At 45.3% G+C, this 72,089-nt stretch overlaps 1 long non-coding RNA gene across 1 annotated transcript; it reads left to right on the top strand.

Moving 5' to 3' along the window:
• The first annotated feature begins 36,155 nt into the window (after positions 1–36,155).
• Positions 36,156–36,690, top strand: LOC309553908. The gene is made up of 2 exons (XR_014225201.1): positions 36,156–36,306; positions 36,567–36,690. It is a non-coding gene; the product is annotated as an uncharacterized lncRNA (long non-coding RNA).
• Positions 36,691–72,089: the final 35,399 nt, after the last annotated feature.

Here is a 72,089-nt window from a genome sequence, read left to right as displayed (position 1 = left end):
TGGGTATATGTGAAATGACACCCTAAAATACATCCTGCTGCTTCTCCTGAGTATGCGGATACCCCATGTGTGAGACTTTTTGGCAGTCTAGTCGCGTACAGGACCCCGAAAACCAATCACCACCTTCAGGCTTTCCAAGGGCGTAAATTGTTGATTTCACTCCTCATTACCCAGAAAGTAGACACCCTAAGCTATTTGCTGAGAGGCATGTTGAGTGTTTTGCAGATCTCACTTTTTGTCACAAAGTTTTGAAAATTTAAAAAATAGGGAAAAAAATGCATTTTCCTTTATTTATCATTTTTTATATATCATTTAGTGACAACTTTGTGTAAAATAAATAAATAAATAAAAAATAATAATATTCCCGAAACTTGTGGCAAAATATAAAATATTCCATGGACTCACCATGCCCCTCAGCAAATAGCTTGGAGTATCTACTTTGCAAAATGGGGTCATTTAGGGGGGGTTTGTGATGAAGTTTCAGAGCCTCCGAAATTGTGACAGGTAGTGAGGAAGTAAAATAAGCAATTTACGCCATTAGAAAACCTGAAAGTGGTGATTGGTTTGTGGGTCCCGTACACAGCTAGGCTCCCAAAAAGTCTCACACATGTGATATCCCTGTACTCAGGAGAAGCAGCAGAATGTAGTTTGGGGTGTCATTTCACATATACCCATGGCATGCGTGAGCAATACATAATTTAGTGACAACTTTGTGTAAAAAAAAAAACAAAAAAAAAACAAATTGTCATATTCCCAAAACTTAGGGGAAAATATAAAATACTCCATGGACTCAATATGCCTCTCAGCAAATAGCTTTGGGTGTCTACTTTCCAAAAAGGGGTCATTTGAGGGGTGTTTGAGCTGTCTTGTCATTTTTTTTGTTTGTTTTTAATAATTGTTATTAATTTTGCAGTACAAACAAAGTTGCAAAACCAATGTAACGTACAGTGGTAAGATAACTAGTAACAGGCAAAATAAAAAAAGAAAAACAAGAAACTCTTGGAATGCGGATCGGCAGTGTCACACAGATAACAAGCAAGTATCAGACTATCAGCCAGTTCATGAGAGTAATAAGCCTCAAGAAGCAGTGGGTAGTTGAGTCCTAGCTAGGACCACGCCACCCCCTCCCCCCATCTGGGTGCAAACTGTGCAGGCGGAGGAGATGCCCGGCCATCGCCACTGTCCTGGAATTTTATGCTCAATCTTAGTCACACATCACCCACTCTTCTAACCACGTGAAAACCTAACCTTTTCTGTGACTTTTTGTTTACATGAAAAAATATTTTTTTTACTAGAAAATTACTTTGAACCCTCAAACATTATATATTTTTTTAAAGCAGAGGCCCTACAGAACAAAATGGTGGATGTTGCATTTTTTTTTTTTTTTTTGTCACACGGTATTTGCGCACAGATTTTCCAAATGCAATTTTTGTGAAAAAAATACATTTTTTTTTAAATTTAATGCACAAATACACTATATATTTCCTAATTGTTTGGTAAAATTTAAAAGATGATCTTATGCTAAATACATAGATACCAAACATGACATACATTTTTAAAAGCCTTTAAAAGTCTTTACAGGTTACCACTTTAGACTTACAGAGGAGGTCTACTGCAAGAATTACTACACTCGACCTGGGGCGTTCGCGGCAATACTTATATATGGCGTTTACATATGACACTAGACACTAGACCGACGTTTACGTGCGTCTAGAATTTTTTTTTTTTTGCTTTTTTATGTCATTTTGACACTTTCCCTTTCATTTTTTTTTTTTTTTTACTCATTTTTATTGTTATCACAGTGAATTTAAATATCCCCCCTATGATAACAATCTGTAGTGACAGGTACTCTTTTTTTTAAAAATTAGGGGTCTTTTAGACTCTAGATCTCTCCTCTGACCTTAAAGCATCTGACCACACCAAGACTGGTGTGATAAGATGCTTTCCCAATTTCCCAATGGCGCCGTTTATTTCTGGCAAAACCGAAGTCATGAAACGCTTGTAGCTTCCGGTATCTTAGGCCATAGAGATGATTGGAGCCATTCTCCTCTCTAATCAGCTCTATGGTCAGATAATTGAACCACTGACTGCACTCAAGTTACCCGGTGGGACAGGAGAGACCGAGAAAAACCGCAGAAGGCGGCGTGGGGAGGCTGGGGGGGGGGGAGTCCCCTCCCACTGCTTGTAAAAGCAGTCTAGCGGCTAATTATTCGCTAGGATCACTTCTACATGTAAGCCGACTGCTGGCTGTAAAGAATTATACCAAGATGATGCCTAAATCTGCAGGCATCATCCTGGCATAACCACTCAAAGTCCAGTGACGTATCAGTACATTGCTGGTCCTTGTTTGGCATATAGTGTAGGTTTTATTTTTTTTCATGCAGCCTGTGGGCTGAAAGAAAAAAAGAGAACCTAACAGATTCCTTCATCCACATCGATCAATGTGGATGAAGAAATATCCGCCAGAAAAGGTGTAGTATACCCATCATTAGCCTCCAAAACATCCATGACAAACGCCATGTATTTTTTTCCAACTGCAGTGGGGAAATCACCTCCTACAGCGCTGCCATCATAGATTTCCATATATGCTGAGCGCAAACGCTGTTTGTGTCAGAATATATATAAATCAGTGTGGCAGCTGATGGGTGTACTTGCAAGGCAAACTGGATAGATAGAACAATAAAAATAAAACATTACATTGGTACCTGAAAAGTAAAAAATGGTTACCAATGAAAAACAGTAATAATAAAGTACAGTAAAAGTAGAAAGAGTAGAAGTAGAAGTAGAAGAGCAGAGTAAGAACAGAAAAAATAACTCAAACAACAACTATTTTTGGCTTTTTTATTTTATGTTTTTTATGTATTTTTTTTTGTAACTTTTTTTTTACCTTTTTTTTTTACACTTTATTTTTTCTTCAACTTTAACGTTCCAGCTTAGGGTCTCTCAAAATGACGATAACCATCGAACATCTTTCGAGACCCTATGTAAGTGTTTCCTAGACTATGTCGTGCTGCACCCTACGCTAATACTCCACTAGTGTGTGGTAGCGTTCGAAACATTCTCCGAACAGGTGGGACAATAAGTGCGGGTGTCACGCCTAAATCCGCGCTTCCTACAGACACGACATCTTCTTTGGGGTGCTCTTTTGATAGGGGTACTCGGGAGGACATGCGGAAAATGGTAAAATACGTAAAACGATGCAGCCAGCTCACTGAATCTGGTAGGGGAAGTTGGGCAGGAGCACCTCCTGGATACAGGTAGGCACTGATGATCTCTTCCTGGAATTGTAGGAAGGATCCACTTTTTTCTACCAGCGTCTGGCCTTACAGGCAACTAAGTACAGCAACAAAATCTGGTCGCTCAGGTCCATTCCTCCCATATTAAGGTTGTATTTGTGGACACAGAGGGGCTTCTCCAAAACACCAGTTGCCGTATGAATTTGGACCGTCGCGTCTGCGTGAAGGGAGGACAGAATGAAAACATTCCGTGTATCCCTCCACTTCACTGCAAGCAATTTGTCTGTTTTCAAGCAGGCTCTCTCACCCGACTAAGTCGGGAATCTACAAGCCGATGGGGGAAGCCCTGGCGATTAGGTCGCAGGGTGCCACATGTGTCAATTTGAAATTCGAGCAGGTGACTAAAAAGTGGCACGCTTGAATAAAAATTGTCCACGTACAAATGGTACCCCTTTCCGAATAAGGATGACACCAAGTCCCACACAATCTTGCCGCTGCTCCCTATGTAGTCTGAGCAGTTGGGGGGCTCCACAGTGCTATCTTTACCCTCGTAAACATGAAAACTAACTGAATAGCCTGTGGCCCTGTCACAGAGCTTATACAGCTTGACCCCGTATCTGGCACGCTTGCTGGGGATAAACTGCTTGATAGCAAGGCGGCCAGAAAACTTAATCAGGGACTCATCAACGCAGTCAACTTGCTGGGGGGTAAACAAGGCTGTAAACTGCTGATCAAAGTGATATACGAGGGGACAAATTTGTAGAGCCAGTCATATTGAGGGTCTCCCCGAGGACGACAGAGTTTATTGTCACTGAAGTGCATGAACCACAGAGTTTTCGCGTATCTCGTCCTGGCCATGGAAGCAGAGAACAGTTAGTGGACCAATATAACCGCAACTCACTCTTTTTAGTTATGCCCATGTTAAGGGAAAGGCCCAGAAAAGTCTTAAACTCGGAAACCGTTATAGCTTTCCAGCCAAATGGTCTGGCAAGGGACAAATTGGGGGCACTATGGGCTCTACGGGCCTGTCTTCAAATTCTTGGTGGCTGCGGGCCACTACTTGTGCTAGTAGCCACCGCACCAGCTTGAACTGCACTTATGGGACTCACCACGTCACCAAGTGTTACTGCAGTGCTGATTTCACTATGACTGTCATGGATATGCAATAATGTCTGGTAGCTTACCTGTTTCTCATGTCTGCATTAAGGGCCAGACTCTTACTTCTGGCTGCTTTTATCAACTCTACTTCCTGTTCCTGGCCCGCCCAGGTCATCACAGGAAGCCTATATTAACCAGCGCACTGCAGGCCTGCCTTGCTGTTCAACAGTATTATTTTCCTGTTTCCCGTGTGCTTGAAACTACTCCTGTGTACCGACTTTGGCTTGTCTCTGACTATTCCTGTTTGCCTGTTACCCTGACCTTTGGCCTGTCCCTTGACTACCCTTGTCTGCCTGTTACCCCGACCTCGGCTTACCCTTCACCATTCTGTGTGTCCTGAGTGGCTGTTTCCTTTCACTCCCTACGGAGCGTGACCTGGGGGACCCCAGGGGCCGCGACCTGGGCCCAGCTGCAGCGAAATCCATCCTCACCACTAGAGGCCCTGGTGAACACCTGCTGGGTCTTAGACTCCGCGCCCTGGGGAATCTTGGGTTAACGTTCCGGTCCATCCGCAGCAGTCTGCTATAGGGTCCACTACCTTGTGCTGCGCCCCTGCCTCCAACAGGGTGCAGTTGTCACCTGGCCACAGGTGACCTGACAATGACCAGGATGTACTAGGCCACTGGTTCTTGCCAGTTCACCAGAAGTTTCAGCGGCACTAGTACCAACACTCTGCTCCAGACAAGCAACCTGCGATCTCTGCACCTCAGCAACTCCAGAACGGGGTCGGGTATGCCTGACCTTAGCAGGGACCCCTCCGTTGTCGGAGCTATCTGTCAGGGAGCCACTGCTCTCTACAGGTTCGTATACTGACCCTGATTCTGCCAGTGAGGCTTCCCCATCGCTCTCATCTGACATGGTCAGTATACTGTAGGCCTCTTCACTACTGTACCAACGTTTGGACATTTTGGCCACTAAATTTACAGGTACCTAGTGCGACTCACAGGTAAAAAAAGCACCTGGTTGTCGAGGACTATTTCAACCACTACAAAAAAAACTGCTAGTGCTAGCAGGGATCAGGCCTGACTCTAAAGCAGCGGCTTTGTGTGTTGTGTTTTTGTATGTGACAGTAATCTATTGATTACTGTTTTTGCCTGGGTGGGGTGGGGTGGGGTGGGCTGGGCAGAGGGGCTAAACGCAGGTGCTGGCAGGTGTCATGACCGATCCTGCTAACGCTGCATTTTGGAAACCCTAAACTATTGGGGGTGCTAGTATAGTTCTGATCAGATCAAAGATATTGATCCATTCAGATACTATAATAGTAATTGAGGTGTTTGGTGTGTGTATGTGTGTGTTACTGGCAATCAAAGGGTTAACTAATATTTCTAACTATGCAGTGGGGATCTGCGCTGTCCTAGGTTGACGCTAACTATCGTTATTGCTAACTAATGTCACCTGTGACACTAATGTAGTGATCAGAAAAAAGATCTGTACACTATAAAAGTGACACTGTGACAGGGCAATGAAGGGGTTAACTGGGGGTGATCAGGGGGTTAAATCTTTATTGGGGGGGATGGCGGGTACCCTATACCTATTTGGGACAGAAGCTAATGGTCACTAGCGCTAAATGAAGTCACAAGGCACACTATTACAGAAATACAGAAAACCGCTATATACTGTATATAGTGTGCACTGTGACAGAGGGTGAAAGGGTTAACTGGGGGTGATCGGGGGTTAAATGTGCCTAGCTAGGTGTATGTATGTGTGCTGTTGGTGTACCTACAGTTGATCCTCTCTTCTCTCACGCTGGAATCGAAAAGGACTCCAGGAGGGAAGAGAGGACCTTTTCCTGTGCCTGTGTTTAGAAAACACAGGCACAGATCGGTCTGTCATCGGTCCGAACCGATCACCAGGATCAGGCCAAAAATCATTGGCCTGGACCAGTGTTAATTTTGGCAGCAAATTTCAATTTAGTTTTAGTCTTAGTCTTAGGACTAAAATGGCATTTTAGTTTTAGTCCTATTTTAGTCTTCTGCAAGTGTTTTAGTTTTAGTCGTATTTAGTCGACTAAAACTCCAGTATATTTTAGTCGACTAAAACGCCCTACATTTTAGTCGACTAAAACTAATTTTAGTCATCTATAATCAAATGAGTGTAGTTCAATTGTAATTTGTAATGCATTATTTAAGCATTTCTCTACAATTTCCAAACTCATTATATACTACTGCTGGTCCTGGAGTGAAAAATCTAATATGTTATTATTTATGCTTTGAGCATGCACCTGTGTTAATTTTTGGCAGCAAATTTCGATTTAGTTTTAGTTATAGTCTTTTGACTAAAATGCCATTTTAGTTTTAGTCGTATTTTAGTCTTAAGACTAAAATGCCATTTTAGTTTTAGTCGTATTTTAGTCATCTGAATTGTGTTAGTCGACGAAAACGTTTTAGTCGGTTTTAGTCGACGAAATTAACACTGGCCTGGACTTGATGACTGATCGGTTCTGAACCAAATCAGACCATCACTGGTACATGTATGGCGATTCGCCCAGGAGCGGCTGCCTGCCGCAGTACATCTGCGGAGGGAGGTCGCAAAGTGGTTAAAGCGGAGTTCCACCCTATTTTTCAACTTTGCAGTTACTGTTAGATTAAAAGATCCTGAAAAATAATTGGATAGTTATTATTTTTTTGTTTTGTTTCACTTACCTGATTTTTTCTGAAAATTAACTTACCTTCCTTCCACTTCCTCCCTCTGCGGCTGCGGCCCCCGACGTCACTTCCTCCTTTGCATTGACTCCTGGGAGATAAGCGTCATCAATCCCAGGAGTAAATGCACCTGCACCGGTGTCCCTCGTCACTTCCGGGGCAGGCGAGTAATTCCCTGCTGAATGCATTAGAATAGCTTCTGGGCATGCGCAGAACCAGCTGCGGGATGACGCGCCTGCCCCGGAAGTGACGAGCAGGTTATTCTGGGACTCCGACATCCAGGAAGAGGAACGCTCCGGCTTCAGCTGCCCACACCGCAGATGGCAGCGCTGGAAAAGACATTTTCAAGGTAAGTTTTTCGTCTTACAGGTTCACTAAGCAGGGGACAGGTCAGAGGCTATCGTTGCTTAAATGCACTAGCCCTGACTGTCCTAGGGGTATTTTTATCCCAAAAAATTTTTTTGCCCGGAACTCCGTTTTAATCATTCCTTTTTTGAGCAGAAATCGAGCAAAAATTTATAAATTGCACGTTTCTATTAATTTTTTTTGTCTATGGAAATAATAACACACCAAAAACATGCAAATCTGCCCAATTTCAGCTACATAAACCGCTCCAGAACTTTTTTGAGCTTCAGGTGCTGTATAAGCCATAAGAGTAGCTGATAAGTGTTGGGAAGAATGCCTTGAGTGAACATATTGTATGTGCAGAAGCGTTGTCAAAAGCGGAAAGCCCCTTTCATATGCTGAGTTTTACCATGAACTCGAACTCTTAGAAAGCCAAAGACAGCCTCATTTATCAAAAGGTTTGAAATATCCACTATATTGCCCTAAAGTAACCCGACTCAAACTTGTACCAGAAGATGACAGCTGGTAACAATACATGACTGATTGCTAGCAGGCAAGGAAAACAACATAAACACCAATTTCACATACACTTCACATACAGCACAGAATCAGAGGCATACAGGAATACAGGAAGCTGCCTTTATGTTCAGCTTTGAAAGCCAATAAACTTTTTGAGGATGTTCCTTTGGCTTGTCTTCCTAGATAAGGAATTTGTTAAAAAATCCTGGAAGCCAATACTCTTTTTTGATGAGTTATACAACAAACATATTTGAAAAACTTTTAGATCCCTTATTTAGTGAGATGTTTAAAGGAAGTAATGCAAATACTGTAGATGGCTTTTATATTATGGCCTATGAAGAAAAGGCTGAACTGTATAGATGTGGTACACTAAAGCCTGCTGGTTGAGGGAAAGACCCCTACTGACGAAGTCGTGACGTGCAAGCGTATGACGCAACGCGTATAGGGGGCGGAGACCGGACACGGCTCCTCCAGTTGCCTTTGTGATGTTCAGTCAGCCCGCACTAGCTGTAATTGTGCTTGCCGTGTGAGTCATATTCTTAGTATCCATGTTTAATAAAGGCTACCTTTACAGAGAGCATTAGATCTTTTGTGCTACTTCTTTACATGTCCATCGGTAGGTGCTGAGCTCACCACTCCGGTATCCCAGTGACCCTTACAAGGCATATGGCCAGCGGATCCACCCCTTACTAGGAAACATTGCTTTTTTTATCCCTGTGATAAGGTGAGATCCTTCTGTGTTGGTGGTGGTAACACGAGCACCCAGTTTGGAGACATCTGTCAAGCACTTTATATTGCTGAATTTGCACAGTGAAATATTTTGATGGACTTTTCTATAGCACTTATTTTATCCACTACACTTGTGTTGCACCTTATTTTGCTGATGTGCACAGAGTGATATTTGTTGGAAATTTATATATGTTGGGATTTATTTATATATTGATATTTATTTGATTTTAATATCAATTTGCAATATTGTTGGCACCGCAGTAGCACAATGTCACTTTGATTTATATTAGCACGATTCACTTTAGCGCTGTACCCCTTTATTATTTGCATATATTAACTTTTTGAGTGAAAACGTTTTGGTATAGCAGCTGTCTTATATATATTTATATCAGTTGCACTGACTTCTATATTTTTTGATCATGTGGTACACTAAAGCCTGCTGGATGAGGGAAAGTTAGAAAACATGGCCACTGCCTGATTGAAATTGTGGTCTTGGAATATATGGTAAGTAGGGTTGCCACCTCATTCCTTTAAACCAGGACACATATGAATTACACAGGTCCTTAGGCTACTATAATAATAACATAAGGGTCCTTTCATATAGGTGGTGCGCCAGCGGGGAACAAAAAAAATATGTAGCGGAAAACAAATTGGCCTAAAATGTTAAAAAATTTTGATTTTTAAATTTTTTTTTTGAGAATGTTATATAACAGAATGTGAAAAATATTGTTTTTTTTTTCCCAAAATTGTCGCTCATTTTTTGTTTATAGCGCAAAAAATAAAAATCGCACAGGTGATCAAATACCACCAAAAGAAATCTCTATTTGTGGGGGAAAAAAGGGACACAATTTTATTTGGGTACAGCATCGCATGACCGCGCAATTGTCCATTGAATTAAAGCAGTGCCGAATTGCAAAATATGGCCTGGTCATTAAGGGGGCAAATCCTTCCGGTCTTAAAGTGGTTAATGACTTAAGGACCAGGCCTATTTCTGACACATGTTGTTTACAAGTTAACCACTTTACCACTAGAGCATTTTGCTGTCTTACGTCTGGGCCACTTTTTGCGATTCGGCACTGTGCGACTTTAACTGACAATTGCGCGGTCATGCAACGCCGTACCCAAATGAAATTTACGTCCTTTTTTTCCCACAAACAGAGCTTTCTTTTGGTGGTGTATGATCACCTGTGCGATTTTTACTTTTTGCGCTATAAACAAAAAGAGAGCGTTTATTTTGAAAAAATAACAATATTTTTAACATTTTTTTATATGAAATTCCCCCCAAAAAAGATGTAAAAAACAATTTTTTTAAAAATTTTTGGCCAATTTGTTTTCTGCTACCCATGTTTGGTAAAAAAATCGCAATAAGCGTATTTTGATTGGTTTGCGCAAAATTTATTGCGTTTACTAACAAAGGGAAAGATTTCTGTCATTTTTGGTGTTTTTTTTTTTAACGAGTAATGGCGGCGATCTGCGATTTTTTTTGCGGGACTGCGACATTGCGGCGGACAGATCGGACCCTTGACTGACATTTTTGACACTTTTGGGGGTACCAGGGACATTACTGCAGTAATCAGTGCTATAAATATGCAATGTTACTGTAAAAATGACACTGGCAGGGAAGGGGTTAATTTTATTGGAGAGGGAGGGGTTAATGTATGCCTGGTGCTTACTGACGTGTGGGGGGGGGGGGAGGTGACTGTGTGAGACAGGGACAGATCGGATGTCCAGCTATGCTGAACACTCCGATCTGTCACTCCCTGTCACTGAGGAGATCCGCCCGCTCTGTTTACACAGGCGGGCGGATCTCCAAACTGGATTCCCCCGACGATCGGGGCAGAGCAGCGGCGATCGCCGCTGCTCCTCCCCTGGCCCGACTCCCGCTGTGAATGAAAACAGCGGGAGCGCGCCTCCGGCGGCGCGCGAGCGCCGCCTACAGGGGGAGGAGTCTGGCGACGTAGGTCTACGTCGTCAGACGGGAACGAGCCACTTTGCCGCAGTAGTACTCCGGTACATAGCGGTAAAGTGGTTAAAATCAGTATTTTTTGCTAGAAAATTACTTAGGTCTCCCAAAAATTATATATATATATATATATATATATATATATATATATATATATATATATATTATATATATACAGTGGATACGGAAAGTATTCAGACCCCCTTAAATTTTTCACTCTTTGTTATATTGCAGCCATTTGCTAAAATCATTTAAGTTCATTCTTCTTCCTCATGAATGTACACATAGCACCCCATACTGACAGAAAAACACAGAATTGTTGACATTGTTGCAGATTTATTAAAAAAGAAAAACTGAAATATCACATGGTCCTAAGTATTCAGACCCTTTGCTCAGTATTTAGTAGAAGCCCCCTTTTGATCTAATACAGCCAGGAGTCTTTTTGGGAAAGATGCAACAAGTCTTTCACACCTGGATTTGGGGATCCTCTGCCATTCCTCCTTGCAGATCCTCTCCAGTTCTGTCAGGTTGGATGGTAAACGTTGGTGGACAGCCATTTTTAGGTCTCTCCAGAGATGCTCAATTGGGTTTAAGTCAGGGCTCTGGCTGGGCCATTCAAGAACAGTCACGGAGTTGTTGTGAAGCCACTCCTTCGTTATTTTTAGCTGTTCGCTTAGGGTCATTGTCTTGTTGGAAGGTAAACCTTCGGCCCAGTCTGAGGTCCAGAGCACGCTGGAGAAGGTTTTTGTCCAGGATATCCCTGTACTTGGCCGCATTCATCTTTCCCTCGATTGCAACCAGTCGTCCTGTCCCTGCAGCTGAAAAACACCCCCACAGCATGATGCTGCCACCACCATGCTTCACTGTTGGGACTGTATTGGACAGGTGATGAGCAGTGCCTGGTTTTCTCCACACATACCGCTTAGAATTAAGGTCAAAAAGTTCTATTTTGGTCTCATCAGACCAGAGAATCTTATTTCTCACCATCTTGGGGTCCTTCAGGTGTTTTTTAGCAAACTCCATGTGGGCTTTCATGTGTTGGGCCACTCTGCCATAAAGCCCCGACTGGTGGAGGGCTGCAGTGATGGTTGACTTTCTACAACTTTCTCCCATCTCCGGACTGCATCTCTGGAGCTCAGCCACAGTGATCTTTGGGTTCTTCTTTACCTCTCTCACCAAGGCTCTTCTCCCCCGATAGCTCAGTTTGGCCGGACGGCCGGCTCTAGGAAGGGTTCTGGTCGTCCCAAACGTCTTCCATTTGAGGATTATGGAGGCCACTGTGCTCTTAGGAACCTTAAGTGCAGCAGAAATCTTTTTGTGCCTTGCCACAATTCTGTCTCTGAGCTCTTCAGGCAGTTCCTTTGACCTCATGATTCTCATTTGCTCTGACATGCATTGTGATCTGGAAGGTCTTATATAGACAGGTGTGTGGCTTTCCTAATCAAGTCCAATCAGTATAATCAAACACAGCTGGACTCAAATGAAGGTGTAGAACCATCTCAAGGATGATCAGAAGAAATGGAAAGCACCTGAGTTAAATATATGAGTGTCACAGCAAAGGGTCTGAATACTTAGGACCATGTGATATTTCAGTTTTTCTTTTTTAATAAATCTGCAACAATGTCAACAATTCTGTGTTTTTCTGTCAGTATGGGGTGCTATGTGTACATTCATGAGGAAGAAGAATGAACTTAAATGAATTTAGCAAATGGCTGCAATATAACAAAGAGTGAAAAATTTAAGGGGGTCTGAATACTTTCCGTACCCACTGTGTATATATATATATATTATTTTTTATAGCAAAGACAATGGGAAATAAAATGGCGGTCGTTGAAATATTTTTTGTCACGCGGTATTTGTGCAGTGGTCTTTCCAATTTTTTTGGAAAACATACACCTCACTGAATTTAAAAAAACTAAACAGTAAAGTTAGATCAATTTTTTTGTATATTGTGAAAGATGATGTCACTCCGAGTAAATAGATACCTAACATGTTACGGCTTAAAATTGCTCGTAGAATGGCGACAAATTACAGTACTTAAAAATCTCCATAGGCGACGCTTTCAAATTTTTTAACCTGGAAGGCAGTAAGCAAGGATCACTATGGCATATGGAAGGCAGGAAGAATCACTATGGCACATGGAAGGCAGGAACACTGTGGTACATGGAAGGCAGGAAGGATCACTTTCACATGGAAGGCAGGAATGCTGTGGTACATGAAGGCAGGAAGGATCACTATGACACAGGGAAGGCAGGAAGGATCACTATCGCACATGGAATGCCGGAAGGATCACTATGACACATGGAATGCAGGAAAGATCACTATGGCACATGGAAGGCAAGCACACTGTGGTACATGGAAGGCAGGAACACTGTGGTGCATGGAAGGCAGAAACACTATGGCACATGAAAGGCAAGAACACTTTGGCACATGAAAGGCAAGAAAACTGTGGGACATGGAGGGCAGGAACACTGTGGCACATGGAAGGCAGGAACACTGTGGCACATGGAAGGCAGGAACACTTTGGCACATGGAAGGTAGGAACCCTATGGCACATGGAAGGCAGGAACGCTATGGCACATGGAAGGCAGGAACACTGTGGCACATGGAAGGCTGGAACACTTTGGCACATGGAAGGTAGGAACCCTATGGCACATGGAAGGCAGGAACGCTATGGCATATGGAAGGCAGGAACGCTATGGCATATGGAAGGCAGGAACGCTCTGGCACATGGAAGGCAGGAACGTTATGGCACATGGAAGGCAAGAATGCTATGGGACATGGAATGCAGGAAAGCTGTGGCACATAGAAGGCAAGAACGCTATGGCACATGGAAGGAAGAGAGAGAGGGGAGAGCTTACTCACCCCAGGCTGGCTGCTCTCCAGTCCAGAGGCTCAGACAGGCATCAGGATCACTTGCTGCTTTAAAATCTCCCGCCCACACAACCCCTTCCCAGCACATGTTGGCTGCGCACTAGGGGTTGTGGACATGCACAGGGGGACATAGGGAAGAGGTGAAGCTGACCTAACCCACCTCCTCCTCCCTCCTTGTACATTCTTTAAAGTGTGCGGGCGAGCCAGGGGACGGGGGACTGTGCTGGTGAGCACTGAGAGAGCCTCAGCCTGACAGCTGCAGCGGACAGGGGGATTAGTGGAGTCCAGTACCAGAACTTGTTCCAGTACTGGGCTCCACTGTGGGACTCAGCCCACATTTGCGGGACACCGAGATTTGCTTGAAATTCCAGGACAGTCCCGGTGAATCTGGGACAGTTGGGAGGTATGCTTAAAGTGATTGCAAAGTCTTGTTTTTTTGTCTAAAAATAACAAATGTTATACTTACCTCTTCTGTGCAGTTGGTTTTGCACAGAGCAGCCTGGATCCTCCTCTTCTCGGGTTTACGCTGGCACTCCGGGCACCACCGTCTCCCGAGTGCCCCCACAGCAAACAGTTTACTAAGGGGGCACCCGAGCCAAGCCACAGCTCTGTGTATCCATTCAGACACAGAGCTGCGGTTCGACCCTGCCCCCTCTCTCTCCTCATTGGCTAAGTGACTTTGACTGACAGCAGTGAGAGACTCCTGGACGGCCAAGGCACTCGTAGACATTGCTGGATCAAGAGGGGGCTCGGGTAAGTATTACATAGTTACATAGTTAGTAAGGTTGAAAAAAGACACAAGTCCATCTGGTTCAACCGACAACAACAAAAAGTATCGAAAACCCAACCATACAATCCCATATACACAATCCTATACCCGCAGTTGATCCAGAGGAAGGCGAAAAACACCCCCAGCAAAGCATGATCCAATTTGCTACAGTAGGGGAAAAAAAATGTCCTTCCTGATCCCCCGAGAGGCAATCAGATATTCCCTGGATCAACTTTATCTAAAAAAATGTTAGTACTCAGTTATATTATGTACACCCAGGAAAAAATCCAGACCTTTTTTAAAGCAATCTAGTGAGCTAGCCAGAACCACCTCTGGAGGGAGTCTATTCCACATTTTCACAGCTCTTACAGTGAAGAAACCTTTCCGTATTTGGAGATGAAATCTGTTTTCCTCTAGACATAAAGAGTGCCCCCTTGTCCTCTGTGTTGACCTTAAAGTGAACAACTCAACACCAAGTTCACTATATGGACCCCTTATGCATTTATACATGTTGATAATATCCCCCCTTAATCTCCTCTTCTCAAGAGAGAATAAATTCAGTTCCTCTAATCTCTCCTCTGTATGAAATCAGACAGGACCTTGCACTAAATTGCAGATGGTAGATCTAAAGGAAATTGTACAATTAAATATTGTATAGGAAGTGGATGGAGGAAAATAAGAGGCGGTACAGTAATGAGGGAGGTGTGGTCCATAGTGGTGAAGACGCCCTATAACGCTCTCTAATGTGATGCAGCAAGGCAGCGCATGCTGGGATATGAAAGGGTCGCTGGTTCAAATCCCAACCATGACACTACCTGCCTGGAGTTTGCATGTTCTTCCTGGGTACTCCTGTTTCCTCCCACACTCCAAAGACATGCTGGTAGGTTAATTGGATCTTGTCTAAATTGGCCTTACTATGTGTATGTAAAAATGTGATTTAGGGACCTTAGATTGTAAGCTCCTTGAGGGCAGGGACTGATGTAAATGTACAATATATATGTAAAGCGCTGCATAAATTGACAGTGCTATAGTACCTATAGCACATCACAGCTGGTCACATAGTAAATAGGAAGTGCCTTTGATCGGCTTTCCTCAGTTCGTGCCTGACAGGCACGAGTAGAGGAGAGCCGATCTGCAGCTCTCCTGATGGGGGGGGGGGGGGGGGTCTGCACTGGTATTCAGAGCATTGATTACCAATGCAGGCCCTTTGTTGGGGGGGGGGGGGTGCCACTAGAACCACCAGGGATGCCCACCCATGACCCCAGGGACGACCACCATGGCCACCTGGGATGGCAATCAGGGCACAGGGAGCCCGCCAGTGCCCTCCCCAACAGTGCTGCCCACCAGTGCCCATCATTGCCATCTATCAGTGCCACCCACCAGTGCCGCCTATCAGTGCCCACCAATGCTGCACATCAGTGCTACCTATCAGTGCCCATCAGTGCTGAATATCAGTGCCCATCAGTGCTGCATATCAGTGCTGCCTATAAGTGCCACCCCATCAGTGCCTCCTCATCAGTGCAGGAAAAAATGTATCTATTTACAAAATTTTATAACATAAACAAAACTTTTCTTTTTCAAACTTTTCAGTCTTTTTTTTATTTGTTTAGCAAAAAGGAAAACACCTTGCAGTGATCAAATACCCCCAAAAGAAAGCTCTATTTGTGGTAAATAAATTACATAAATTTGGTTTAGGTACAGTGTTGCATGACCACGCAATTGTCATTTAAAATGCAACAGTGCTAAAAGCTATAAATTGGCCTGGGCGGGAAGGGGGAAAAGTGCCCGGTATTGAAGTGGTTAAAAAGGGAAAAAAATTGCCAAGACCAGAGATCCCAGCAAGGAACTAGGTCCTTACTCCTGACTAGGCAGAAAAAACTGAGTACCTATAGCAGGGAGGGGGCAGTATACCTCCTGGGACTGCCCATAGGCATAGTCAAGTTCTTTTTTTCTGCCTAGTTTCTTACTCCTGTAGGGGGCAGTATAACCCATGAGTCAAGAATCCTAAGGAGCTATGTCCATCAATGAATGAAAGGGAAAATGGGCAATCCTAAGGATTTGAGGCCAAATTGTAATGACTTGACAACTAGGTCAGAGTAACTGCAATACTGTAGCTCTTATTGGATGTTCCCTGTCTGCAGGTGGCCAAGACCCATTAATGCATGTGGGGATTAAAGCTGACCTGTGTACTCCAATCCAATAGAAGAGCTCCTGCAGCTCAAGTTGCTGATCAATGTATATGCTGTAAATGTGCATAATTTTGTAGTAGATGGTGTCTCTAGAAAAACACTGATACTTATAATATGTGATACAGCATATATGGAGTATTTATACTTCTTTGACTACTACAGTATTTCTTTTAGAAAACTAGGCATCCATTTTTCCGGGGCCTTTTTAAAGGTACTATCGTATTTGTATGTTTTTATTCTTTTGAGTATGAATAAAACATGTTTCAAAAAGGAATTGCACTCTTAGTTTTTTGGTTTTTAAATACCATTTTTTTTTAAAGTTATAGATTTTCTAAAGATTAAATAATGGTTTATTTTAAGATGAACTTTGGCCACCTAGAAAATGCCAGGTGGTGCAACTGGACAAGTGTCTTTTTTCTGCAAAATGTCATACCCATATCAATTATTTAGCTTTTAACGGACTTGTGTTTATGGGCTATTCAGAAAAGCACACTGATCCCTGCTCCATCCCCTCAGTAACATTCAATCACTTTGTGGTTTATATACTGTATATAATGCTGCTATGGATGAGAGATAGAGCCATATTGGGTAAGTAATGGATGTAAAAAATACTGCGCTACCCTGGTAATTTTTTGTAATCTGACAGTAAAAAATGAAAAAGTGCACGTGCAATCTTGTAAACAATGCTCATATAATAACTTGTTACTAATATATATTACTATAAAATATTCAATAATTAATCAATAAATAATTCTGTGAAATACCGTGATAAAACTCTTAAAGTGCACGTGCTAAATAATAAATATATGCTGAATGAAATTGCTTTCAATATATTGCACAAAAAATATATTACATGAAAGTCCAATATGAAAATAAGTCCATGAAGTGAACACAAAATAGGTAAGTGCAAAAAACGTGCTCAAAAACTCTCGGTGTGGGGATAAAGTGATGCGTGCCGGTGATCCTTGGGTTCTCACACTCTGTGCCCAGGGGTAAGGTAGCACACTTACCAGAAGGTGTGGATTCCAATGGTGTACGCCAATAGGAATCGAAAACGCTTTGTCTGCTGCTCCTATGTATGGATAGGTGGGTGGACGATCTCCTTATGGATAGGGATGAGCATTCAGCATGGAAGAAAGAAGGTAGAGGCTCCTCATAGTGTAAAAAGGTTTTTTTCCTTTTATTAAAACTTCAAAAAAATCACATCAATCTTCACATACACCATCCAAGTAAAAATCCATAAAACCCCCGATCTGTACTGCAGACTTTAAAAACACTCCAAATATGATAAAAAACACTCCAGATAAAAAACGTGGGTGACACAGCAAAAAACAAACTCACCCCTAAGACGTTGGGGTAAACCTTCCTTGATTTCATGCAAAGCATGTAAAACAGTCAAAATGAAAAATAGGAGACAAACCTCCTTCAAATCCCACACCACATCCAAAGACTACCAAATCAAAAAACTTATTACATGTGCCACCACACATGTAACATATATAGTCACCTGTCCATGCGGCCTTCAATATGTGGGCCGCACGACTAGAAAATTGAGCATTAGAATAGGGGAACACTTAAATAATATAAGAAAGGGATTCAAGAAACATAGCCTATCCATGCACTTTAGAACCCACCATAATAGAGACCCCACAGTAGCCACATTTTGTGGTATTGATACAGTAGAACCACATTGGAGAGGGGGAGATAGGAGAATAGCCATATCAAAGAATGAAACTTTTTGGATATGTGAATTAGATACTCTACAGCCGAAGGGAATGAACAAAGACTTGGATATAAAGACATCACTTTATCCCCACACCGAGAGTTTTTGAGCACGTTTTTTGCACTTACCTATTTTGTGTTCACTTCATGGACTTATTTTCATATTGGACTTTCATGTAATATATTTTTTGTGCAATATATTGAAAGCAATTCCATTCAGCATATATTTATTATTTAGCACGTGCACTTTAAGAGTTTTATCACGGTATTTCACAGAATTATTTATTGATTAATTATTGAATATTTTATAGTAATATATATTAGTAACAAGTTATATGAGCATTGTTTACAAGATTGCACGTGCACTTTTTCATTTTTTACTGTCACATTACAAAAAATTACCAGGGTAGCGCAGTATTTTTTACATCCATTACTTACCCATGAGATCACTACTCTGGTAGTGTTCTTGATTACTTGCTGCTTCCCAAAATACCCTACAAAAATACCTAGGCGCGAGTACACCATCTTTTCATCAGAGCCATATTGGGCCTGCATTATTAGCAATTTGGCTACCTCTTTTGATGTCCTGGTTGGGAAAGTAAAGAAAAAGGATTTCATAATCAAAGCCTTGAAATTCATAAATCTGAATTATATTTCACAACATAATTGAGCACTGCAGAAATATTAATATAACTGGTTCATACCTCCCAACTTTTGAAGTTCGCAATGAGGGACACTGAAAGAGAAACCAAACCTGCGGCGCGCGTAGCGGCAAATTGTGGGTGTGGCCAATTGCTTAGCAGTGGGAGGGGCTTAAGGGATAGGGTAAACAAAACCCAGACTTCCTATTTCTCATAAAATATGCTTTGATTGCTCAGCCTACCTTAAAGAAGAACTTCATTAAAATAGTCAGAGACTGCATAGCAACCAGCAACTGTTGAGACAATGAAGACTTTGCTGAGAAGTATATAATGTAAAGTATTGTGTATATAGTGCAGGAGAGTGTAATGTACAAAATGCAGGAGACAGGAGTATGTCATGTACAGAATGCAGGAGAAATTGTGTGACTTTGAGGTCACAAAAGTGTGAAAGGGGCCTTCAGTAATCAAGGTAGAGTGTGCCCCCTTCAATGCAGAGTGACCAGCATGCTGTGCCCCCCTTCAATGCAGAGACCAGCGTGCCCCCCTTTCAATGCAGAATGACCAGCGTGCCCCCTTTCAATGCAGAGAGACCAGCGTGCCCCCTTTCAATGCAGAGAGACCAGTGTGCCGTACCCCCTTTCAATGCAGAGAGACCAGTGTGCCCCCTTTCAATGCAGAGTGACCAGCGTGCCCCCTTTCAATGCAGAGTGACCAGCGTGTCCCCTTTCAATGCAGAGTGACCAGCATGTCCCCTTTCAATGCAGAGTGACCAGCGTGCCCCCTTCAATGCAGAGAGACCAGCGTGCCCCCTTCAATGCAGAGAGACCAGTGCACTTACCTGCAGCGGCGCCTTCTCCTCAGTCCCCCACGTCTCCTCGAGTCCTGCCGCCTCCTCCTCGGCCAATAGATAGGGAATAGATAGCGTCCCTGTGCCCACTGGTGGCGATGCTGTCCTATGCACAAAAAAAATTCTGCCAGGCCTTTTATAAAAAAAAAAAATAAATTTATTTCAGGAGGGTGGTCTATTGAGGTTTCCATTTCTTTTGGGGGTTTATTGGTATTTATCTTATGTCAATAGGGTTTTCCTTATACTTTATGAAAGGGGAGAGAGAGAGGGAGAGAGAGAGAGAGAGGGAGGGAGAGAGAGAGAGAGAGAGAGAGGGGAGGGGGAGAGGGAGAGAGAGAGAGAGAAGGGAGAGAAGGGGAGGGAGAGGGGGGAGAGAGAGAGGGGGCGAGAGAGAGGCGGGAGGGAGAGAGAGGGGGGAAAGGGAGGGGGAGAGAGAGAGAGGGGGAAAGGGAGGGGGGGAGAGAGAGAGGGGGAAAGGGAGGGGGGGGAGAGAGAGAGGGGGAAAGGGAGGGGGAGAGAGGGGAGAGAGAGAATGGAGGGAGAGCAAGGCGAGAGAGGGGGGGAGGGAGGGAAGGAGAGAGAGGGGAAAGGGAGGGAGGGATGGGGAAAGGGAGGGGGAGAGAGAGAGAGAGAGAGAGAGAGGGGGGGGGGAGGGAGAGAGAGGGAGAGAGGGGAGGGAGAGAGAGAGGGGGGGAGAGAGGGGGAGGGAGAGAGAGAGGGGAGAGAGAGAGGGGGGAGAGAGAGAGAGGGGAGAGAGAGAGGGGGGAGAGATGGGGGGAGAGAGATAGAGAGGGGGGAGAGAAAGAGAGAGGGGGGGAGAGAGGGGGAGGGAGAGAGAGAGGGGAGAGAGAGAGGGGAGAGAGAGAGAGAGGGAGGGAGAGAGAGAGGGGAGAGAGAGAGGGGGGAGAGATGGGGGGGAGAGAGATAGAGAGGGGGGAGAGAAAGAGAGAGAGAGGGGGGAGAGAGAGAGAGATAGGGGGGGAGGGGAGAGAGGGGGAGAGAGAGAGAGAGAGGGAGGGGGAGAGAGAGAGGGAGGGGGAGAGAGAGAGAGAGAGAGAGAGAGAGAGAGAGAGAGAGAGAGAGAGGGGAGAGAGAGAGAGAGAGGGGAGAGAGAGAGAGAGAGGGAGAGAGAGAGAGAGAGAGGGGGGAGGGGGGAAGGGAGGGGGAGAGAGAGGGGGAAAGGGAGGGTGCGAGGAGGGGAAAGAGATAGAAGGGTGGATTGGGAGGGAGAGGCGGGGCGAGAGAGGGGGGAGGGAGGGAGAGAGAGGGGAAAGGGAGGGAGAGAGCGGGCGAGAAAGGGGGGAGGGAGAGAGCGGGGCGTGAGAGAGAGGGGAGGGGAGGGAGAAAGAGAGAGAGAGGGGGGAGAGAAAGGGAGAGAGAGAGGGGGGAGAGAAAGAGAGAAGGGGGGAGAGAAAGAGAGAGGGGGGAGAGAAAGAGAGAGAGAGGGGGAGAGAGGGAGAAGGGGAGGGGGAGAGCGGGGGGGAAGGGGAGGGGGGAGAGAGAGAAGGGGGATAGGGGATGAGGGAGAGAGGGGGAGAGAGAGAGAAGGGGAAGGAGAGGAGGGGAGAGAAAGAGAGAGAGAGAGGGAGGGAAGGAGAGAGAGGGGGGAGGGAGAGATAGAGAGGGGGGAGGAAAGAGAGAGATGGGGGGAGGTGGGAGGGAAAGAGAGAGACGGGGGGGGGAGAGAGAGGGGGGAGAGAGAGGGGGGAGGGGAGAGAGAGGGAGAGAGAGAGGAGGGGGGAGGGAGGGGAGAGAGGGGAGGGGGGAAGGGAGAGAGAGAAAGAGAGGGAGGGGGGGAGGGAGAGAGAGGGGGGGGGAGGGGGAAAGGGAGGGGGAGAGAGGGGGAAGGGAGAGAGAGAGGGGGAGGAGAGAGAAGGGTGGGATGGGGGAAGGAGAGCGGGGCGAGAGAGGGGGGAGGGAGGGAGAGGGGAAAAGGGAGGGAGAGAGGGGCGAGAGAGGGGGGGGGGGAGAGAGAGGGAGGGGGGAGAGGGGGGGAGAGAGGGAGCAAGGGGAGGGGAGAGAGGGAGGGGGGAGGGAGGGAGAGAGGAGGAGAGGGAAAGAATATCTCACCTGAAGCAGCAGTGCGGCACAGTGAGGATGAAGAAGGGAGGAGCGGAGGTGGGTGGAGCCGGAGTCTCTAGGCACGGAGGTCGGAGGAGGACAATATCTCACCTGAAGCAGCAGTAACTTTGTCTTTGCTCGGTCTTGCTGCCTCAGTCACTCAGGCAGTTTCCCCTCCGCAGCGGCCGCACAGTGAGGATGAAGGGAGGAGCGGAGGTGGGTGGAGCCGGAGTCTCTAGGCACGGAGGTCGGAGGAGGACGCTTTGCATGCTGGGTCCCTACTCGGACGTCACTGGTTGCTAGATGCCATTCGGCAGGCGATCTTAGCAACCAGTTTACCGCATGATAATAGCTGCTGCTGCGGCGTGGGGGGGATCAGATCGGGGGCCCCCAGACAACTCCCCAGCAATCGCGCATGTGAAAGACGGCCCTGCCGGAGCTGGGAGGAGGGATGGCCGGCCACCAGATGATTTTGCGGGACTTCAGACCGGCTTGCGGGACAGTCCCGCGGAATCTGGGACGGTTGGGAGGTATGCTGGTTTATTAATATATAGTGGGGTGTCTACAGAGGACTTCTATGTATGTATGGACATTTTCTTCAGTTTTAGTAGGGAAGGGGTAAACCCGGTCACTTTTTTTTTTTGCTGTTTTTGTCTTGTTGGGAATAGGTCCATTCACTGTCTTTGGTTTAAACAATAGATATCCCAAAAGATATGATTGATTGTTACAGACATCCCTACACTTATATGTGCCTTTTATTCATATCAAAATACAGAACTGGGACTTTAACCTCCCTGGCGGTCTAGTTATGTCAGAATTTCTGTGCTAAAAGCGGTACATTGTTTTGCATGGAAATCTGTGGTTTTAGATTTTAAAACTCACCTTCTCCTGCAATCCCCCGTCGTCCTCCCACTGTGCCCGGCCAATGCTGGCACCTGTTTTCTGGTTCCCTTCCCTGCGAGCATTGCGATGCAGGGGGGGGGGTGGAACCGGCGGCAAACTCAAAAATGTAAATACACTAAATGTCATGATACAAAGAGCTGTGATCCTAACGTATTACACTGTATCATGTCATTTCACCAAAGGATATCACCTGGTGACTTTTCCAGTGCCCTGCCTGTGCTTTCCCAGTGCTTTGTGCCTGGAAAATAGAGAACGACCATGTTGTCCAAAGAGCATTTTTTGTGCAAAAGTGCTTTTAGACGAACTGGAAAACAGCGACAGCAAAATGGAATTACCTGAAGAACTGAGCGATAGCGATTTGTGGGAAAATTCGTCATCAGGTACGGAAAGTGACAACAGCTATGATTCTGAGGTCTCTTTCTGGCACATAGCTCCATTGGAAATTCTGAAGAATCATTTGATATACTAAATTCCACAAGCGATGTGCCAGAAAGAGACATCAGAATCGTCGCTGTTGTCACTTTCCGTACCCGATGACGAATTTTCCCCATGAATCGCTATCGCTCAGTTCTTCAAGTAACTCCGGTTTGCTGTTGCGGTTTTCCAGTTCGTCTAAAAGTGCTTTTGCGCAAAAAACTGAATTTTTGTAAAATCTTACCGTAAAATTCCTTTCTCTGAGTCCTCCGACAGTCGCCGCCCACTCACAAGTCTTCACCAATGGGTATTGACCTTTGCTCCGCAGGAGTAGATAGGCACAAGATTTGTTAATAACAAAAGCTTTTAGCATAGACACACCCCTAGGGGCTGTCCCCTTAGTCAATACCTCCCTGCACCAGCATTCCCAACTCAGTTTGGTAGCATAGCAGTAAGAGTACACAAAAACCCCAAAAGAGGGGTGGGGGGCGGCGACTGTCGGAGGACTCAGAGAAAGGAATTTTACGGTAAGATTTTACAAAAATTCCATTTTCGCTTACGTCCTCCGACAGTCGCCGCCCACTCACAAGTCTTCACCAATGGGATGTCCCAAAGCAGTGTAGACATGAGGGGTGGGAGACGCAGCCGCATATCAAGCAACGCAGTACCCACATCAGAGAAAGGAACCTTACCATAGTAAGAGAACCAACTGGGCAACAGGAAAACGTGCTCAACAGGAGCAACAACCCAGGAAAACAAGTAACCCAGGGGTAAAAACACCCCAACAGCCAAGGACCCAAAAACAAGGGTCCCTAAGGCACTGCCGCACTGAGAACTTTACGGCCAAAGGAGGCATCTGCCGATGCCTGAACATCCACCTTATAAAACTTTGAGAAGGTGTGAACGGACGACCAAGTCGCCGCCTTACACACCTGGGCCACAGAAGCCTGATGCCAGAAAGCCCAAGAAGTACTCAAGGACCTGGTAGAGTGCGCCTTCACAGGGAAGGGTGGAACCTTCCCCTTCAAAGCATAGGCCTGCTCAATGGTTTGTCTGATCCATTTGGCGATTGTCGCAGCCGACGCCGCCATGCCCTTCCGAGGTCCCTCAGGAAGGACAAAGAGGGAATCCGACTTGCGAAAAGATTTAGTGGACGACAGGTAAACCCTGATCGCCCGGACAACATCCAAGGAATGCAAGGCAACCTCCTTCGGATGCTTTGGCTTCGCGCAGAGCGAAGGCAAGACAATGGCCACCTTTTTGGACAGCAGAGGCAACGAGATTTCCCTGATCTTTTCAAAGGGAGCATGTTGCAACACGGACAGAACTAGGTTCAAGTCCCACGGAGGCAAAGGCTCCCTCCTAGGAGGGGCCAAATGGCGTACCCCTTGAACAAAGGTGCGAATCAACGAATTTGACGCCACAGGGCGCTGAAAAAGAACGGCCAGCGCAGAAACCTGGCCCTTAATCGTGGCCAGCGCCAAACGCTGGTCCACTCCAGTTTGGAGGAAAGCCAACACTCTCGACACCGAGTATGAGCGAGGGGAATACCCCCTGGACTCACACCAGGCAAAGTATGCTTTCCAAGTACGGTAGTAAATCTTCCCCGAAGAGGCTTTCCTAGCCTTGATCAAAGTGGGGATGACCTCAGGGGAGAGACCCCTATCCTTCAGGACCTGGCTTTCAACAGCCAGGCTGTTAAAGCCAGCGACTGTAAAGCAGGATGGAATATCGGCCCTTGAGACAGAAGGTCTTCCCGAAGCGGCAAGCGCCACGGAGTGTCGACTGCCAGATTGACAAGGTCTGCGTACCAAGACCGGTGAGGCCAGTCCGGTGCCACCAGAATTACCGTATGCGGTTCCAAGGCTAACCTGCGAAGGAGCCTGGACAGCAGCTGAATCGGGGGAAAGGCATACATCAGACGATACTGATGCCAAGGCGCCACTAACGCGTCCGAGGCGTCCGCCTGAGGATCGCGCGTTCTTGCCACGAACCTTTCCACCTTGTTTAGACGAGACGCGAACAGGTCCACATCCGGTGAACCCCACTTCGCGCACAACATCTGGAAGACATCCGGGTGAAGGGACCATTCCCCCTGGTCCAGGGTTTGGCGACTCAGATAATCCGCCTGCCAGTTCTCCACCCCCGGAATGTGAACTGCCGTTATCGCCGGGATGTGCGTCTCGGCCCAAGACAGAATGTCGGCCACTTCCCGAGCCGTTCGGGCACTCCTGGTGCCCCCTTGATGGTTGATGTAAGCCACCGCGGTGGCATTGTCCGTCTGAACCCGAACTGGACGGCCCTGAAGCCGTTCCGACCATCGCAGAAGGCAAAGCTTTATCGCTCGCAATTCCAGAATGTTGATCGGAAGGGAGGACTCCTCCTCCGACCAAGTTCCCTGGGCGGACAGAACACCCAGGACACCACCCCAGCCTGACAGGCTGGCATCCGTGGTGACCACCATCCACAACACTGGACGAAAAGACTTGCCCCCCGACACCGCCGGGGACTGGAGCCACCACAGAAGATTCCCTCTGGTGCGGTGGCTCAGAGAGACCCGCAGATCCAGGGACTGCGGTCGCCCGGCCCCCTTGGCAAGAACCTCCGCCTGGAGACCCCGCGTGTGGAACTGGGCAAAGGGGATCGCCTCGAAGGCCGAGACCATCAACCCCAGACACCTCATGCATGTCCGGAGAGACGAGCTGTCGTTGTCCCTGAGGGACCTGACCTCGTCCTGAAGCGTCCGGAGCTTGTCCTCCGTTAGGAAAACCTTCGCCTGGACAGAGTCCAGAACCATCCCCAGATAGGGAAGGCGAACCGAAGGGCACAGAGTCGACTTCGGAAAATTTATGGTCCAACCGAACTCTTGCAGTGTCTGCACCGTGGTGGACAGGTCTGTCAACAGGCTCTGGCTGGCATTCGACCTTATCAGGAGATCGTCCAGATACCCCAAGACAGCAATGCCCTGTGCTCGCAACAGGGCCAGGACCGGCGCCAGCACCTTGGTAAAAACCCGCGGAGCCGAAGCGAGACTGAAAGGTAACGCCACAAATTGGTAGTGGTCCTCCGCAATGGCGAATCGAAGGTACCTCTGGTGACCCTCGAAAATAGGGATGTGTAGGTACGCATCCTTCAGTTCGATGGAGGCCATGAACTCCCCCGGACTCAGGGCGGCCACCACTGAGCGCAGGGATTCCATGCGGAACTTCCGAACCCGCACAAAGCGGTTCAGAGCTTTCAAGTGCAGAATCGGACGCACCTTGCCCTCCTTTCTGGGCACAGTGAACAGATTGGAGTAAAACCCCCGAAATCTGTCCCGATGAGGCACCGGAACCACCACCCCCTGGGCCCGCAGGTCCCGCACCGCCAGGTGCAGATCCCGCAAGCGCTCCGGAGACAGCTGAAGATTTGAGGGAAAAAATCTGCCCGCCGGGCCGAGAAAGAAATTCGATCTTGTAACCTGATCGAACGATTTCCTGAACCCATCTGTCCTGAATGCGGACCAGCCAAGGTTGGAGGAAACCGCGAAAACTTCCCCCCACCCCCGAAGCGGGTGAGGGCATCCCTTCAGGCGGAATTGGCATGGGTTGCAGAACCGGCTTGACCGGATTTCTGCTTACCCGCCCACGGCTTTTTCTGGGAGCCTTGGCCTTTGAAGGGCTTGCCCTTGGATTGCGACCGAAAGGACCCCTGAGAGGGCCTGAACGAGGAGTTCCGCTTGCCACGGAAGGACTTGTGCTTGGGATTCTGAGAGTACTCTTGCCCCCAGTAACACCTTTCACAAGATTATCCAACGCCTCGCCGAAAAGGCGAGATCCCGCGTAGGGAAAATCCGCCAACGTCTTGCGAGAAGATTGGTCGGCCGACCAACTTTTCAGCCATATCAGGCGACGGTTGAGCACTGCCACACTAGACAGGCGTGCAGCCAAAGGAGCTAAATTCAAGTCAGCATCACACAAGTACATGACTCCCTGATGGATCTGATCCACCATAGCCAGCGTGGTCGGCGGAGCCGAATCAGCTACCAGGGTGCGCCTGAGCACCTTCATCCAATCGGCCACCGCCTGGGCCGCCATAACCGAAGCAAAAATAGGTTTGAGCATAGAGCCAGCAACCACATATGCATGACGGGCAAGAGACTCCAACCTCCTGTCCGTAGGATCCCGGAAAACCGGAGTATCCTCAGTAGGAACCAGAGTAGCTTTGTTCAAAACGGCTACAGCGTGATCCACCTGGGGTGCCACACACCAACGCTCGTTGGTGGAAGGCGCAAATGGATAAAGCAGTTTAAACTTATTTGGCACTGTAAAGGGCTTCTTTAAATTGTGCCACTGCTCATTAACAGTATGATGAAACTCTACAGGGCAGGGAAAAACCTGCGCTGATTTGCGAGTTCTGTGCGTCCCAAAAGAGGACACCCTAGCAGGAGGAGTGGGCTCATCCTCCAGGTGCAGTGTATCCTTTATGGAGGCGATCAGCTCATCCATGAGTGCAAGCTCTTCAGGCGAGCCAGGGGGAGAAGTATCAACCCCTTCCACCTCCGCCTCCCCCTCAGACCCCATAAGGTCCAGAGATGAGCGAGACCCTGAGAAGGGCACGCCAGCCACAGCAGCCACATCGCCCTCTGAATCAGAGGAAACGGATAACCTGGCCCTCTTTGCAGATCTTTCAGCCATCAGCACTTGCATCTGAGATACTAAGGATGCCACCACAGTGGCCAGATCAGCCCCCTCGGGGGGTGCAGCAGCCCCCTGGTCCCCCACCAGGGCGGGGGGAAACTTGCTATCCTGAGAATCCATGCCCAGCAGCAATGAGAGGAAAAAAGGGTACTGGCCCTTTAACACTACGGCTAGCGCAGCCCACCGTATACTACTGTATGCACCGACCCCGCAGGGACAGAGAACACTGAGCAAGGAATGACAGGACAATGAAGGAAAAACCTGGAGAGAGCACAAACAGGCTGCTGCCACCGATCGCTGTTCCAGAGAGAGAGGAAGTGATGCAATAACTGGCTGACTTATATAGCCTATGAGGCTCCGGCAAAATGGCTGCTCGGCTGAGGGATAGAGGCTACAAGAAAATGGCGCCGACATGTGCTCGAAAACGAGCGCGCCTCGCCAAAATGGCGCCAAAACACAGCGCTGCACAGGGTCAGAGGAAAGCTGGCCACCCACAGCATAATGCAAAAAGATGGCGGACCGCAATAGCGGTGGCCGCCGCAGCATGTCTGCACACATCCCGCCCTAGAGGAATCTCACAGCAGAGCGGGAGGGCCCCCCCCCCGCAGCCCACAAAGGCATGCTAACCCATACAGGGATCTGTCAGGGAGCCACACTTTACACAGACATGGGGGTACACACAGCCACAGACTGACACCCCACACAGATGGTCCCCACACAGAAGGTGCTTACCGTACCGGATGGCGTGGGGAGCCGTCTCCAAGCGAACAAACCGCTATCCTTCATGACAGGGAGAGTCGCAGCCGGGACGCAGCGGACCGCAGCACAAGACCGCAGAATGGCGTCCAGTGAGGTAGCCACCTCACAGGCAGCATCCCTGCAGCGAGCAGGGATGGGTCGTTCATGGCGCCAGGGCGAACCGTAGCTGAACGCTCGATGGCAGGCTGGGGATCCATCTGGCCCTCAGCCCTGGGATCCAGGGCGGCCAGTCCGAGACCCAGCTCCGCATGACACATCTTCATCCGAAGATCCCTAACTAAGAGCTGACAAAATAACAGCTAGTAAAGTAAAGATAAAACACTTGAAATAAAATCAAAAAAGGGTAGAAGGCTGAGACTGAAGCCCCAGCACAGGAAAGCCTGCTACTCCTAAGCTAGGCAAGATCAAACTGAGTTGGGAATGCTGGTGCAGGGAGGTATTGACTAAGGGGACAGCCCCTAGGGGTGTGTCTATGCTAAAAGCTTTTGTTATTAACAAATCTTGTGCCTAGCTACTCCTGCAAAGCAAAGGTCAATACCCATTGGGGAAGACTTGTGAGTGGGTGGCGACTGTCGGAGGACGTAAGAGAAAGAACGCTTTTTGGAAGCCATGGTCGTTCTCTATTTTCCAGGCACAAAGCACTGGAAAAGCACAGGCAGGGCACTGGAAAAGTCACCAGGTGAAATGGGATGATACAGTGTAATCCGTTAGGATCACAGCTTTGTATAATGTCATTTGGTTATTTACATTTTTGAATTTGCCGCCGGTTCCACCCCCCTGCGTCGCAACGCATGCAGGGAAGGGAACCGGAAGGCAGGTGCTGGCAATCGGCCGTGCACAGAGCGGGAGGATGGCTGGAGGAAGGCGGGGAAATCGCAGGGGAAGGGGAGTTTGATTCTGGGGTAATCCCGAGTGTGGCTCGGAGTTACCGCTTTTGGTACACTATATTAACCCCGAGCCACACTCGGGAATACTGCTAGGGAGGAAAAAGGTAAGCCAACATCCTATAAAAACAGAATTTATTTCTACATAATCCATTTACTTACATGCCTGGGGATGCTGTGCTGTCACTGAGGAGACCTGCAGAGAGTTGCTGCTGGGACCTGTAGGCAGAGACTGTGCTACTAAGAGCTGTGAGTACAGAGTTGTTGTGCTGTTCCTGCGCTGCTGTCCTGTGCCCATCGAAGACGGAGTTGCTGTTCCTGTACTGCTAAAAGGAGAGAAAGCCACTGAAGATGCCAGGGCCCATCTGCAGTGGTGAGAGGTCTTCTGTTCCAGTTACGACTCTCTAATATGTAAGGAAATGATTCCAGATGGCTGCACTTCCAAAAATACTTTTATTGAAGCTTCATATGAAATGGAGAAAGGGACAAAGATGTAGACACGTTTCACACAACAGTTAGCGCGTAGTTATTACCACACCTGGAGTGGCTTTTTTTTTTGTTTCATTGAGGACTTTTTGAACTCTCTAATATGGTTGCCAGTGGAGGGTCTGCTTTTTACTGTTGACACCTTTATGCACCTACCAAAGACTGAATTGCTGTTCCTGTGCAGTTACTGTACTGCTGCAACGAGAGACAGCCTGTAAAGATGCCAGGGCCCATCTGGAGTGGTGAGAGGCCTTCTGTTCCATTTACTACTCTCCAATATGCCAGTGGAGGGTCAGCTTTTTACTGTTGACATTTTCCTGTGCCCACCAAAGACTAAATTGCTGTTCCTGTACTGCTGCAACAAGAGACCACCAGTACCCACCAGGGCCCAATTGGAGTGGTGGGAGGCCTTCTGTTACAATTGCTACTCTTTAATATGGTTGCCATTGGAAGGTCATTTTTTTTTTTACACTTTTTTCAATAAACTGGAGATCTAGTGCCCCAACATGAGCAAACCATTCTTAAGTTTCACTGGCTAGGAGTTTAGTGGGGGCCTCTTATCTTTAGTTAGGCCATCCAGTGTTTGCTGCCTTTAAGAACTACTGTGTTTATCCACCAAATAGTTGCATCACTGTGCTGTATCCATTGCTTTATTGTGTTTGCATTATCAGGTTATACTGTTGTACTGTAGTTTGTTGCACAGGTTGAATGTAGGGAGAACCTGTTGACTATTCGGCCCGTGTGTATGTCAGTCATTCCAACAGAAGCATGCTGAAAAACCAGCAGCTTACCAGCTCCCGATCAGCGCTCTCAGCCAATGGCTGAGAGCACTGATAGGAGTGTTCTGGCAAGCGAGGCCATCCCCCTGTTAGAACACCACAGCCCAATGGGGGAGATCTCTGTACTAACGTCAGATGGTTAGTACATCGGCTCCGACTGGAGTGGTCAGCTGTTAGTGTTTACCAGGCTTTAATCCCTTACAGGGATGTTTACCTTACAATAAAACCATTTTAAGCCACAGATGTGTCAGTGAGATTGGGTTCAGTCAGAGCATGTCAGCATGTCGTCACTGGAAGGGCCAAAAGGAAAACAGTCAGTGGTCCAATGGATCCAAGGCCATACAGAAGAGCTACTGTAGCTCAAGTTGCAGAAAAAGTTAATGCTGGTTCTTAGAGAAAGGGGTCAGAACACGCGGTGCATCGCAGTTTGTGGTGTATGGGGCTGTGTAGCTGCAGACCAGTCAGGGTGACCATACCTGCTCGTGTTCACAGCCAAAAACACTTACAATGGGCATGTGAGAATCAGAACTGGACCACGAAGCAATGGAAGAAGGTGGCCTGGTCTGATAAAGTACGTTTTTCTTTTACATCATGGATGTATGGCCGGGTGTCTGTGCATCACTTCCCTGGGAAACAGATGGCATCAGGAGGCACTATGGGAAGAAGGCAAGCCACAGATGCAGTGTGATGCTTTGTCTAGTGGAGTCCATGCCTTCATGAGTCAGGGCTTCGTTGGCGGAAAAAAGGGGGACCTATTCAAAATCAGGTGGGTGGTCAATGTTGCGGTTGATTAGTGTAAATATATTTTTTTCCAACTGTACTGTATGGGTAAGGGCTCTTTCACACGGCCGTTCCGCATGTCCGTATATCATCCTATTTTTTTGCGGATGATATACGGACATAATGTATGTCAATGGCATTTCGGATGTCAGCGGATAACCATCCGCTGACATCCGATTTTTGTCCTTTCAGTTCTGTTCTGTTTTTTGGAACGGAACAGCACCCTATTTTTGTTCCGTTTAAAAAATGGAACGGATGCAAAATCAGATTGTCAGCGGTGTCATCCGCTGACATCCGCAATGCCCATAGACATACATTATGTCTGTATATCATGCGCAAACGGATGGGATGATATGCGGACATACGGACCTGATGACAAGTGTCATCCACTCCGTGTAAAAAAAAAAGCACCGGAGTGGAAAAAAATAACTGAACGGCCGTGTGAAAGAGCCCTAAGTGTCGACTGCACCATTTTGGAAAAACACTTTATAACTATTGTATATTTATACAACATTATATTTACTGGTGTGCATATCTAATTTGATTATTATTTTTGAGGCGATTTAAAAATATTTAAAAAATGTCTACACCCCCCACCTTGCAATCACTTCCAAAAATTTCACCATTACAATTATTGGAGGACAGAAGAATGTAAAGAGCTGCAATAAAATTACTAAAACATGTGCAATGCAAACCGTTTTCCTACATAAAACTTGTTTTAGTTTAAGCCAACGGATTTGTTTCACTTTGAAAAATGAGCAGGAAAAAAAGTACACAGACATTATTACATTTCCCAAGAACATTTTATTAACAACATGAATCTACCATAGTATTTTCAATGAAAAATAAAAACCTTAATACCCAAAACAATTCCAAAGTATAACAATGTGTTGTCCATTGAGGAGAGCTTGTGGTTGGGAAACAATAGTTTATCAGAATTACATGTTTGAGGTTTTTTTTTTTTTAAATATTTTTAGAATACGCCCATTAGAACACAAAAAGCTTAAAAAAAAAAAAACACAGAATGAACCACCCTTGAATATACAAATGATTAGCAAAGGTTCACAAAATAGAAAATCTGGAAAGATTTGTAAGCAGCAACAAAAGCCCGAGCCCCGCAGGACAGTAAAGGAATAAAACTGTTGGCATAAATAGTCTAATAGTCTTTAATCTAGAAATATTTTCTAACATATTTTTTTTATGTACACTTTAACATTATATAAATTAAAAAATAAACCACCTCTATTCCATTAAACTCTGAGTATGTATAATGCATCTCTATATTTAAATTACAAAAGAAAATTACAAAAAAAAAAAAAGTTTTGCAAAGCAACATTTTTGAATAAAAATGGGAAAATAAAAGAAACAAATTACACGGATGTTGCTTTGCAGACCCGTCCAGCATCTAATAGCTTAAAGCAGCAGATAATATTATTACAGAGTGTTTAAGATACAAGATATTTAGGACCCAAACATCACAGAGGGAAAAATAGCAATATCTGGAATTCGGAAAACACATCAAAATCCTTAATCATCATCATTAATATAGTTTTAGTGTCATCTATAATCTTAGGACTAAAAGCGGTGTAAAAAAATGTAGTTACCCCCAGTTGAAACGGTTAGTCTACAAAGTAAATCGAAATGCAGATGGATTTTTGGGCTGTGTAGCTTTTTTTTAAATTAAGCCTTTACAAAAAAATTTTAAATCACAAAATAAAGGACTGCTATCGCTCTATAGAATAGGGTACATTGATTGCAAAGCATTGGTGTTCATTGTAGATTAACAGACATCAGGGGGAAAAGAGGGGCACTTGGCAGGTGTCACAATTATGCACTGAACTTTCTCACTCGAAGCATATGTGAACCAGGCCATTGAGCAATGGGGGATGGAGTACCGAAAATAGAACACTAATTTTAGTTATGTTTTAAATTGTTAAGACTAGCAGTTCACATGCAGTATTCTATTGTTTGTAATTTTTTTTTTATATTTCTTTTTTTTTTTTTATATAAAAGGAAATACAAAATATGTATAAAACAAAGCATGTGCTGGTAATGCTGAACAAGTGCCACATTCTAGAAATACCATGGCAAAGGAAATTGTTTGTGCTCCTATTTTAATCTAGCTACCCCCACCCTCAAAGCAAACTGTGCCCTTTTACACGGTGTCCCAAAAAGTCTCCATACATAGAAAAAAAAAAAATGAACTCATAATACATCTTTAATATATTTTATATTTATGTACTTGCATAAGAACAGATATCTTGGAACGTGTTTTCCATGAGCGGAGGAGAAGACTACGTATGTAAAGCCTCGTACACACGCACCAATTGTTGGCTGACCGATCGGCCGTCTTTTGTCCAGTGTTGTTGTGTTGGTTGAAATGTGCTCTAGACTGCACACGAATTTTGTCGGCCAACAAAAACCAACTTCAGAAGTGATGTCATGTTCTGGTTTACTTTTTGTGTGTTTTTTCTTCTCTGAGCATGCCCAGTCTTGCTCATCACATTTTTGTCTGCCGAAATCTGTACTGACTGAAGAACAATCAGCCGTTCTGGTGACGGCCAACAAAAATTTTATCGCATGCACACCAGATTTTGTTCGGCCTGAAAAGTCGCAGTCGGTTGTCAGAAGCATCATACTAACAAGCCGACAATCGGCCGATCGGACGTTGGCCGAAAATTCACGGCCAACAATCGGTGCGTGTGTACGAGGCTTAAGTGTAGAAAGAAGTGGCCATCGTGTAGAGAATAATTTTTGTAATAAATATTTTGTAAATAAAAAAAATGGATTTTACGGTAAGTCAAAAATCCCATTTCCTCTTTCATTCATTGACGGGCACAGCTCCTGATTCTTCATAACCATATTCATAACCATTGGGGTTTACTTCCCCCTACAGGCAGAAAAGAATTCTGGACAGACTTTTTTTCCACCTAGTGTCCTACTCCTGTAGAAGGCAGTATAATCCAATGGTTAAGAAGATCAGGAGCTGTGTCAGCCAATGATCATCAGAGAAATGGATTTTACGGTAAGTCCAAAATCCCATTTTCTCTGATGTACATTGACGGACACAACACCCACCCCTCTGGAGTTGGCTTTCTTCTGACACTGCTTGATACAAAACTGAAACGGAGTGCCTATAGCTGGAGTGTGGGTGTATACCCCCTGGAACTGCCCATAGGCGTAGTGAAGCTTTTTCCTGCCTAGTGTCCTACTCCTGTAGGAGGCAGTATAACACAATGGTTACCAAGATTAGGAGCTGTGTCCATCACTGAACGAAAGAGAAATTTACATTTACCTACAATTTCCCATTTTCCCTATGTATGGCAACTTTTGGGACACCCTGTATAATAGAAAATATACAATAGTCCAATACCAAAATCTATGTAACAGACAATTAAATACAGTGGGAGTGTTTTAGCTGTATTCTGCACTTTTCGGCTACACTTATTGTTTTAACAGTGGGGCCACTCACTTCACTATAAAAGTCAATGGAAATAATAAAAACTGTACATCACCAAATGAGATGGGCGGCAAAGGCAAACGTTTGTTACATTTTACATAATTGCATAAAATTAGCAGTACCATTTCACTGTTACTGAGCTGCAGGTATCAAAACTTTTTGAAAGTACAGTATTCTATTTTAAGCAAATTATTTAATCAGATTTCAGCTAATATGTCTTTAGTGGTGGTAAAAAAAAAAAAAAAGAAAATTTCTTATTGGTTGGTACGTGCCACACATTCCTTTTATAGGATCATAAAGCCCTATTTGGCAAGCATGATTGATTTTCAAAATTGTATATATATATATATATATATATATATATATATATATAATATATATATATATATATATATATATATATTTTTTTTTTTATTTATTTTTTTTTAACATATATCTGTAAATTATTTTTTATTTGATTTTTTAAGTATTCTTTTATAAATCAAATATATATATATATATATATATATATATATAATTCTGAAAATCAATCATGCTTATCAAATAATATACACATATATATATATATATATATATATATATATATATATATATATATATATACATACACACACTGGTTGGCCAACATAGGTGTTAGTAAGGGGAGGGGAAATTTTTAAGGCTAGTTAGGTTGAAGTCAGAATGAACTCCTTGTTTGGTCTACGGCAGGGGTGGGCAACCTCCAGCACTCTAGCTGTTGTGGAAATACAAGTCCCATTAATCATTGCAAGACTCTGACAGGCACAGGCATGACACCTAGAGGTTAAAGCATGATGGGATTTGCAGTTTCACCATAGCTGGAGTGTCAAGGTTGCCTAACTCTGGTCTAGGGGTTGTGTGTGTGTTAGGGGAAGGGGGTTAGTGCAATATAGCTAGGGATGCACCAACATATTATCCACCCAAAAATAACTTCCCGAAAATAGGGTTGTCTGCGTTTTACCCATAGAAAAAAAAAAGTGCCAATAATGGCATGCTGTGTCCTATTTACTCAAATGCAAAATCACCCCTATTGACTTCAATGCAAAATGGCGTTCCCACTAACTTCAATGCAATATCGCTTCCTAATGACGTCAATGCAAATTTGCGTCCCATTGACGTCAATGCAAATTCGCGTCCCACTGACTTCAATGCAAAATTGCATCCCATTGATTTCCATGCAAAATCGTGTTAAATTGACTTCAATGCAAAATCGCGTCCCATTGACAAACGCAAAATCGCGTTCCATTGACAAACGCAAAATCGCGTCCCATTGACAAACGCAAAATCGCGTCCCATTGACTTCAATGCAAAATCGCGTCCCATTGACGTCAATGCAAAATCGCGTCCCATTGACTTCAATGCAAAACCGCGTCCCATTGACTTCAATGCAAAATCGCGTCCCATTGACTTCAACGCAAAATCTCGTCCCATTGACGTCAATGCAAAATCGTGTCCCATTGACTTCAAAGCAAAAACACCAGCCACAATTTAAAACATAAAAAAAAATCGGTTTTGGTTTTCGGCCAAGTGCATTCTGAATTTTCACTTTCGGTCCAGAATTTTTATCTCGGTGCACCGCTATCTGGAGCTCGCCTTTAATAAAGGATGATAAAGTGACCAGCCGAATATACAGTACATGCTGCAGGGGTGTCATCCTGATTCTTTATTACTTGGTGCACCACGGACCTGAAACAACGCTTGCATTTCAGGTGTCCCAGCACTACGGAGTGCATGCTTGTCCTAGCTTACTAACTAACCTGGAGGTGAGGGAAGGATCAGGATGGCAACCCCACACCAAACAAGTCAGAAATGGCCAATCTCATATTTTCTCTTTAAAGTTAAATAAAAAAAAAAAAATGCCCGAGCCCTAATGTGCCATCGTGTCTCATGAAAGCGATGATGCTACTTTAAACACAGACATGCCATTACAAAGCGCACAGGAAGTCTGCAGCCAGCTTGCTTCATTTGCTTAAATGAACTGGTAATTAAAGCACAGATGAGGTCTTGCAGTCATTAAATAGCTAATCAAAAAGGAATGACAAAGTACTCGTAGACTATTTTTAGCTTGTTTTTCTTACAACCACACAAAATGGAACATTTAGGAGGAAAAAAAAAAAAAAGAAGACAACAACATGGATCATAGCAGCAACTAGAAAGAATTACAATCACATCCTTGTGGATATTTGGCAGTGTCACATGCTTGCCAGACAGGAAGAGTTCATTATTAGCTCAGGGTTTAACTCTATATTTGTCCTAGAGCCACATCTGCTGGGCTGGAAAGGCTAAAGTAAATGAACACGTCACCTGAAGTACTTAGTATAGTGGTTATAGATCATAGTGTCCCAAAAAAAAAAAAAAAAAAAAAAAAACACATAGGAAACTACAATACAGAATGCATTTATTCTAATCCATAATTTAATTAAGATTAAGTGTATGTTACCCCAGCATTTCATATTCCTGATATGTGTCTGTTGTATCATGTACTTGTGTTAAAAAAGTATCCTGTTCTCTTTATATGGTTTCCTTTGTGTGAAATAACTGGTATTCCTGCCGGTCCCCCCCTCCAATTTCAAACTGACCACGCTAGGCATGAGAGCACATCCATCCCAGCGTGGTCAGTTTTCAGAACAGCCTGTCTGACCTCCAATGGAATGACTTGTACTGACACCTCCCATCTGTCCAAGCCCCTTGTGCAGCTGAGAACAGAGGCCATGTGATCAACTGTATGAAAAAAAAAAAAAAGTATTTAGAATATATGGGGTACGTTTTTTTTTGGGAGAGGGTGACAAAATCAGCCCTATAAAGGACAGATTTCTGTCCGGTACCACATCCTAAAAAGCTATGTGTACAAAAATTGGTTCTAACAAACTAGAGGACTTTAATGGTACCTTAAAAGCACATATAGTGCGATTTTATTGTGCAAGAAAAGTATTCATTAAAACCATAGACGAGAGATTTTTAACATACATTAAATATATATAATATATATATATATATATATATATATATATATATATATATATATATATATATATAGAGAGAGAGAGAGAGAGAGAGCTCTATATAAGAACACTATATCCCCCATATATCCATCCACCCTGCTGCAGTTGGGTGGTGGATTGTCTTGCCATAAAGTGCATTCACAACTGCAGCAGGGTGGACGCATAAGTGTGACTATTGGGGTATTATAGTGTTCTTATACTAATATATATATTTCTAATGTCTGTTAAAAATCTCTTATCTGTATGGTTTTAATTAATATTTTTCTTGCACAAAAAAAAAAAAAAAAAAATCGCACTATATGTGCTTTTAAGGTACCTTTGAAGTCCTCTATCTAGTTTGTTAGAAACAATTTTTGTATATTTAGAATATATATAATGAAGCTGGCCACTCAGTAATATCTATTGTATCAACTCTTTATTGTGTACATGGAAGGATATAGCAGTAAAATGCTAACGCGTTTCAGCATTTCCACTATAAGTCTTCTGATGAAATGCGTTAGTGGTTACGGTTGTATCCTGCCATGTAGCCAATAAAGAATTGATGCAATAGATGTTACCAAGTAGCCGGCTTTATTATATTAGAGGATTATTGCTACATTCCAAAGGCATTTGGGACAGAGCACTGGTGCCCAGTCTTCCAGGTAATTTGTGGTAGAGCATATTTTCCTTGTTGGACTTAGAGAAGAAGAAAAAAAGAAAAAAAATTTTTTATATATATATATATATATATATATATATATATATATATATATATATATATCTCCACACACACATACATACACACACACACACACACACACACACACACACATATATATATATATATATATATATACACATACATACACATATACATATACACATTAGAGATGCAATGAAATTTTTGTAGCCAAAACATACGAGCCGAAAAGGTTTTCATTATTTTGTCGATAAAGAAAAAGGTCCCAATAATGGCCCTAAAAAAACGCATGCGATTTTGCCGCAATTTTACTGTTTAATAATGTGTTTTTCATAGGTCATGTAACTCAAAAACATAAAAAAAAAAAAACTCCCAGCTCAACTCACCAACCAGTCTGTTTACTTACTGCAAGCAGACTGGTTGGTGAGTTGAGCTGGGAATTTTTCTGGTTTTGTTTTGCATGCGTTGCCTTTCCATGTGCTCCTTGCGGTGAAGGCCAGTTATAGGTGGGGGCAGGGGCCATTTTGTTTGACTCAAAAACGTAACACATGTATGTTATTGATGCATTCTTGCTACATTTTCAATGCATTTAAATGGGGGGGGGGGGGGCGGTGGGCAAGCAAGATTTTTAACACCACAATAAAAGCAAAACAGACCAATGTGACGACATACAGAATTCAAAAGGATGCATTTTTCTTGAGCTTTTCTTGTGCTAAAGGTGCCGATAATGGCCCACAATAAATTCATATTTATTTATATTCATGATATAAATTAAAAAGCCGAATAGAATACAATTAAATATAAAAATATATTTAAAAGAAAAAAAAATAATTTTTGGTTTTTGGCACAGTGCATCCTGCATTTATAGTACCAAAATTTCCATTTGGTGCACTATATATATATATATATATATATATATATATACACACACATACACACACACACACACACACACGATTTGCTTTTATATTTGACACTAATGGCACTTTTCCACTGCAAGTACCGGCTCGGCTCTACTCGGCCCGGTTTGCTTTTCCACTGCTGATACCGCATGGTACGGTGTTGGAACGGTTCGGTACGGTACGGTATGGTTTGCTTTTCCACTAAAGTAGTACTAAAGTTAAGTGGGTGGGATAACAACGGGGTGGGTGGGATTCTCTGACCAATTAGTGGCTAGTAGTGACTGCATGCAAAGGATTGTGGGATATGGTACCGGGTATGGTACCTCTTGGAACCACAATCGAGTAGGTACTGTTTTTGAGAGCCGTACCGTTCGGTTCCATGCAGTGGAAAAGCGCCGCCGTACCGTACCGAACCGTTCCTACACCGTACCATGCGGTACCAGCAGTGGAAAAGCACAAAAGCGAGCCGAACCGTTCGGTTCCATGCAGTGGAAAAGCGCCATAAATGGGTTGTTTTACAAGCTGAGGGTTTACATATTCTTTAGTTTACTGTCATTATACAATAACATTTGAGCATTTGCTCCCAAAAAATTGAAAAACAAAAACAAAAAAATATATATATATATGTATCCGTTGCTGTGGGCAAAAGAACCACATTGTATTGAGCTACTACAAAGAACAGACTGATTTCATACAAGAGACCTTACAACAGATCAAATTAAGTTTTATTTCCTATTGCAAGTCAGCACTGGAAACTGCTGCTGCAAGATGATAATTGTTTATACGAAATGATCTAATAGCATATTACCTTTATAGGTATTACTTCATCTGTGGCTTACTAGGTGGTGGCTTGAAGAACTGAACTGGATGTTGTGCCAAAAAAAAAAAAAAAAAAACCAGGAAGAGGGCAGAAGACTAGTAACTAGCATTTCCTATGATCTTTCCCCATTTCCGCTCTTTCAGATGGGCTAGAAAAAGGGGCAGCTGAGCTGTGGTTTTACCACTACCCCAGCCACCCACCCGAATTAGAAAAATACAGTCGGATGGGGCTGTGTACATGTGATGGCCGCGATGCCATGACAGGCATTTTAAATACAGGTTGCAGTGCAGAATTGACTGTCAGTCCCGCCTGTCAACTCTCCAATTGAGTTCAATGGGTCTGCACTGCAACTGCGTGCATAGTACAGCAACCGCGTGCATAGTACAGCAACCGCGTGCATAGTACAGCAATAGAGGTTAAAATAGGGCAGTGAGAAGGAGATATAATGCCTCCTCACTGCCTGGCAAATGCTCACCCAAAGTAAATCCCTATTTGGAGGGCACTGTGAAACCCTGCAGGCTCTGCTCGTGCAGTGTAATCACTGCACAGGCAGAAAGAGGGATGTGCGCCGTCTGCTAACATCTTACATCACGAAGGACAGGTCACACCTGGCAGGAATCTGCTGCTGATTTCTACATGGAAAACTCTTGCATTTCCTCGGTTAATTATGAGCAGAAACTTCAGAAAAAGAGACCAATGCAGGCGTCGCAGACCTGAAACAGGTAATTCTGCTTAGCGCACGCCACTTCTGACAATTTGCCTGCGCCATTTTTTTTATAAAGGATTATCCATTGCATGTATATTGATAACCCTACACAAGTACTAAATAAATGCAAAGATAAATGCAGAGTAATCAAGCTAACAAGGACTAGCGATTACCACATTTTTTTTTTGGGAGGACATTCGCATGGCCTGTTTAAAGCCCCGTACACACGCAACGATTATCAGCTGACTGATCGTCCGTCTTTTGTCCAGAGGTATTTTGTTGGTTGGAATGTGCCTAGACTGCACACGAATTTTCTCGCCCAACAAAAATCTGCTTCAGAAGTGATGTCACGTGTTGAATTGCTTTCTTTGTGTTCTTTCTTCTCTGAGCATGCCCAGTCTTGCTCATAAGATTTTTCCCTGTCAGAATCTGTACTGACTGCACGAAAATCGGCCGTGTTTTGACGGCGGACAAAAATTTTATAGCCTGCACACCAGATTTCTTTCGGCTGAAAAGTCGGAGTCGGTTGTCGGAAGCATCATACTAACAAGCCGAAAATCAGCAGATCGGACGTTGGACGAAAATTCCCTGCCAATTTTCGACGCGTGTGTACGGGGCTTTAGGCTTGTACATTTTTTTTCCCCAACACCCAAGAAAAAATGTCTTTTAGCTTCCAATACTGACTATTTTATTTCTTTTAATGTAAGGACATGGAAGCAAAGATATTTAGCCACCCCTTTCCTTCATCAGGCCATGATAAACCATCTTTAAATTCAAATTCAGCTGCTAAATGCCAACATGGAACATCTGACCATTCTCTGTGATATCCATCTAGACCAGGGGTCCTCAAACTACGGCCCTCCAGCTGTTGTGGAACTACACATCCCATGAGGCATTGTAAAACTCTGATATTCACAGACATGACTAGGCATGATGGGAATTGTAGTTGTAGGGCCGTAGTTTGAAGACCCCTGATCTAGACACAAACCTACAGAGAGTTTTAAATGCCTGTTTCCAGGTTGTAATATGCATTCTAATATCTCCAAGGATACTACGACTCCTAATATCATTACACATGTAGTGGCAGTAATATTTCCAAGGAAACGACTACTCCTAATATTGTGCATGTAGTGGCAGTAAGTAAGGGCAGTAGAGGCAGTAAAAGTAAGGGCGGCAATGGTGATGACCAAACATTACATAGTTTGACATATTTAAATTTTTTTTTTCTTGCATACATAATACCGCACCTTATAATATCTATTACTGCCCTTTAGATACACATGTAAATGTAATAAAAGTATTGCAAAAAATCATGTACATGCTTGTCAATGTTTTAGGTCGCATTCACACAAGGCAATTTGCTTTGTGCCCCGTGTAGGGCTGTCTTTTACCAGCACAGAGATGCACAGGTGTTCTCTTAGGACATGCGGCTGCACAGGCGCAGCCCCTTGTCCCAATATGGCATGCGGGCACAAATGCCCAAATGCACACAGGGGGAGTTCGGGGACCCGCACCCTGCATGTCATACTGGGACACAGGGGCTGTGTCTGTGCAGCAGCGTTTTCAAATAGAAAACAACGGGAATGCAAAAAACATGAAACATGCATTTGAAAATGCATCAAAAAACATACAAACTGGATGCATGTGAAATATTTAAACGTGAATGAACTTTCGGAAATATGTTCTGCTCCTAAAGCTCATTTGACCTTATGCATGAACACTGTATATTCCCATTTCACAGAGAAAATTAGACATCACCATCACCTTGATAAAATAATTTGTGGCTATGGGAACAGTAAGAAAATAAATAACACTCTACTCTGCCACCGACTTCTAAAGAGGATAAAGAACCCCGAATTACAATCTCTAGATGGACTGTTGAGGTGCACCACATCCCATTAGAATGCACAAAGAACCCCAAATTACAATTCCCAGATGGACTTTGGAGGTGCACCTCAAAAGTCCAGTTAGGGATTATTATTTTTTTTTGTGCATTCTAATGGGATGTTGTGCACCTCAAAGGTCCAGCTAGAGATTTGGGGTTCGTTGTGCATTCTAATGCACCTCAAAAGTCCACCTAGGGATTGCATTTTTTTTTTTTTGTGCAGGGATTGTAATTTGGGGTTCTTTGTGCAATCTAATGCACCTGAAAAGTCTATCTAGGGATTGTAATTTGGGGTTCTTTGTGCATTCTAATGCACCTGAAAAGTCTATCTAGGGATTGTAATTTGGGGTTCTTTGTGCATTCTAAAGCACGTAAAAAGTCCATTTAGGGATTGTAATTTGGGGTTCTTTGTGCATTCTAAAGCACGTAAAAAGTCCTTCTAGGGATTGTAATTTGGGGTTCTTTTGCAATCTAATGCACCTGAAAAGTCTATCTAGTTATTGTAATTTGGGGTTCTTTGTGCAATCTAATGCACCTGAAAAGTCTATCCAGGGATTGTAATTTGGGGTTCTTTGTGCATTAAAATGCACCTGAAAAGTCCTTCTAGGGATTGTAATTTGGTTTTTTTTGTGCATTCTAATGCACCTGAAAAGTCCTTCTAGGGATTGTAATTTGGGGTTCTTTGTGCATTCTAATGCACCTGAAAAGTCATTCTAGGGATTGTAATTTGGGGTTCTTTGTGCAATCTAATGCACCTGAAAAGTCTATCCAGGGATTGTAATTTGGGGTTCTTTGTGCATTAAAATGCACCTGAAAAGTCCTTCTAGGGATTGTAATTTGGTTTTTTTTGTGCATTCTAATGCACCTGAAAAGTCCTTCTAGGGATTGTAATTTGGGGTTCTTTGTGCATTCTAAATGGAATATGGTGCCCCCATGTGACGATAAAAAAACTTAAGATCATTAGAGAGAGTCATTATCTATTTCTACATGTAACAAAGTTAATCAAATTTATATACACTGCTTCTATAGTAAATACCATAGAAATCTGGCAATTAAGAATTATTGTGCAAGACTGAATTTTAGATCAATGAAATTCATTTAGAGCTTATCATTGGGTTTTTGAAGTATGGCTAGTCCATCATATATCATCAGTAGCCTAAGAGGATGAAGGATTCATTTTAAGGTAAAGTTTTCTTGTCACACATGATGTAAATTTTCGGTGGATTTTATTGGCAAGATGTTAGTGGATGAGTCAGTCTCATATCCATGGATCATGTCGTTGCCATCTGGATGTTATCTTCTCTCTCACGGACAGCAAATCACAGGAGCTGCCTGCCGACCATGTGGCAGGAACCTAATTAATTTTTTACATGAAAAAAATTCCTGGGAGAAAATTGGGGAAGAAATCACGCATTGATTTCTCCGTTACCTGGAGGCATATTGATCTGGCTCCACCGGTGGAATGTTTCCTGTAATTAAATGTTTTCATGAAATGTCTTCAAACAGAAGCCACAGCGGGTCTTTGGCTTGTAGTAATAATATATATATATATATATATATTAAATGATGAAAAAAAAAAAAAAAAACAAAGAAAAGAAGATCCAGTTAGAATGGGTCTACGCGTCTTTTCTCATTTTGCCTGAAGCTTCCAGAGTAGGTACAAAGTTTTATTTAAAGCCGTTGTATCCATGTAGGTTCATAACTTGTGTGTGATGAACCTTTTCGATTCACATCTTCTCTTTGAGATAAGTAATTCCTAACTGCGCTTCAGATAATTGGCTCCACTGAATTCTTCACAACCAAATGTGGAACATCAACATTTACCTGCCATGAAAAAGAAAAAATAAGTCAGGAGCAGAATGACAAAATTGTGTAAATCATACGTTTGTTAGTGTACAGCAAGCTTCAACAACAAAATAAACATGCAAGACTAGATCTAAGGACGACTACGGGATGCAAGAAAGAAAATAGCTTTAATTCCCTATCAACACAGTCAATGTTGATGGGGGATTCTCTCCAGTGGCGCTTTTGTGTTCTCCCAGCAGTGATTATTGCTAGTGGCTGCAATAATCGCGTGTAAAATCAGACAGGCTAGTTGTACCAAAGTTGAGCGATCATCAGGAACCGGCCGAGATTCGAATCGTCTATAGCCGACTTAAAATAATTGTAAAGGCAGAAGGTATTTTATCTTCATGCATTCTATGTATGAAGATAAAAAGCCCTCTGTGTGCAGCAGCCCCCCTAATACTTACCTGAGCCCCATCTCGATCCAGCAATGTTGCAGGAGTGTCTCGGCTGCCCATGACTCCCCTCCTTATTGGCTGAGACAGCAGCGTGGCACCATTGGCTCCCGCTGCTGTCAAAGTCAGCCAATGATGAAAGAAAGGGGGCGGACGGGCAGGGCCGGAGCTCCGTGTCTGAAAAGACACAGGGAGCTGCAGGTCGGTTTGGTGTCCCCACAGCTAGCTGCTTGCTGTTGGGGCACTCAACAGGAGGGAGGGGCTAGGAGCACAGAAGAGGGACCCGAGAAGAGGAGGATCCAGGCTGCTCTGTGCAAAACTATTTCATAGTGCAGGTAAGCCAGAGACTTTACAATTACTTTAACCACTTTGCCGCTGCGCACTAGAGCTCTACTGCGGCAAAGTGGTTTGTTATCGTCTGGCGACGTAGACCTACGTCGCCAGACCGCCGGAGGCTCGCTCCCACTGTATTCAGTCACAGCAGGAGTCGGGCCAGCGATCGTCAGGGAATCGAGTGTGGAGATTCGCCCGCTTGTGTAAACAAAGCGGGCGGATCTCCTAAGTGACAGGCAGGGTCAGATTGCAGGGTTCAGCATAGCTGAACCTGCGATCTGTCCTTGTGTCACATAGTCACCTCCCCCCACACGTCAGCAAGCACCAGGCATACATTAACCCCTCCCTCTCCAATAAAATTAACCCCTTCCCTGCCTGTGTAATTTTTACAGTAACAGTGCATATTTATAGCACTGATTACTGTAGAAATGTCACTGGTAACCCCAAAAGTGTCAAAAATGTCAGTCAAGGGTCCGATCTGTCCGCCGCAATGTCGCAGTCCCGCAAAAGAAAAATCGCAGATCGCCGCCATTACTCGTTAAAAAAAAAAACACCAAAAACGACAGAAATCTTTCCCTTAGTAAACGCAATAACTTTTGCGCAAACCAATCAAGATACGCTTATTGCAATTTTTTTCTACCAAAAATATGTAGCAGAAAACAAATTGGCCTAAAATGATAAAAAATTTAGATTTTTACATTTTTTTTGGGGGGGGGGGGGGGGGGAATTTCATATAAAAAAATGTGAAAAATATTGTTATTTTTTCAAAATTGTCGCTCTTTTTTTGTTTATAGGGCAAAAAGTAAAAATCTCACAGGTGATCAAATACCACCAAAAGAAAGCTCTATTTGTGGGAAAAAAAGTAAATTTCGTTTGGGTACGGCATTGCATGACCGCGCAATTGTCAGTTAAAGTCGCATAGTGCCGAATCGCAAAAAGTGACCCAGATGTAAGACAGCAAAATCCTCCGGTGGTAAAGTGGTTAAGCTCAGGGCTGGGTTCACACTGGATTGTGGAGCAGCTTGCGGCAGGGGGTCCGGTGCGTCCTGTTCACCGTTTCAGGCCCGAATTTGGTCTGAATTTGGACCTGAAACGGACCAAAAGACGCACACAAATTTCCAGAAAACCGCTCCGCAGCTGTCCCGGAGCTGCATGAACCGGCTCCATTGAGAGCCAGTCACACTCTCCTGACATGCAAACTGGATGCGGGCAAACCAGTGTGAATCCAGCCTAAAACAATACATATGGAAATTCCTCTCCTCACACACATCCCTGGAGAAGGGCATCTCCCTTTTCTACAATTCTCTGCACAACAAAACTTTACTACAAAAAATCCCCTCCTAACAAAAATGGGAAAAAGACCTGGATGAATTCTACTCCCTAAATCAGTGGCAAGCGGCCTTCTAGTCGGTGCATAAATTCTCAAAACGTAGTAATCACTGGGAAATGACGCTTAAAATCAAGCACAGGTGGTTCTTCACATCCTACAGGATAGCCAAATTCTGCCACCAGTCAGATCCTCCAATTGCAGGCATAACTGTGGACACGTAGGCAGCTTATTACCTTACGACCTCGTGGACCCTCTTTTGTACCAGGGGAGTCCAGGGGTCCGGGAACCAGCAAAGACACCCTTCCACCCCACATATGGGTGAGGGGGCACCTTTATGCTTTTGTCTACAGATCTGGAGAAGCCCGCTCTTGACTTCCCAGACCTAGTTCACTTGGATCCTCCAGAGGAGGCCCCAAAGGACTCCGATCCCTTGTCGGTCGACCCTGAGGGACGAGAAAACTTCTTGTGAGCCACAAAAGGAGGGCCCAGGTCTATGACGAGGGTCCTTGACCTTAGTAGCCTGGGGAAGAAAGGTACTCCTCCCCCCTGTGAGACCTTTACGGATGTCATCCAGGATAGCACCAAGCAGGAAATCTCCTTGAAAGGGAAGATCAGCCAAGGCCTTTTTAGAAGTCTGGTCTGCAGACCACCATTTGAGCCAAAAGACACGCCGAAGGACCACTGTCGAAACAGAGAGCCGAGCCACTAGGGGAGCCGCTTACAACGAGGCATCACAGATAAACTGCAGCTCCTGGACCAGCTGGTCTGCCAGCTCAGCAAATGCAGGGGGGAGCTACTCCCCCTCCAGGTCACGGTGCAAAAGCCTAGCCCATTCGACCAGAGTCTGTGACACCAGGGCAATGGTGAATATCAGCCTCAGTGCCGAACCAGCCAGGGTGTACATAGTGCGGGCCATAGCCTCCGCCTTCCTGTCAGCTGGGTCCTTAAAGGCCGGGGACTCTTCAACCGGAATCATGGTTGCCTTATTTAATCTGGAAACTGGAGGGTCCACCACCGGTGGAACAGTCCACTTTTTAAGAAGGGACTCCTCATAGGGGTATAGCCTAGCAAATCGCTTAGGGACGTCCCCACTCTTTAGTGACACTTATGTCAAAATAGGAGGGGAAAGGGAACAAAGGGAACCCGTGTCCTCCATCTTTAGGATCTCACGCACAGCTACAATCAGTACGTCCACCAGCGCCTTTTCATACACGGTTGCAGAAGAGGAGTAATCCACCTCACTATCTAAAGATTCAGGGCACGTGGTCGCAGACCCTGCAGGGTGACCCATGTCTGCGGCGGCCGAATCAGATTCAGGATATGATGAGAAATGAGGCAGGGGACTGCGGGGGCGCTTTTTGCCAGCCCTTTGCCAAAAAGCCACCTCCACCCAGGACACAGTGCATCGATGGATGGATGGGATCCGGAGGGCCTCAGAGAGGGGATCAGGTGAGGAAATGTGCTAAAAGACAACATGAGTCACCAGGGGGACCCCTCAAAAAAAGTGTAAAACACTGCTAAGGGACAACCCCCACTGATCTGGCAGCCCACCTGGTTGCCAGTCACAAAGCATCAATCGATCTTTAGCAGAGAGGGAGAGGACTCCACCAGACTCACCACCCCGCAGAAACTAGGGACAGCAGCCACCAGGAGAATTTGCATTAAGTGAAGGGGGGGGGTGGGATGGTGGGAGAGATTAGGGGGGTGCCTGACAGGAAGGAGGGGAACCCGGGGGTCCGACCGTCCCATGGAGGGGCCCACGTCCATTCCAAAACCCTCCAAGGGGAGGGGGGGGGTACAGCTCCCAGGAACTAGGCGGGCACCGCTTCAGACAGAACTCCTCCCCATCAAAATGGGGGGACTGTCGGCCAGGAGGAATGTTGCGATTCGGACCAAAACACGGTAGTATGCGACCAGACTGGGGTGACCACTGGATCTAAATTATCCAGCCCGTCGCCCGGTCTGGCAGTTGATACAGCAAAAAAACAGCAGAAAAAAAAGAAAAAGAAAATATTTGCCAGGACCAGAGATCCCAGCAAGGGACTAGGTCCTTACTCCTGACTAGGCAGAAAAAAACTGTACATATAGCAGAGAGAGGGATTATACACCCTGGGACTGCCCATAAGTGTAGCCAGACTTTTTTTCTGCCTAGTGTCCTGTCTCCTATAGGGTGCAGTATAACTCAATGGTTAATAAGATCAGGAGCTGTGTCTGTCAAGGAACAAAAACTGAATTTTTGAAAAATCTTACCGTAAAATTCCTTTCTCTGAGTCCTCCGACAGTCACCGCCCACACATACAGTCTTCACTAATGGGGTATTGCTTCCTCTCCACAGGAGTATCTAGGCATAAGACTTATTAAGAACAATTCATCTACATAGTCACACCCATGGGGGCTGTCCCACTGGTCCAATACCCCCCTGCAATAGCCATCCCAACTCAGTTTGGTCGCAAGCAGTTAAGTGTAGAAAAACCCCAAAAGAGGGGCGGGGCGGCGACTGTCGGAGGACTCAGAGAAAGGAATTTTACGGTAAGATTTTACAAAAATTCTGTTTTCTCTTATGTCCTCCGACAGTCGCCGCCCACTCATACAGTCTTCACTAATGGGGATGTCCCAAAGCAGTGTAGACATGAGGGGTGGGCAACGCAACCGTCAGAAAGGCAACGCAGTACCCACATCAGAGAAAGGAACCTTACCATAACAGCAAGGGAACCTTCTGGGCAACAAAAAGCTCAACAGGAGCAACAACCCAGGAAAGCAAAAAACCAAGGGGTAAACAACCCCAACAGCCAGAGACCCACACAAAACCAGGGTCCCCTATGGTACTGCCGCACAGAGAACTTTGCGGCCAAAGGAGGCATCAGCTGACGCCAGAACATCAATCTTGTAGAATTTGGAAAAGGTGTGCACTGAAGACCAAGTTGCAGCCTTGCACACCTGGACCACCGAGGCCTGATGCCGGAAGGCCCAGGACGCACTCACCGATCTGGTAGAGTGCGCCTTGACAGGGAAGGGTGGTACCCGTTCCTTCAACGAATAGGCCTGAACAATTGTCTGTCTGATCCATTTTGCAGTGGTCGCCGCAGACGCAGCCATACCCTTCCGAGGTCCCTCAGGAAGGACAAAGAGAATCTGATTTCCGAAAGGATTCGGTCGATGACAGGTAAACCCTGATCGCCCTGACAACATCCAAGGAATGCAGAGCAACATCCTTAGGATGCTTAGGATTCGCACAGAGCGAAGGTAAAACAATGTCCTCATTGAGGTGAAAATCCGAAACCACCTTCGGAAGAAAGGACGGATTAGGTCGCAAGACCACCTTCTCCCTATGAACCACCAGGTAAGGGGAGCGACAAGACAACGCCGCCAACTCCGACACCCTGCGAGCAGAAGTGATCGCCACCTGAAAGGCAACCTTCTTAGACAGTAGAGGTAACAAAATTTCCCTGATGTTTTCAAACGGGGACCGTTTTAACACGGACAGAACCAAGTTCAAGTCCCATGGAGGCAAGGGCTCCCCTTCTAGGAGGGGCCAAGTGACACACACCTTGAATAAAGGTGCGAATCAAGGAATGAGACGCCACAGGGCGCTGGAAAAGAACAGCCAGAGCAGATACCTGGCCCTTAATCGTGGCCAACGCAAGGCGCTGGTCCACACCAGACTGGAGGAATGCCAACACTCTCGCCACAGAGTATGAACGAGGAGAGAAGCCCCTGGACTCACACCAGGCAAAATAAGCTTTCCATGTACGGTAATAAATCTTACCAGACGAGGCTTTTCTAGCCTTGATTAAAGTAGGAATGACCTCTGAGGAGAGACCCCTGTCTCTCAGGACCTGGCTTTCAACAGCCATGCCGTTAAAGCCAGCGACTGTAAAGCAGGATGGAAGATCGGTCCTTGAGACAGTAGATCTTCTCGCATTGGCAGCCGCCACGGAGGCTCGACGGCCAGGTGAACAATGTCCGCGTACCACGACCAGCGTGGCCAGTCCGGCGCCACCAGAATCACCACTGTTGGTTCCGAGGCCAACCTGCGAAGGAACCTGGACAACAACTGAATCGGAGGAAAGGCATACATCAGACGATATTGATGCCAAGGCTCCACTAGCGCATCCGCGCCGTCTGCCAGAGGATCGCTCGTCCTTGCCACGAACCTTTCCACCTTGTGGTTTAGCCGAGATGCGAACAGATCCACATCCGGGGATCCCCATCTCGCGTACAACATTTGAAACACCTCCGGGTGCAGGGACCATTCCCCCTGGTCCAGGGTCAGGCGGCTCAGATAATCGGCCTGCCAGTTCTCTACACCCGGAATATGAACTGCCGATATCGCCGGGACATGAGTCTCGGCCCAAGACAGAATACTGGTCACTTCCTGGGCCGCCCGGGCACTCCTGGTGCCCCCTTGGTGGTTGATGTAAGCCACCACAGTGGCATTGTCCGTCTGCACCCGTACAGGACGGCCCTGAAGACGATCCGACCAGTGGAGCAGGCACAACCTGATCGCTCTCAATTCCAAAATGTTTATCGGAAGGGAGGATTCCTGCACCGACCAAGTGCCCTGGGCAGACAGGTTGCCCAGAACGCCACCCCAGCCCGACAGGCTGGCATCTGTGGTTATCACCGTCCACAGAATCGGTCGGAAGGAAGGATTTTCCGTTCGACACAGCCGGGGACTGAAGCCACCACAAGAGATCCATTCTGGTCTGGCGACTCAGAGACACTCTCAGGTCCAAGGACTGAGGTAGTCTGTCCCACCTGGCTAGGATCTCCGCTTGGAGAGATCATGTGTGAAACTGTGCAAATGGTATCGCCTCAAAGGCTGACACCATCGATCCCAGGGAAGGCATACAGGTCCTGAGTGACGAGGATTTCTTGTCCTGATGGACCTGACCTCGTCCTGTAGGGTCCGGAGCTTGTCCTCCGGTAAGAACACCTTTGCGCGAGCAGAGTCCAGAACCATCCCCAAATATGGGAGACGAACCGAAGGAGACAAGGTCGACTTCTGAACGTTGATGGTCCAACCAAACTCCTGGAGCGTCTGGACCGTAGTGGACAGATCACGCAGCAGGATCTGACTGGCACTCAACCTTAACAGGAGATCGTCCAGATAACCCAAGACCGCAATGCCCTGGGCCCGCAACAGGCCCAGAACAGGCGCCAACACTTTGGTAAAGACCCTTGGAGCCGAAGCGAGACCGAAAGGTAACGCCACAAACTGGTAATGATCCTCCACGATAGCGAATCGGAGGTACCTCTAATGACCCTCGAAAATGGGGATGTGCAGATACGCATCCTTCAGGTCGATAGAGGCCAGGAATTCTCCCGGATTCAGGGAGGCTACCACCGAGCGGAGCGATTCCATGCGGAATTTTCGAACGCGCACAAAGCGGTTCAGAGCTTTTAAGTCCAGAATCGGACGCACTTTGCCCTCCTTTCTGGGCACAGTGAACAGATTCGAATAAAACCCCCGAAACCTGTCCCAATGAGGCACCGGGACGATAACCCCCTGGGTGAGGAGATCCTGTACCGCTTGATGCAGGTCTTTTAACCGCCCTGGGGTCAAATGAAGATTTGAGGGAAAGAATCTGTCTGCCGGCCGTGAAAGAAATTCGATCTTGTACCCTGACTGAATGATTTCCTGAACCCACCTGTCCGTGATTTGGAGCAGCCAAGGTTGGAGGAAACCGCGCAAACGTCCCCCCACCCCTGAAACGGGTGAGGGCGCCCCTTCAGGCAGAGGATTTTTGTTTGCCGAACCAGGGCTTTTTCTGGCCACCTTGGCCCTTGAAGGGTTTTCCCTTGTTCTGCGCCTTGAAGGCACGAAAGGACCCCTGATTAGGTTTAAAGGAGGGGCCCCGCTTGCCGCGGAAAAACTTGCCCTTAGGATTCTGGGGCAGCAGAGTGCTCTTGCCCCCAGTGACTCCTTTAACCAATTCATCCAGAGAGTCTCCAAAAAGGCGAGACCCCGCATATGCAATATCAGCCACCGTCTTCCTGGATTTCTGGTCAGCCGACCAGTGTTTCAACCAGATCAAACGACGTTTAATCACTGCGACACTGGACAGGCGCGCAGCTAAAAGGGGCCTCATTTAAGGCCGCATTGCACAAATACATGACCCCTTGATAAATCTGGCCCACCATCTCCACGGTAGTGGGGAAGGGGGCAGAATCACGAGTGTGCGTCTGAGCACCTTGGTCCAATCCGCCACAGCCTGAGCTACCATAACAGAGGCAAAAATAGGTTTTAGCATGGAACCTGCCACCATGTAGGAATGTCGGGCAAGAGATTCCAGCCTCCTATCAGTAGGATCCCTAAATACCAGAGAGTCTTCAGTGGGAACCAGAGTAGCCTTGTTCAATCTGGCTACAGTGTGATCCACTTGAGGAGCCACACACCCGCGTGCAACCGTAGTAGACGCAAAAGGGTAAAGAAGTGGAAACTTTTTAGGCACCACAAAAGGTGTGTTTCAAATTGCGCCATAGCTCATTCACCATGTGATGAAACTCTGCGGGGCAAGGAAAAACCTGCGCCGTCTTGCAGGTCCTGTGTATACCAAAAGAGAACACAATGCCGGAGGATTGGGCTCATCCTCTAAATGTAGTGTTTCTTTGATGGCAAGAATCAGCGCATCCATAGCTGTGCGTTCCTCGGGCGTCCCGAGGGGGGAATCATCCACCCCTGCAACCTCCGCCTCCCCCTCAGAATCTTGCGGGTCCTGAGAAAAGCGAGACCCTGAAAGGGGCACGCTACCTACAGAAAGCATGTCACATTCAGAATCATAAGAAAAAGAAATCCTAGGCTTTTTTCTAGCAGCACGTTCAGTCATCAGCACATCCATTTTGGACACCAAAGTCGCCACTACAGCAGCCAAATTAGTCAAGGTAGAGGATTCAGAGGAACCTGAATCTCCCACCAAAGCTGGAGGGAATTTTCTGTCCTGGGATTCCATTGCAAAGAAAAAAGTTTTTTTTTATGGTACTGGCCCTTTAAGAGTGCCGCGGACCCCCGCAGCACACCGCTACAATGACTGTAACCACAGACCCCCCCGCAGGGACAAACTGAAGCCAGGAAGATTGCACAAAGTAGGAAAAGAAAGGACAGCAGAACAGAACCCCACAAGTGTGTTACCACCGCCTTCGGTCGCTCCTGAGAGAAAGGAGGAAGTGATGTCACCGCCGGAGGCTGAACTGAGGCTGTAGGCCAAGGAAAAATGGATGCCTATTGAAAGTAATAGGAGGCTTCGGTAAAATGGCCGCCGACATATGCTCGGAACGATTGTTTGCCACACACCAGATGGCGCCGCAAGGCGCCAAAATACACTACATATCATGCTGTATAAGCGTCCATAGTGAAGCCAGACATGCTGCCCACACCTAAAATGGCGGACCGTCATTTTTTTTAACCCCGCAGTGGCTGCCGCACATGTCTGTACCTCCAAGCACCCTAAAGTGACAGTAGGAGAGGGACCTCCAAAACCCCACACAGCGCTGGCTGTGAGAGAATAAACCCCCGCAGGGACCGGGACCAGGGAGCCCAAAACGCACAGACATAGGGGACACCACAGACACACAGGACTGCCGACTTCAGACAGAGGCCCCACACAGAGTGTACTTACCTGTACCTGATGGCGTGGGGTGCCTCATAAAAAAAATGGAAAACCACCCACCTTCAGATGGCAGGGGAGTGCCGTCAGCCAAAAAAACGCAGGACATTAGTAGTGCACGGACGAACCGTTGCTGTGTCCAGTGAGGTAGCCCCCTCACAGGCTGCATCCCTGAGGACAGGGATGGGTCGTTTGCAAGGCCAGGGCGAACACATAGCCTGCTAAACGCTCGATGGCAGGCTGAGATTCCACCTGACCCTCTGTCCTGGAGAATCAGGACGATCAGTCCGATTCCCAGCTCCGCAAACGCCGTCTTCATCCGACGATCCGACTAACTATCGCTGACAAAATAAACAGCTAGCAATGCAAAGTAAAAAATGAAATTTTCAGACCGTAAAAATCGTAAAAGAAAAGAAGGCTGAGACTGTAGCCCCAGCAAAGGGAAGTCTATCTACTCCTAAGCTAGGCAGAAGACAAACTGAGCTGGGATGGCTATTGCAGGGGGGTATTGGACCAGTGGGACAGCCCCCATGGGTGTGACTATGTAGATAAATTGTTCTTAACAAATCTTATGCCTAGATACTCCTGCGGAGAGGAAGCAATACCCCATTAGTGAAGACTGTATGAGTGGGCGGCGACTGTCGGAGGACGTAAGAGAAAAAGGATTTTTAATACAGAAATGTTGGCTTACTGAAAAGTATGTCCATGTACAGTATAGTATGCATTCAATACTTGGTCGGGGCTTCTTTTGTATGAATTACTACATCAATGCGGCATGGGGGAAATCAGCCTGTGGCAATGCTGAGGTGTTATGGAAGCCCAGGTTGCTTTGATAGCGGCCTTCAGCTCATCTGCATTGTTGGCTCTGGTGTCTCTCATCTTCCGCTTGACAATACCCCACAGATTCTCTATGGGGTTTGGTCAGGTGAGTTTGCTGGCCAATCAAGCACAGTGATACCACGATCATTAAACCAGGTATTGGTAAATTTGGCAGTGTGGGCAGGTGCCAAGACCTGCTGGAAAATAAAATCAGCCTCACCAAAAAGCTGGTCAGCAGAGGGAAACATTAAGTGCTCTAGAATTTCCTGGTAGAGGGCTGCACTGACTTTGGACTTGATAAAACACAGTGGACCAACACCAGCAGATGACATGGCTCCCCAAATCACTGACTGTAGAAACACTGGACCTCATGCAACTTGGATTCATGATCATATAAATATATCATTTTAAATACTGATCACCTGATCACTTGCCCAGAGTAGTAAAATGTTACTATGGCAACATTATATTGCTCTGGTCAAAGTGTTTAAAAAAAAACGAAAAAAAAGAAAAATCAGAAAAATATGATAAAAATTTTAATTATTTTTTTTGTACTGACACCAGTCACCCTGATCATCGCCACATCAGTTATGACAAAAAAAAAAAAAAAGAACTTCAAAAAACTCGCCCCTGACGACGTCAAGCCTATGACGAAACGCATTGGGCGGTTCCAGATGTGACGTCACCATGCCCCCAGAGCCGGCTTTTTAGTGAATGAATGCGGGGACGCCGCAGCTCCTGTTTTACCGCGTCTATCGATTTTACATACCTGACCATGTTTTAAACTATGTGAGTGCAACCTTTTTTTTAATAAATTGGATTTCTTCCCATGAAAGTGATACTACACCTTATGAGAGCGATATCTGGCAGTCTCCCTGTATTATATCAAGCGCTTAGTGGCCTCTCCATTGGTTTGGGTGGCTGCTTATTGGTGTGCTGTGCCTTTCACGGGGTGATCCTTCCTTGTCAAGAGATACGGAGTGCATCCGCATGCTGGGGACTTGTGGTTCCTTCTTCCTTGCACAAATTTTTATTTTTCCTTACTCATTTAAGGACTTACACATGAACTTAATATTGTTTTTTTTTTCACTGTCATGAACACTGCAATTTGAAATTTATTGTGGACAGCGCTACACATTTATGTTTTTTGAACATACTCAAATAGACACTTATCCTTCTTGTACACAAGAGTCACAAAGCATAGAACTGAATTCCATAGTTTAACATATCCTACTGGAATAATGAAAGTATGACTTTTTCTAAGGTTGTCGAGTGTCATAAAAAGTTTTGATTAAGAGAATCAAATTCAAACAGAAAATGTAAAAAAAAAAAAAATCATACTACAAATAATAAAACACATAAGGGCTCATTCAAGCTAGCGTTACTCTCTGAAGAGTGATCCAAAGAGCAATTGAGAAGCGGTGAGGAGGTGTCTCATCCCCATCTGCTTCAATCCCTTGAACCTCACACTAGTGCACTGCAACCGCATGCATTGCTATGAAATAATTTTGCTTGGGGTATGCCCCCCCCGGGTATGCCCCCCCCCCCCCCGTATGGCCAGTCTCCATCTTCGCCATGTGAAACTCTTTTTTTACACTGATTTACGAATATTGCCTGAAATAGTCAAACTTCTCATTATCAACTTTAGAATCATTTTTTGATTTGGGGATGTATAGTTTCCATGGAAATTTAAGAAAAAAAAAAAACGGATCGTTGCCCTACACCAACTACTTAAAACAAATACATTAAAAAAATAAAAAATACTAATTTGAAGCACAAGTGGGGGAAGCGGCTATTTTTAGCTGCATTGTGTTATTTCTAAAAAGAGAAACTGACACAAAAATGAAAATTAAGTGAAGGGCGACCTCACGTTTAACAAGACCATCTGCATATTTCTAACTTGGTATTAACATATTCAAGGGTTCATTCACACTAGCGGTTGAGAGAGGGGGGGGGGGGGGCAGTAAAACCCAATTGCTGAACCTCAGATTTACTGCCCACAACCCTCTTTAGCTGCACAGTCAATCAATATACGCTTCTTGGGAATTTTTCCCCCCCAAAAATATGTAGCAGAATACACATTGGTCTAAACTGATGAAGAATCTCATTTTCTTTACATTTTTTTTAAAGGATAGATTTTATAGCAGAAAGTTAATTTTTTTTTTTTTTCAAAAGTGCCGGTCTTTTTTGTTTACAATGCAAAAATAATAAAGGATATGAATTTTATTTGGGTACAGTGTCGCCCGACTGCGCAATTGTCAGTTAAAGTACTAGTTTCATATCGCAAAAAATGGCCTGGTCATGAAGGGGGGTAAATCTTCCGAAGCTGAAGTGGTTAAAGTAATTGTAAAGTCTCTCTTTTTTTTGTCTTTAAAAATAACACGTCATACTTACCTGCTCTGTGCAGTTGGTTTTGCATGGAGCAGCCCCAATCCTCTTCTCGGGTCCTTTGCTGGCTCTCCAGGCCCCTCCCTTCTGTCGAGTGCCCCCACAGCAAGCAGCTTTGCTATGGGGGCACCTGAGCCTAGTCACAGCTCTGTGTGGCCTTTCAGACACGGAGCTGTTGTTCAGCGCCCCCCCCTCTCTCTCCTGATTGGCTGACAGTAGCGGGAAAAAATGGCACCGCTGCTGTGTCTTACCCAATCAGCAGGGAGGGTCCTGGATGGCCGAGACACTTGTGCACAGCGGTGGACCGAGAGGGGGCTCAGGTAAGTATATAGGGGGCGGCACAGAAGGTTTTTTCATTCTATTACATAGAATGCATTTAGATACAAAAACCTTCTGCCGTTACAATCCCTTTAACAGAAACAGCTGTGAAGGAGGCTTAAAACTTGGTGAGGAACAGTCAAATTCTGCTACTAAAGCTGGCTTTACATTATACAATTTTCTTGTAAAATTTCCTTTGTATTTACCAAACCTATACAATATATGTGGTCAAACCTAAACACTTTTAATTTGTATGCAATCAGCCAGGCCCTTGCACTATAGAAATTAAAGTACATCCAAAGGAAATGAAACAATAATTGTATGGCCAGCCTAGGGTGGAGTTGTGGAAGACAGTTTCATGTCACAGGTCATACACCATGGTAAAAAAAAGGTATAAAATTGTATAATGTAGAGCCAGCTTTAGTAGCAGAGTTTGGCTGTTCCTCACCCAGTTTTAAGCCTCCTTCACAGCTGTTTGTAAATGTAAACAAAGCCGCCTGTCATTCTCCCCTGTGTAACAGCACAGATCATTCGGTCCTGCTATGTAGGACCGTTGATCTGTGCTGTTACACACACAGCCACATCCAATCACAGTAAGAATCACGCCCCTAGGGACACACTTAACCCCTCCCTCTGAAATAAAGTTAACCCCTTCACTGCCAGTGTCATTTTTACAGTAACAGTGCATATGTATAGCACTGATTACTGTAGTAATATCACTGGTAACCCCAAAAGTGTCAAAAATGTCAGTCAAGGGTCCGATATGTCTGCCGCAATGTCCCAGTCCCGCAGAAAAAAAAACTGCAGATCGCCATTACTCGTTAAAAAAAAAAAAACAAACAAAAATGCCAAAAATCTTTCCCTTAGTTAGTAAACGCAATAACTTTTGCGCAAACCAATCGAAATACGCTTTTTGCGATTTTTTTTACCAAACATATGTAATATAAAACAAATTGGCCTAAAATGTTAAAAAAATTTGATTTTTACATTTTTTTGGGGGGAATTTCATATAAAAAAATTTGAAAAATATTGTTATTTTTGCAAAATTAACGCTCTTTTTTTGTTTATAGGGCATGATCAAAAAAATCGCACAGGTGATCAAATACCACCAAAAGAAAGCTCTTGTTTGTGGGAAAAAAAGGACGTCAAATTCGTTTGGGTACGGCGTCGCACGACCGCGCAATTGTCCGTTAAAGTCACACAGTGTCGAATCGCAAAATAGGCCCTGGTCAGGAAGGGGGTAAAATCTTCCGGGGCTTAAGTGGTTAATGCTGAAAAATATAGGCAGATACTTATTCATCGTGCCATACCATCAGGGAGGCACGTGATTGGCCCCAAATTTATTCTGCAGCAGGACAATGCCCATAAACATACAGCCAATGTCATTAAGAACTATCTTGAGTTTAAGGAAGAACAAGGAGTCCTGGAAGTGATGGTTTGGCCCCCACAGAGCCCTGACTTCACCATCATAGAGTCTGTCTAGGATTACATGAATAGACAGAAGGATTTGAGGCATCCTACATCCACAGAAGATCTGTGGTTAGTTCTCCAAGATGTTTGGAACAACCAACCTGCCGAGGTTCTTCTAAAACTGTGTGCAAGTGTACCTAGAAGAATTGATGCTAGTTTGAAGGCAAAGGCTGGTAACATCAAAATTGATTTAATTTGGATTTCTCTTCTGTTCATTTACTTTGAATTCATTTTATTAATTGATAAAAAAATAAACAATTAATATGTCTATTTCTGAAAGAATTCCTAATTTAATTTTTTTTACACCTGCCTAAAACCTTTTCACAGTGGGGTATGTGTATTGTGTAGTATTACAAACTTGAATAGGTAAACTGTAAAATACTATTATTATTTTTTTTTTTTTACTTATTGCTCATATTTTTTACACAGCCCTAACATATTGTGAAAAGATTTACATGAAAGCATTCACATACATGCCTGTGCCAAGTGAGCTCAGAATACAATTTCATCATCACATTTATTACAAGTTAGACGGATGCCATTTCAAAATTCTAAAAAGCTACTGCATTGTGACAGGAAACCAAAGCAAACACAATGAGGACACACCAATACTCTCTGCTGGCATGTGAGCCCTGGAAGCCCACAATGCAAGAAAAAAAAAAAAACGAATTTTTACTTACCATAAAATCCATTTCTCTGATGTTCATTGACGGACACAGCTCCTGATTTTAACCATTAGGTTTTACTGCCCCCTACAGGAGTAGGACACTAGGGGCTCTTTCACACGGCCGCTCCGATTTTTTCTTCCGCTGCGGCACCTTTTTTTTTGTGACGGACACGGATGACACTTGTATCATCCGCTCCGTATGTCCGCATATCATCCCATCCGTTTGCGGATGATAAACGGACATAATGCATGTCTATTGGGATTGCGGATGTCAGCGGATGACACCGCTGACATCCGATTTTGCATCCGATCCGTTTTTTTAACGGAAGAAAAATAGGGTTCTGTTCCGTTGCAAAAAACAGAACAGAACTGAAAGGACACAAATCAGAAACAAAAGAAAGGAATGTGTTGGGCGCTTGTGCCGACAAGTGGGACCCGCACTGGGATGTGGATAAGGTGGAAAGAAATAAACTCCGGATATTGCAAAATTCCAATGTTGATTCCGAGGGCAGCACTGTAGGCGGGCAGAAGCCAAAATCCCGCTGGCACATATAAAACAAGAGAGGACAGGCGCCACTCAGTAATACAATCAAGGTTTATTGCACAAAGAACATAGCACACTTAAATTAAGGCCCCTTTCACACAGGCGGACCGTTCAGATCCGCCTGTCCGTTTTTTTGGCGGATCTGAACGGTCCCCCCATGCATCTCTATGGGGGATCGGATGTCAGCGGAGACATGTCCGCTGACACCCGATCCGTCAAATCTGGACGGATGGAAACCCTATTTTCCATCCGTCCAGCGGATCGGATGGGATCGGGTGAGAACGGACTGACGGTCCGTTCCCATTCGATTTCCCCCATAGAGATGCATGGGGAACTGTCAGCTGTGTCTCCGCACACAGCGCGGAGACACAGCTGTCCTCCTGCTGCTCAGCGGAGGATCGGCGGCTCGATCCCCCGCTGAGAAAAACGGACTCCGTCCAACGGATGGAGTGTGTGAAAGGAGCCTAAAGTTTAGTTAAGAGCCGGTTCACACTGGGGCGACTTGTCAGGCGACCTGGTCGCCTGACAAGTCGCCTGCCATAGATTAGCACAGGACCCGTTCTAATAGGAGCGACACAAGTCGCTCCGACTTAGAAAAAGGGTCCTGAGCTACTTTGGGACGACCTGGAGCGACCTGCATTGACTTCAATGATATGAAGTCCGTGCATGCCGCTCCGAGGTCGAGGTGCGAGCTGCGCACCGCGACTTCACAGGTCGCCCGGCAAAGTTGGGTCGCGCCTATCTGAACCGGCTCTAAGGCTTCTCCTGATAGCTCCTCTACCCCTTTGTGGCATAGCGCTTCCTCATCTTAGCCAGACCAGCAGCAGGGAGATGACGCTACCTCGATGGAATCCAATGGGGGAGCAGGATCAGACCAAAAGCGGCGGTAAGCCGCTTGTCAACTTGTGATGACGTAACGCGTTTCGGAGCATGCGCACAACGCTCCTTCCTCAGACAGATCATCACAACCTTGATTGTATTACTGAGTGGCGCCTGTCCTCTCTTGTTTGAAAGACACAAATTGGATGTCAGCGGATGGTCATCCGCTGACATCCGCAATCCCATTGACATGCATTATGTCCGTATATCATCCGCAAACGGATGGGGTGATATACGGACATACGGAACGCCCGTGTGAAAGAGCCCTAGGCAGAAAAAAAGGTTTGGCTACGCCTATGGGCAGTCCCAGGAGGTATACTCCCTCTCTCTGCTATAGGTACACAGTTTTGTTACAAGCAGTGTCAGAAGAATTACAACTCCACAGAGGGGTGGGTGCTGTGTCCATTGATGAACATCAGAGAAATGGATTTTACGGTAAGTCAAAAATGCCAATTTCTCTTTCGTTCATTGACGGACACAGCTCCTGATTCTTCTTAACCATTGGGACGTTTCAAAGCAGTGTTAAACATGAGGGGTGGGAACAGCGAAAAATAAATTCCCAGGTAAACAGGAGCTCAACCAAAACAACTGGAGCTCACCTGAAAAAAACAAAACACATTTAAAGAAGACCAGATCCTCTAAATAGCAGCCTGCAAAACCTTGCGGCCAAAGGAAGCACCCGCAGATGCCAACTCATCCACTTTATAGAACATTGTGAAAGTGTGCAGCGATGACCAGGTGGTCGCCTTGCAAACCTGCGTCACTGACACCTGATGACAGAAGGCCCAGGAGACACTGAGCACCCAAGTAGAGTGCGCCTTCACAGGAAAGGAAGAACCTGACCCTGAAATGGAATAGGCCTGAATCACCCTCTGTCTGACCCATCTGAAAATGGTCGCAGAGGAAGTGGACAACGCTTTCCGAGGCCCAACCGTAAACACAAATAGTGGGTCCGATTTCCTAAAAGACTCGGTAGCTGCCAGGTACACCCTAATCGCCCCGGACCACACCCCCCCCCTCGCCCCCTTTACTGGCCTACTGGACTGCATGCTCAGACTGGTATTGATTTTTGGGGGGACCTCATACCATTTCTTTTTTTTTTTTTACAATTTTGGCATGAGGCCCCCAGGCCTGATATGAATTGGGGGGGGGGGGGTGGGGGGGATCATTTTCTTTCTAAGTTTAGGTCTTTTGTTTACACTCTTCTGTCAGAATTCCCCCCTGACAGTAGGGATGACTCATCGTTGTTAGGCAGCTGGCAGGTGTCGGCTCCTTAAAGCGGAGTTCCGGCCACCAAAAAAAAATTTCAATGAACATACCCCCGGGACAGTCAGGGCTAGTACATTCCACAATGGCTAGCCTCTGATCTGTCCCGGTTCGCACTTACCTTTTAGAAGAAATACTCACTTTTAAAATTTCTTCTCCAGCGCTGCCATCTCAGGGGTGGGCAGCTTGAAGCCAGCGTGATCCTCTTCAGTGTCCTCTTCCGTCCCACGATGCACTGCGCCAGCCCCGCCGTCACTTCCGGGGCTGCAGCGTCATCCCTGCACAGCTTCTGGGCATGCCCAGAAGCGATTTAGCAAGATATGACGCGCCTGAACCGGAACCGACGTCGGGGCCGGTGCACGCGCATTGATTCCTGGGAGCGATGACGTTCAGATCCCAAGAATCATTGCAAAGCGGAAGTGACGGCGCGGGCCACGCGGCCGAGGGAGGAAGTGGAAGGAAGGTGAGTATATTTTTTCTGCAATTACAAGGTAAGTAAAAAAAAAAAAAAAAAAAATCGTAACTTCCCATTTCTTTTTCAGGTGACAAATAGGAAGCGGATGGCCCAAAATCGACTACGTCGATTTTGTGGCCGGAACTCCACTTTAACAACCAATGACTTGTCCCTGCTGCTGACAGTAAGGATGGGTCACTGGTTGTTAGGATGGCAGCGAGTGCAGGCTTCTAACAACCAATGCAAAAATGGATGCAAAAACAAGACCGTTTGTCCATTTACTGTACATCCATTTAGGTCCGCTTCTGGAACGGACACGGATGTAAACGGATGATCATTCGTGTACATGCATTCGCCTGTTTTTCATCCGTCAATGAATAGATGGAAAACGGACAGACGAACGTGTGTGTGAAGGGACCCTAAGGAATAATATGGCTGCTCTGTGATATAGAAACAAGAGTGGTAACCACTTGGCCACTATACTACCCAAATACTAAGTGGATTAAAAACTGGATGATCCGGTTCCTTAACAGATGCTGTTTGCCAATCTGATCCCGCACTCACACAAAGCAAGCTAGTATGGGGGATTACATCAGTCTATATAAAATGGTATGATGGCTTATTTTCTTAATATGTACATGTGCATACTATCGGACATCCCAATGATCCATCTTTCCCATACCAGAACAGATCTTTCTGTAGGAGAGAGAGGTATGAAACTCTGGAACCTTTTCAGATATGCAACAGTATTACACAATATATCAGAATAAATCCCCATCCAAACAAACAGTTGTTTTCCTCTTGGCAAGTCCTGTAAGATTTTAGTCACTAGTTGAGGCCATCTTGAAGCAATAATTGAAAAATTAGAAAGATTAGTGATGCCTAGAAAAACAAGGAATTTATCTTTGAGCTCTAAAAACCTAGATTGCAAAAGCTTTCCAACATAATTTAAAAGAGAAGTATGCTTCTCTGTGCTCCCCTGAATATAATGCAATACAGATCGCACTTCATTACATTCTTTCATTACATTGATGGCTGGGAAAATGATCAACGGGGACTCAGAAGTGAAAAACATTGATTCCTGGTCAACAACTAAAAGGGAAGGAGAGCAGACGTGTGTCTGCTCTCCTCCCTCCCCTCTACCCCTGGTGGCACCCACTATCCTGGTCCCGGGCCCACAGATGAGCAAGCAGAGCCCAGGATACATAGTAGGGGTGGGGGTGTGCAGCATTTTCAGGTGCCAAGACGAAATTTCTTGTTGCCATTGCTACCTGGCGTCTGGGATTTGGCCATCCCTGAACTAATGACCTTTAACCACTTTACCACCGGAGGATTTTGCGGTCTTACGTCTGGGCCACTTTTTGCGATTCGGCACTGTGCGAGTTTAACTGACAATTGCGCGGTCATGCAACGCCGTACCCAAACGAAATTTATGTCCTTTTTTTCCCACAAACAGAGCTTTCTTTTGGTGGTATTTGATCACCTGTGCGATTTTTACTTTTTGCGCTATAAACAAAAAAAGAGCGACAATTTTGAAAAAATAACAATATTTTTTACATTTTTTTATATGAAATTCCCCCCCAAAAAAATGTAAAAATCTAAATTTTTTATCATTTTAGGCCAATTTGTTTTCTGCTACATATTTTTAATAAAAAAAAAAAAATTGCAATAAGCGTATTTTGATTGGTTTGAGCAAAAGTTATTGCTTTTACTAACTAAGGGAAAGATTTCTGTCGTTTTTGGTGTTTTTTTTTTTTTTTTTAACGAGTAATGGCGGCGATCTGCGATTTTCTTTGCGGGACTGCGACATTGAGGCGGACAGATCGGACCCTTGACTGACATTTTTGACACTTTTGGGGGTACCAGTGACATTACTACAGTAATCAGTGCTATACATTTGCACTGTTACTGTAAAAATTACACTGGCAGGGAAGGGGTTAATTTTTATTGGTGATCAAGGGGTTAATGTATGCCTGGTGCTTACTGACGTGTGTGGGGGGAGGTGACTGAGTGACACAGGGACAGATCGCAGGTTCAGCTATGCTGAACCCTGCAATCTGACCCTGCCTGTCACTTAGGAGATCCGCCCGCTTGTGTCTACACAAGCGGGCGGATCTCCACACTCGATTCCCCGACGATCGGGGAAGAGCAGCGGCGATCGCCGCCGCTCCTCCCCTGGCCCGACTCCCGCTGTGACTAAATACAGCGGGACGGAGCCTCTGGCGGCGCGCGCGCCGCTGAGAGAGAGGAATGTCTGGTGACGTAGGTCTACGTCACCAGACGTTATCGAGCCACTTTGCCGCAGTAGAGCTCTAGTGAGCAGCGGCAAAGTGGTTAATGCCATTTGAGTCTTAGTCCATAGGGTTCAATATAGAGTTGGCCCACCCTTGACAGCTAAAACAGCTTCAACTCCTCCGGGAAGGCTGTCCACAAGGTTTAGGAGTGTGTCTATGAGAATGTTTGACCATTCTTCCAGAAGGGCATTTCTGAGGTCAGGCACTGCTGTGGACGAGAAGGCATAGCTTGCAGTCTCCGCTGTGGACGGCCTTTCCAGAAGTGTTGAGCCTGTTATAGCTGCAAAGGGTGGGCCAACTCAATATTGAACCCTACGGACTAAGACTGGGGTGCCATTAAAGTTCATGTGTGTGAAAAAGACAGGCGCCCCAATACTTTTGATATATATAACGTATGTATTTATACATGCTGTATATACATGTAAGGATATAAATTTCCGGGGATATGTTTGCAACAAAACCAAATGGAAATGTTTTTTAAATGACATTTATCCTCACCGTATGTGGATTTTTCTAATCTCGCTCTGATATTTGCTTATTCCCTTTCTTGACTAATCTCCAGACTTCACTTGAGCAAAAGGTGAGAGTATTCAAATTACTGCCAACAATAGAAGTTGTTGTAGAAAGGACAGCTAGTAGTATGTACAGTATACAGAAAATCTCTGCTTCTCTCTGCATTCGTTCTCACAATCCAGCTGCGAGCCGCCTATGAGGCAAAAACTTTGCTTTACATGGGGTGCAAAAGTACAAAAGTGAAACATATTTGTTTCTTGGAGCAAACTAGACTTTCCTTTGTTTCAATTGTCTTTTAAAACTATTTAACCACTTAAACCCCGAAAAATTTTACCCCCTTCCTGACCAGGGTCTATTTTGCGATTCGGCACTGCGTGAATTTAACGGACAATTGTGCGGTCGTGCGATGCTGTACCTAAACCTATTTGACGTCCTTTTTTTCCCACAAACAGAGCTTTCTTTTGGTGGTATTTGATCACCTGTGCGATTTTTTGATCATGCGCTTTAAACAAAAAAAGACCGTCAATTTCGCAAAAATAACAATATTTTTCAATTTTTTTTTATATGAAATTCCCCCCAAAAAAATGTAAAAATCAAAAATTTTTTTAACATTTTAGGCCAATTTGTTTTATGCTACAAAAAGCACAAAATCACAAAAAGCGTATTTTGATTGGCTTGCCAAAAGTTATTGCGTTTACTAACTAAGGGAAAGATTTACAGTATGTCATTTTTGTTGTAATGGCGGCGATCTGCGGTTTTTTTTGCGGGACTGCGACATTGCGGCGGACAGATTGGACCCTTGACTGACATTTCTGGCACTTTTGGGGTTACCAGTGACATTACTACAGTAATCAGTGCTATACATATGCACTGTTACTGTAAAAATGACACTGGCAGTGAAGGGGTTAACTTTTTTGAGAGGGAGGGGTTAAGTGTGTCCCTAGGGGCGTGCTTCTAACTGTGATTGGATGTGGCTACTAGTGTAAGAACAAAGATCAACTGTCCTACATAGTAGAACCGTGTGATCTCCATTATTACACAGGGAAGAATGACAGGCGGCTTTGTTTACATTAGCCGCCTGCCTTTCTTCCGATGTAACGGACGATCACGAGTGCCCGGGGGGCATCTGGTTCCGCCGGGCACACACGCGGGGGGGGCGTGACCATGCGGGAGCGCGCCTCCGGCGGTGCGCGCTCGCTCCCTAGAGCCTCACAGGCTAGAGACGCGTAGCCCTATGTCGCTTTGCCTGTGAGGGGCTGACCGCCGCAGTAAATAGTCGTGCGGCGGTCGGCAAGCGGTTAACTTTACTATTAAAAGTGGTTGAAAACCCTTCCATATACCCAGTGAAGTGGCTGGTTTCAAGTGATACACAGAGATTAAACAAATCCTCCAACATAAGATGTACCTGTTTATCTGCATTTGCTCTTCTCTACATCCCTTCAAAATCCAGAATTACGAGGTTTGTATACCAATGCTAGAAGCCTGGCCAACAAGATGGGAAAGCTAGAGCTGCTAATGTACGAGAAGGATTTAGATTTTGTGGGAATTTCAGAGACTTGGTTTGACAGCTCTCATGATTGGCTGGCGACCATTCAGGGGTATTCCCTATATCACAGGGATAGAGAAGGTAGAAAAGGGGGAGGGGTATGTCTGTATGTATATTAGGGACAGTGTCCAGTTAATTCACAAATGGAATGAAGGAGGAGGTAGAATCCCTATGGGTAGAACTTCAAAGGGAAGACACTGTGGGGAAAGTAATATTGGGCGTATGCTATAGGCCCCCAAATCAGAGGGAGGAGGGGGAGGCGGACCTCCTATCACAGTTTGGAATGGCAGCAAGGATGGAAAATGTCATTTTAATGGGGGACTTTATCCAGATACAGACTGGGCAGAAGGAACCGCGCATTCGTCTAAGGCTCGGCTGTTCCTAAATGTTTTGCAGGACAACTTCATGGGTCAGATGCTGAACGCACCAACAAGAAACAAACCGGTACTAAACCTACTGATTACCAACAATACTGACCTGATCATGGATAAAGAAATACAGGGCAACATAGGAAACAGTGACATAGGTCAATCAGTTTCAGTACAAATCAAGTAGGAAACACAAAGTTAATATAAGGACGCTGAATTTCAAAAGAGCTAACTTCCCTAAACTGCGCTCTTTGCTAGACAATATCAAATGGGATAGAACCCTGGGAACAAAGAACACGAAGGAAAAATGGGAGCGCTTCAAGATACTAAATAAAGGGACTGGCCAGTGCATCCCAAAAGGGAATGTGTTTAACCACTTAAGCCCCGGAGGATTTGGCTGCTAAAGGACCAGGGGTTTTTTTGCGATTTTTTACTGCGTGACTTTAACGGACAATTGCACGGTCGTGCGACGCTGTACCTAAACGAATTTGACGTCCTTTTTTTCCCACAAACAGAGCTTTCTTTTGGTGGTATTTGATCACCTGTGCTATTTTTTGATCACGTGCTATAAACAAAAAAAGAGCGTAAATTTTGCAAAAATAACAATATTTTTCACATTTTTTTATATGAAATTCCCCACAAAAAAAAGTAAAAATCAAAATTTTTTAACATTTTTCGGCCAATTTGTTTTATGCTACCTATGTTTGGTAAAAAAAAAAAAAAAATCGCAAAAAGCGTATTTTGATTGGTTTGCGCAAAAGTTATTGCGTTTACTAACAAAGGGAAAGATTTTTGTCATTTTTGGTGTTTTTTTTTAAACGCGCAATGGCGGCTATCTGCGATTTTTTTTTCGGTACTGCGACATTGCGGCGGACAGATCGGACCCTTGACTGACATTTTTGACACTTTTGGGGGTACCAGTGACATTACTGCAGTAATCAGTGCTATACATATGCACTGTTACTGCAAAAATGACACTGGCAGGGAAGGGGTTAACTTTATTGGACAGGGAGGGGTTAAGTGTGTCCTAGGGGCGTGATTCTAACTGTGTAGGGACATTCCTATTGGTGTAAAAGCAAAGATCAACCGTTCTACATAGTAGAACGGACAGATCTTCACTTTTACACAGGGAGAACTGACAGGCAGCTTGTTTACACAAGCTGCTCTGTCTTTCTCCCTTCACAGGAGCGATCGCAGTGTGACTGGCGGACATCGAGTCCGCCGGTCACACGCACTGACTTGTCTGTGAACGAGCCGCGGCGGGCGCGCGCCCGCCCGCGATAGGCTCGCAAGTCAGTGACAGGCGAGTGACGTACCGATACGTCACTCTGCCTGGCCGGGGCTGACCGCCGCAGTATATAGTCGTGCGGCAGTCGGCAACCGGTTAAAAGAGCAAAAATAAACCTTGGGTGGCTAAACTCCAACAAAAAAATGCATATTAAAACTAAAGAAAAGGTCTTCAAAAAATACAAGGCTGAGGGGTCATTGGCAGCATTCCAACATTACAAAGAGTGCAATAAGAAATGTAAAGGTGAAATCAAGGCGGCTAAAATAGAACACGAGAGACATATAGCGGAAGAGTAGCGGAGTAAATAAAAAAAAAACCCCAAGAAATTCTTTAAGTAAATAAATAGTAAGAAAGCGAGACCAGAACACATTGGCCCCTTAAGCCCCGGTTCACACTCATTCGATGCGGGAAGGCTGCGAATTCGCAGCCTGTTCCCGCATCGCAAACGCACCCCCGGCAGTTCACACTGCCATATGCGATACGCTGGGGGTGTCAATGTAATCTTAACGACACCCCCAGTTTGATCGCATATCGCAGTGTGATCTTGCAGTTCGCACAGGATCGGATCGCACAAGTGTGAACCGCTGTGCGATCCGATCCTGATGCGGCTGCAAAAAAGGGTCCTGTGCGTGTTTGCTGCGGGTGCGGTGCGAATTTAGCCATACAAAGTGTATGGCTAAACTCGCACCGCACAGCCGATCGCATGTAATTAAGGAGCAGTGCGCTCCGACATTACATGCGAACGTCGCAGCCGCATGAATGTGAACCGGCTCTAAAAGACGATGAAGGGAATCTGGCCACCTGTGTTTTTCCATCAGGAAGTTATATATCCTCTCTCCATGGTGGCGTCTGAATAATTATATAGCAGTGCATCTGGACCTATACGATACAGCAAAGATTAAATATATATTATATAGAAACGTTTATATAGCAATATATGCACTGGTACACCTTAGAAGGTGACTGTCACTCTAAATTTGGATGCATGGTCCACGTCTACTACTGTATACTACTGCAATCCGTGAATATCTGCTGGCCCACAGGTCCGCATCATTTGGGGTTAGTATGCAACACATTTATCTAATACTATATTGACTTAATTGGTCTCTTGTGAAATATGTTGCCACACGTTTATATATATTTTTCATATGTATTGTGCTATGTGAAATGCATCATATCTATATATATATATATATATATATATATATTCATTGAAAATTCTCTTCATACAACTTGTAGAACACTAGCTGATTCTCTGGTCTCTTAAGCCCTGAAGAAGCGAAGTCAAGCGAAACGCGTTGGCTGTACAGGGACCTTATCCACCTTATCCATCCTGCTGACTGAGATCCCACTACCCGGTTACCTTTCCTGTGTTCTCCAATTTTATATTTTTCTCTTTTTTTATATACAATTGTCAGATATATGTGTGTCTCTCAGGCATGACTATTCATGCTTTTTATGTATTACCTAATAAATATGCATTTTAAACTTATTACTGTGTGGCGGTAAACATTTGACCATCTCATTTGGGCCCTCAAAACCCCATCTTTTTCTGTCCTTCATTTTATACATTATGTAGGGGTGTGGCCCATACTTTACGGCAATTGTTTTTTGAAAGCAGAGAAAGTGCTGGTGACCGGCACATATTGGAATGTGAAGGTAAGCATCCTTGATGTCGATAGAGGCAAGAAAATCCCCCTGATGCAAGGATGCCACCACCATGCGAATGGATTCCATTCTAAACTCCTGCACCCGCACAAAGCAGTTCAGCACCTTGAGGTCCAGAATTGGACGCACCTTGCCTTCCTTCCTGGGAACCATAAACAGGTTTGAGTAAAACCCCTGGAAAAATTCCGATGTCACAACTGGGACAATCACCCCTTGATGTAACAGGTCTTGCACCACCCCAAAAAGACCCTGTAAGCAGGCCAGGGACAGGCACAAGTTGGAAGAAAAGAACCTTTCATTGAGGGTAAAAATGAAACTCAATCTTGTAGCCGGACCGTATGATTTGTGGACCCACTTGTCTTGTACCAGGGAAGCCCACGGGTCCGGAAACCAAGAAAGATGTCCCCCCACCCCAGATATGGGTGAGGGCACACCTTCATGCTGAAGGAGCCTTGCCCGTGGGTCTGGAGAAACCCCCTCTTGACTTGCCAGACCAAGTTCGCTTGGAACTACCAGAGGAGGCTCTGAAAGGCTTTGATCCCTTGTCAGTCACCCGAGAGACGAAAAAACGTATGAGCCAAGAAGGCCCACCAGACTGATGAGGAGGGTGCCCAACAGGAAGGAGGGGAACCCGGGGGGCCGACCGTCTCATGGAAGGGCCCAAGCACAACCCAAAACCCTTCAGGGGAAGAGGGGGTGGGGCGGTTACTTACCATACCAGGAACCAGGTGGGCACCGCTCAAGATAGAACCTTCTCTCCATCGGAATGGGGGGGCTGTCGGGCAGGAGGAACGCTGTGCGGCCGGCCAAAACCCGGTCGTATTCGACCTTGCGAGGCGTTTAACTCGCAAGCCAGCCCCCCCCCCCTTCCTGTGGGGCTATGTCGCGGCTGACCTAGCACAGAACTGAGGTCTGCATGCGTTTGCTGGCCAGACTGGGGTGACCACTGGATGTAGATTATCCAGCCCATCGCCCAGTTAGGCAGTTAAGTGTAGATCTCACAGGAAAAAAAAAAATCTATCTAAAAGGAAAAAAATGCCAGGACCAGAGATCCCAGCAAGGAACTAGGTCCTTACTCCTGACTAGGCAGAAAAAAGTACCTATAGCAGAGAGAGGGAGTATACCCCCTGGGATTGCCCATAGGCGTAGCCAGACTTTTTTCTGCCTAGTGTTCCACTCCTGTAGGGGGCAGTATAACCCAATGGTTTAGAAGATCTGGAGCTGTGTCCGTCAATGAACGAAATAT

This window comes from Pelophylax lessonae (assembly GCF_965119305.1).
Source record: "Pelophylax lessonae genome assembly, chromosome: 4".
Taxonomy (NCBI): Eukaryota; Metazoa; Chordata; class Amphibia; order Anura; family Ranidae; genus Pelophylax; species Pelophylax lessonae.
Note: the sequence above shows the minus strand (reverse complement) of the source record. Positions and strands in the feature narration are given on the sequence as shown.